At 40.6% G+C, this 71,445-nt stretch overlaps 4 protein-coding genes across 6 annotated transcripts in view; 3 read left to right on the plus strand and 1 right to left on the minus strand.

The window, feature by feature from the left end:
* The first annotated feature begins 1,258 nt into the window (after window positions 1–1,258).
* On the plus strand, window positions 1,259–4,208 carry mrpl27 (mitochondrial ribosomal protein L27). 2 transcript variants are annotated; one of them, XM_085360342.1, is made up of 4 exons: window positions 1,259–1,338; window positions 1,812–1,940; window positions 2,397–2,464; window positions 3,534–4,208. In XM_085360342.1, the coding sequence occupies exons 1-4, from the start codon at window positions 1,284–1,286 to the stop codon at window positions 3,738–3,740; spliced, it is 459 nt and encodes a 152-aa protein (XP_085216468.1). In that variant the 5' UTR covers window positions 1,259–1,283; the 3' UTR covers window positions 3,741–4,208. The 2 variants fall into 2 exon arrangements, with proteins under 2 accessions (XP_085216468.1, XP_085216470.1); XM_085360344.1 differs by having other exon boundaries at window positions 1,259–1,323.
* An 8,852-nt stretch (window positions 4,209–13,060) lies between these two features.
* On the plus strand, window positions 13,061–23,218 carry LOC146626155 (ras-related protein Rab-37-like). The gene is made up of 9 exons (XM_085360345.1): window positions 13,061–13,216; window positions 19,985–20,095; window positions 21,153–21,194; window positions 21,349–21,415; window positions 21,500–21,552; window positions 21,643–21,708; window positions 22,417–22,473; window positions 22,560–22,636; window positions 23,113–23,218. The coding sequence occupies exons 1-9, from the start codon at window positions 13,061–13,063 to the stop codon at window positions 23,216–23,218; spliced, it is 735 nt and encodes a 244-aa protein (XP_085216471.1).
* A 4,051-nt stretch (window positions 23,219–27,269) lies between these two features.
* Window positions 27,270–49,832, plus strand: LOC146626156 (Na(+)/H(+) exchange regulatory cofactor NHE-RF1-like). The gene is made up of 6 exons (XM_085361176.1): window positions 27,270–27,933; window positions 40,146–40,316; window positions 45,957–46,110; window positions 46,226–46,257; window positions 48,862–48,960; window positions 49,047–49,832. Exons 1-6 carry the CDS (start codon window positions 27,478–27,480, stop codon window positions 49,206–49,208), a joined length of 1,074 nt encoding a protein of 357 aa, XP_085217302.1. The 5' UTR covers window positions 27,270–27,477; the 3' UTR covers window positions 49,209–49,832.
* Window positions 49,833–54,321: 4,489 nt separating this feature from the next.
* Window positions 54,322–71,445, minus strand: part of caskin2a (CASK interacting protein 2a) — a 50,123-nt gene continuing 32,999 nt past the window's right edge. The window contains exons 7-22 of one of the 2 annotated variants that reach the window (XM_085360347.1): window positions 70,085–70,193; window positions 69,746–69,854; window positions 69,524–69,618; window positions 68,388–68,505; window positions 64,797–64,925; window positions 64,450–64,536; window positions 63,534–63,661; window positions 63,277–63,352; window positions 60,651–60,724; window positions 60,453–60,563; window positions 59,967–60,068; window positions 59,732–59,870; window positions 57,259–59,514; window positions 56,745–56,982; window positions 55,815–55,820; window positions 54,322–54,418 (exon numbers count right to left, since the gene is read on the minus strand). In XM_085360347.1, the coding sequence (XP_085216473.1) occupies window positions 54,322–54,418; window positions 55,815–55,820; window positions 56,745–56,982; window positions 57,259–59,514; window positions 59,732–59,870; window positions 59,967–60,068; window positions 60,453–60,563; window positions 60,651–60,724; window positions 63,277–63,352; window positions 63,534–63,661; window positions 64,450–64,536; window positions 64,797–64,925; window positions 68,388–68,505; window positions 69,524–69,618; window positions 69,746–69,854; window positions 70,085–70,193 (3,874 nt within the window). The remainder of the gene's footprint in view (window positions 54,419–55,814; window positions 55,821–56,744; window positions 56,983–57,258; window positions 59,515–59,731; window positions 59,871–59,966; window positions 60,069–60,452; window positions 60,564–60,650; window positions 60,725–63,276; window positions 63,353–63,533; window positions 63,662–64,449; window positions 64,537–64,796; window positions 64,926–68,387; window positions 68,506–69,523; window positions 69,619–69,745; window positions 69,855–70,084; window positions 70,194–71,445) is intronic. The other variant, XM_085360346.1, reaches the window with a different exon arrangement.

Consider the following 71,445-nt stretch of genomic DNA (forward strand, 5'->3'; position numbering starts at 1 on the left):
CGAGAGGCGGGGTACACCCTGGACAGGTCGCCAGTCTGTTGCAGGGCTAACACACAGGGACAGACAACCATTCGCACTCACATTTATACCTAGTGGTAATTTGGATTATCCAATTAACCTATCCCCACAAGCTGCATGTCTTTTGGACGGTGGGAGGAAGCCGGAGTACCCAGAGGGAACCCACGCAAACACGGGGAGAACATGCAAACTCCACACAGGAAGACCCCGGCCTGATGGTGGAATTGAACTCAGGACCTTCTTGCTGTGCGGCAACAGTGCTAACCACCGTGCCACCGTGCCTGTTTCTAACAATGACTGTGTTTTCTACAGTCATTGGTTTCTACACTCATTTTCTATGAGCGCTTGATCTTTGTTGTATATTTGCTGCTATGACAACTCAATTGCCTTCTGGGATTAATAAAGTCTCTCTGATTTTGATTCTGAAATGACAGATAGAACAGGAAAGAAAGCCACAATAAGTCACTCAGTGTCAGCATGACAGATATAAACAGCATAATAAGAAAATGAAAAAGAGGTGGAAAAAGCAATGGGATGAAAAAAGAAAAGGAAGGTTGGTTTTACAAAATCCAAAGGAAAGTAGGAGAGAGGAGAAGCACAGGAAGGAACAGCATAGAGAAGATCACATCTTTGACTTGGGCATACAGGTTTAAACAGCACATTATTTTTAATAGGATAGCATTATACAGGAAAATATGACAGCAATAGAGAAGATGAGACCATAGAGCGTGATTTAGTGCATTATCGGAAATATGAGGTTGAGAGAAGACAGCTAATCCAAAAATTTGGTTACATGAAAATGAAACTGGACTTTGTTGATTTATTTCAAAAGAGCTCAAGAAGTGTCTCAGCAGGCCATATTGTGCTCTTTAACACACCATGGGTTTTTCTTTTTTTTGTTTTGTTTTTTTAGTAATTTCGGTCCACACTCCATACCAAATGGTGGCGGTAATGCACCGTCGTTGTTTGAAAACCGCCAACAGAAATAGCAGAAGGAAGAAGAATAAGTTGTTTGTTTGTTTTTTTCCAACAAGCCTTTATTCAACATATGTACAAACAAACAAAGGCATCTATTTGTCAACTGAAATCACGTATCTTAACTGCAATACAGGTTGGACAGGTATACTTATATGTTCATTTAACAGAAGAAGAAGTAGTGCATTTTGGTCTCTATTTCGGACTTTTCTGTATTTCTTGAGGAACTTGAACGTAGCAAAGGTAAACGGATGTGACGCGGGTGAATGACGTAGGCAACATTGCTCAAGATGGCTACGCTGGTGTCGTTAATGGTCAAGTCCAGAACAGGTATCAAACATTTCAGTGAGTGCGGCAAACTTTCAAACGGACATTACAGATTACTGCTCACACGAGCGGCTTTGAAGTTTGCTCAAGTGCTTCTGTCGAAGTGTAACTTGGCAACCACTGTGTCCTAACTTGTCTGCATGTGAGGTAGCGCTGAATGTCACGATGCAGATCAAATGAAGAGCGAATAGGATTTGTTCTTTTAAAATATTAACGTACACGTCACTGTTGATGCAATTTATTGATTCTCCTCAGTTCTGCTAGTTTAAGATACGTGGGACACGTCTCAATAAATGCAATGTAGATCGTGTTCACTGTAAGCTAACCCTGTGTGTTGATTGAAGACCTCATACCACTAGGTAACAGTCAGGGCATAATAGTGGGGCAATATCATGTCCTACATATAGATTTTTTTTAAAAAGTGTCACGTGCCGAAACTGGATTTAAAGCGAAAAAAACTCAAGTGAACGCGCTTGTTTTTCTGATTTCAGGTTTGTTGGTACCTGGTCAGCTCTCTCTGCTGGACTCGGTGAGGTTTGCGTCTAAGAAAGCCGGCGGCAGCAGCAAGAACCTCGGAGGAAAGAGCCCTGGAAGAAGATATGGCTTCAAGAAACAAGATGGTAGCAGCAAACAATTATATCCATATATTTGTATTCCAAGTTAGGACCTGTTCTAGCCTGCAGTATTGGGATGTGCAGGTGAAGTTAACAGGATGTGGGACAGTTAATGTATTTTTGTGCTTTCCATTAGTTTTTATTAGCATTTAGTTTTAATGTTTGCTTGTGGGGTTTTTTCCAGAATGGGTCTGCTCAATTCAGTTTAGTTTATATTGGTTTCATGTTTAGCTTTTGTTATTATGATATGAGCAGCATTTGTCAGACTGAGAAATTCAGAAGAATGCAGTGATACAGCAATACAGACACTTGACACATGTCACTGATGGCTTCTAAAACTGGTGGCATTGCTGAATTTGACTTTTCATAGCGTAAGCAAGAAGTGTATACAATAGCTAGAATTGGCATAAAAGGTCGGGGCTGGAATTAATTTTTTATTTTTCCCCCTCTTCCGTGTGGTAGGAAACTTTGTCCATGCTGGTAACATCCTTGCAACACAGAGGCTGATGCGGTATCACCCAGGAGCTCATGTAAGTTGCACACTATCCAAAAATGTTGGTGTGATGGACTTTCAGCCTAGAATTAAAAGTTTCATCTTAACACCACACTGTCAACAGTTAGTTCCATGTGGCACTGTGAGCTGTAGGGATGGGTATCGAAACCCGGTTCTTGTTGAGAACCGGTTCCCACTGTTTCAATTCCTTGGAATTGTTTGCCATTTTTGCAAACGATTCCCTTATCGATTCCAGTCGCTCCGAATGACGTCACCACGTTGCGGAGCGTCATTTACCTGGCAGGAAACACGACGCCTAAGCAGCTCAAACGCACAAAAGTTTGGTTATACTTTACGAGAACAGATGACAACAGGACAACTTGCAAAGTAGATATTTCATTTAAGGGAGGAAACACTATGAATATGCAAAAGCATTTGCTCACAAAACACGCAATGACCTTAAATGAATGTCGTGTTTTTAATTCCGCTCCGGACTCGTGAATCTCAGCCCAGCAGCAGCGGTAACGTTTGCACGTCCTCTCCCGTTAATGCGGCAGGTAAATAATCAACAGTGCATATTATGATAGCGCGATCTGCCTTATTACAAAACCTGCCATTACTGTGCATTTAGGTGACCATGATGAGAGAGACAGACAGAGTCTGGCTCAGATGCTGGCAGTTCTCGCTGCAGTCTACCGTTAGCGTCTCCTTTCAGGCCAGGATAGACGAATGTCACCGAGCAGTGACTCAGTTTGTGGTCAAAGCCTTGCACCCATTTGCCACAGCAGATGATTTTCAGTAAGTGAATGTGTTTAATTGTAGGCAGGGACATTACTGGATATTCTTGTGTAATTGCTACAGAATAATTTATGTTAAAAGTTGTTCAAAGAGAAGATCTAAAACAAAGTTCTAAGCTAATCGACCTTAGTGTTCTCCTTTTTTAAAAATAAGAATCGACAAAGAAGCGAATCGTTAAACAAAATCGAAAATGGAATCGTGAAAATCTTATCAATACCCATCCCTAGTGAGCTGTGGCAGACAGTGAAGAGCTGGTGTAACTGCTTTTCATCTTGTTTCACTGCTGGTCCTTTTTCCTTGCCCTGAAGGTTGGAATGGGAACCAACAAGACACTCTTTGCTCTGGAGGATGGCTATGTCAGGTTCACTAAGGAGGTCTATGTCCCAGCACCACGGAGCCCAGAGGCTACTCAGGTCATCACCAAGCTGCCAAGAGGAGCCGTCCTCTACAAGACTTTCATCAATGTCCTTCCAGTCAAGCAGGAGGGTAAATTCAAGCTAGTGGACATGGTCTAAAACTGAGCACATAGAGCTCATTCATATGTTGGTCAGGATTGTTTAGGATTCACCCTGACTTGGATTTCAAGAGGATGGCTGCTGACCTCAAAGATCTTTCCTGGGATCCCTGGAGTTACACGACTCTCTCTCAGTCTGACTTATAAACAAAATAATTTTACAATTTCTTTACAAAACAGAAATGAAGAAAGACATCTGTTGTTTCATTCGGTATAAGTCTTTGAGACGAGAGTTAAAACTGGTATGAATCCAATATTTCATGGTGTCATTCCAGTAGTCCATGATACAGGAAGTGTGATAAAAATAAATGTACAGTACATGACAAGTAAAGTGAAGAGAGTAAATTATGATTGTAAACTGGACTCAGTTCACACAGGAATTCCCATCAGACTGAACTGAGGCATCATTGGTGTCATACTGAATATACATATATTTAGTGTATTAAAGTTTTCTATGTGAAAGTCTTACATTGAATGAGTTGTGTCAAGAGCCTTATTGTGTTTAAGTGCTGTGAGTTTTCAGAGTAGAAAAGCACTCTACAGGTACCCATGTAAGTTTTTAAAGGGGCAAAAAAAAAAAAAATCTATTTCTAGACATTGCACAAAGTCGTATAGGAGATATGACTTGTCTGCATTTGTCCTTACTCTTTGATTGTGAATAGGCTTCTGTTTACTGACAGAGGGATCTGCTGCTATTGTTATAGTTGTGCAACAGGGTCAACTATAGTGTCCTTACACCAGGTAATTGAACGTGCCACCAATTTTCTAAGTAAATATATTTCTAAAGGTTTTAATGACATTAAATTCTCACCAGACGTCAGTATCAGCTCATCCGCTCCAAACATACAAAGGAATCAAACCATAAGTGTCAATAAATTATGTCTAATAATGGAAAAATGACACAGGGAAAGTGTATTAAACATAGAAAAAAGGAAGGAAGGTGTGAAAAGTCATGACACCAGCTGAAATCTATCAGTGATTAAAAAGCAATCCTGCCACTTAGTGCACATTAATATCAGCTGGTTCAGTCCCAGGTGATGGCCTTAATAAGGTATCTTGTTACCAAGGTTTCATGATGGGCAAAACCAATGAGTACTTTCAAAATCTTTGGATCTTTTGTTGCAAAAAAAAGAAAGAAAACAGTAAGTACCTCAACCACCATGGCTTGTGTGCATGCTCACCATGCAAGACTCCATTAATGAGAAAAAGCAGGTTGAAAGCTTGCTGAACAACATTTAGACAAACCTGTGTCATCATGGTGTGTGGTCATTTTTCACCATGGCACAATTGAAGAAAGGCTGAAGGGTGGACATTTAAGCAAGAGAATGATCCCAAACAGACAAGGAAACTCTTATGTGGTTTCAGACAAAGAAAATAAAGCTGCAAGAATTACCCAGCTAATCATCTGACCTCAATCCAAAATCTATGAAAAGAACTAAAGCTCAGAGTTCATAAAAGGGGCCCACAGAACCTGACTGTGGACAAATGAGTGAATCCCGCCTGAGCAATGCATGGGACTAACCTCTCCATACAGGAGGCATCTTAAAGCTGTCATCACCAACATACGCTTTTAGTATTAAATACATTTCAGTAAGCGTTATCAGTACTTTTTTCCAGTGTCATTTCTCATTAATACACATGATTTAATTTATGGACATCTATGGTTTGATTTCGTTGCATGTGTGGATTGGATGAGTTGAGAATTTCAAGTCAATAGCACATTTACAAATATACTCATCTGGAAATCTGGTGACACGTTCAATGTTCATTTTACTTGCTGTATATACTTCTTTTCATCCAATGCCTAATTCCTAGTATCACTAATCTAGAACCAGCTTAGTGATGGTGTGATCAGCATTAGGACAGAAAAATATGTAAAGGAAAAATGGTGCATTTACTCCAATAATTAATTAACCAAGAAGTGTCACAAGTGGAAAGTAGGTGGTTTTGTTTATAGCTTAAATGTAACTAGGTTGATTAGAATTGGATAAAATCAAACAAACACTCATTTACCCAACCATACTCTTTAATATGCTAGAGAATGTTTAAAATGTTTATAACAGTATGCCTAAAATATTCTCCTATATGTGGACACTTGCAGAATGCAGGGAAGCTTTTCTGACCCAGAATCATTTGCACAGCTTTACATTCAGCAAAACTGTGAAAGGAACAATCTCAAGTATGGTGGATCAGTTTTATGCAAACTCCACAAAACGGTGTTTACTGTCTGATGGAAGCTGGAGTACTAAAAAGTACAAAGAGGTCTGATTTGAAATGAAGGGTTGATATTTTTTTCTGGTGCTCTATTTTTATATCTAATTAAGTAAAAAAAAAACAACCACAAGATGGCACATCTATCTCACCTGTTACAGACGAGGATAAAACATCCAATGAAACTTCATGTTTTGGTTAAAACTGCTTTTTTCAACAAAGCAAGGGGACTTTCAACATAGGATTTCTAAATATAGCAGTTTATTTGTTTTCTTAGAGAGCATAAATTATTTCTATTTGCACACAATAACAAAATAATTTCAGAAAAACGGGTTAATTTTAGGGTTAATATTTTTAGCCTCCTAGTGTGTAATGATGTGCTTTAGCTTTTTAATGCTCAGACTAATAAAATCAAGTTAACAAGTTATCAGTGTACATACAGTATAAAATCTCCAACAAGGGTTTGACCTTTAACTTGACAAGCATCAAGTCAAAAAGAAAACTGCTGCTGCTCACAAAGCAGGAAATGGATATAGAAAGTTATCCTGTGTCTGCCCCGGGGCCTCCTCCCGGTGGGACATGCCTGGAACACCTCACCCAGGAGGCGCCCAGGGGGCATCCTTATCAGATGCCCGAACCACCTCAGCTGGCTCCTTTCGATGTGGAGCAGCAGCTGCTCTACTCTGAGCCCCTCCCGGATGGCCGAACTTCTCACCCTATCTCTAAGGGAGAGGCCAGCCACCCTTCGGAGGAAGCTCATTTCTGCCGCTTGTATCCGCGATCTCGTTCTTTCGGTCACTACCCACAGCTCGTGGCCATAGGTGAGGGTAGGGGCGTAGATCGACCAGTAAATTGAGAGCTTCGCTTTTACACTCAGCTCCCTCTTCACCACGACGCACCGGTGCAGCGTCTGCATTACTGCAGCTGCAGCCCCAATCCATCTGTCGATCTCCGGCTCCCTTCTCCCATCACTCGCGAACAAGACCCCGAGATACTTGAACTCCTCCACTTGGGGCAGGAACTCATCCCTAATAATAATAATAATAATAATAATAATAATAACACATGATAATGTACAAAATAAATGTGCATCTATATCACACAGACTGTACAAACTGTTATAAATATGGACAATGCAACTTAGCACAACCAGTTTACTTTTTTTCTTCTTTTAGCTGCTCCCTTTAGGAGTCACCACAGTAGATCATCTGCCTCCATTTCTGTCACACCAACCCTGCAAGTCCTCCTCACTACATCTATTAACTTTTACTGAGGTCTTCCTCCTCCATATTCAACATCTGTTGGCCAGTAGATCCACTGTCTTCTCTGTGCACATGTCCAAACCATGTGAACCTTGCCTTATTAACTCTGCCACCTTCAGTTCTGGCTCTTGTTATTTGTGTCTTTTTGTTAATTTCACCATCTCCAAACCAAACCAGATAATCTGAGTCACAGCAGATGACTCAGATCTCACCCTATTCTTGCACTGACTTCTGTCACACCAGTCTTCTGCATATTCTCCTTTTTTACATCCATGAAATTTCTATGTGGTCTTGGCAGCTCCAACATTAAAATAAGACCCAGATTTCAATAACAACAATAATAACTGAGCTTATTATTATGTAAGCTTATGTAAACTCTCTTGCTTAAATAATTTGCTCTGGGATAAATAAAATATTCTGATTCTGATTAATTATTGTTTTAGCCCATTTACAGACTTACAAGCACCTACGCATAATCCACCTAATCAAACCCATGTGCAGTCATAAACATATATAAACAATTCAATACTTAATTTACAGGAGAGTAAGAAAACAGGAACTAATGAAACAATGCATTGTCCTCATACTTTTAATATTTGTTTCTAAATCTTATAAAAGAAGATATTTCCTCCATTATATTAAAAAACATTGTTCAGTTTTAAGGTTGGACTCACTACACCCACACCTAGAGCTTTGTCTGGTGTAGCCAAGTGGTAGAAGGCTTCCACTTTGGTGGTCTCAGGATCTCATCTGTACTTTTTGCAGATTACGTGCCCTCCAGCTCGTACTGGGATTGTTTGCAGCTGAGTTTTACTCATTTGCCAAGACCCGTTATTCCTTCACATAAAAGCCAGCTGCCATTATGACCCGGTTATGGGCACTTCCTGGGTAGGGTGTTCTGGGCATACTCAACACTCATTGGAGGACAGCCCAATGATCATTTTTTGAATTGATTATCCCATATCTTGCTTATCTCTGCACCTTCATATCCTACATTTCATTTTTAACCACATAAGTGCTTCACTAATCACATGAAGGGGCTTATCTGGCTCTAACTGAAGATTTGTCCACACACTCATGCAATCTTGTGTATGCTCCACAGCAATGTACACAAGGCTTGGTACTTAAACTGCACACGGGCATAAAAGATCTCTTTTTGTTTATATACATTGGCATTTACAATGCAAAGACTTTTCATCTTAATTTTTTTATTTAAAAAAAAATCTTTACAGATAAATAAATATCATGTTCTGTGCCAGATCAGTTGTGAATAATCTGGATTAATCAGGAAAACAGTTTGTCTCTTGAGTTTTTAAATGAGTTAAACAGGAACAGCTGTATTTTAGAGGTTTCTGAACAAGTGAGCGTAATGTGTGGTCCACTGAACAGGAGCTGGAATGCTGTCGTATGAGACAATGTGTGACGAAACATTTCTCCCACTGAAAACACTACATCCAGATGAACAGAATCAACCTTTTGGTATCCACTGCTTACTCTGACAATGCACCAGAGAAGTTTACTTTTCAAAGCATAGCACTGTATATGTATTTGGATTTAAAGTATAGATGATCCTCCTAATAAAGAGTCTTACAGTTTCTGAATACCCAAAGTTCAGGTCAGTATGGACCATTCTCAATATATGTAAAAACATGCAAGTTTCAAAGTGCATCTTTGAGATGCTCTGTGGTTTTTTATTTCTATGGTAAATGTTTGATCTAGTTAAAGATCAAACATGCATTCATACCTTCCTCTCAAATGGAACTAACAGTCACTGGTGAACTCAGAACAGTTACTATTTGGAAACTGATGTTAAAGGAATAGACAATTCTGACAATGACAAAGTCATTCACATCATTAAGGAATGTACTGCTTGAGTCATGGTCATTATCATGAGAATACTCGAGAATCAGAGAGCTCAATCAGCAGTCTCAAAGCATAAGTACTCGCTTCCCACAACTCCTTTCCTTTCTCTGATGGCTCTGTTGTCAGTCTACCAGCTGCAAAAGATGGAAAGTGCCCTCATGTTGTGGCTTGATGAAGAGCCTCCTCAAAGAGCATAATCCTTGAGGCCTGTGCAGTACGTGGAAGTTGGCCTCTGGAGCCTTGCATATGATTGACTCTGCCATTGTGTGTCTTCAGCTGTCCTTCCAAGTGTGGTTTGACAGGTGAATATCCAATGACTGCTCATCTGTCAGACGCCCTATTGTAATGCCACCACTGGACTCTGGAGTGACAAATCACGCTTCTCTGTCTTGCAGTCTGGGGAATGAGTCTGGGTTTGGCGGTTGTCAAAAGAACGGTACTTGTGTAAAGTTTGGTGGAAGTGGGAATATGATGTAAGGTTGTTTTCAGGAGCTGGCCTCGACCCCTTAGTTCCAGTGAAGGGAATTCTTAATGCTTCAGCACACCTAGACACTTTGGACAGTTTCGTGCTCCCAACTTTGAGGGAACAGTTTGGGGATAGTGCCTGTATTCCAACATATAGACACGGATAAGCAGGTTTGATGTGGAAGAACTTGACTGGCCTGCACAGAATCCTTTGTGATGTTCAACAGCAGGTCAGATTTGCTGTTAGACCCCACTTCCAGTCTTTATGCTAAGTGAGGCTAATTATCTCCAGCTCATCTCGTCATGGCAGCCTATACGGTCAAAGTACCGGCCGATCATGCTCTAGATCTGTCTCTGCCTGTCCTCCTTATGAAAAAGCTCTTGGAAAGACATTGGTGGGAAATGTCCATCTAAGTGATAGTTATTTGGTATCCTGATGATGAACAGCCTTCTAGGAAGCTCGGTTTGACACACACAGACTATCCTTACCTTGGTCCAATAGTTCTCAAGTTCTGGGCAGCATTGTGCCCATTGTTGGCAATGCCGATCAAAGAATGCCTGCTGTTTTGGTGGGGAAGATATTCAAGAGAAGGCAGATTTAACAAAGTTATTACGAAGTAATGGCTTGATTTGGACCCACAGTGGTGAGTTTGTTTTACTCGTTATCTACTCACTCTTCACCAGATAAATTTTTATTTGTCTATACACCTACAATTTAGACAGTGCTAACCTCCTAAGCCCTAATCTAAGGCCCAATTGAATAACCTCTGTCTTATTTCATAAGACAAGCTAAATAATTAATAGCAGTGTAAATGGACTTAGTCTTATATAGCCCTTCTCTACTCTCCCAGAGTACTCAAAGCGCTGTAAACAACATGCCTCATTCACCCAATCACAAGAACTTGCTTCTATACTTAAGTGCAATCTAACCAACATTCACACTCCTATTGGAGAGCAACTTGGGGTTAGTATCTTGCCCAAGGATATTTGGCATGTAGCCTGGGGAAGCCAAGGATCAAACCACCAGCCTTCCAGTCAGTGGCTGATCTGCTCTACCACCTGAGCTACAGCCACCCCGGTGGTAGTTGGTACTCCTTACTGTGTACTCCTGTCTTCTATATGGTCTAAGCCTGCAACAGAGAGGTTCTTTTCTATAGATGACCACCACCATCATCAGGATCACCAAACAAAACACTACAAAGAGGTTTAGGACAGAGACAGAACAACAAGCTGTTACTGTTTCAGCTGTTTCAAGCTGCACATATAATATAGTTCATGCAGTGAACACAGCCATTTGGTACAACCAAGTTATTTACAATTCCTAAATATTGAACCTACAGACTTCTGCTTGTAAATTTTACTTGACCCAGTTCTCTTCATTTTTATTTAAAGATTTTGTGTTTTCATAAATGTATTAGCAGTACATCTCACAGTACTTGATTTAAATTATAAGCCAAAATAATTGAAAGCATTAAAAGAAACCCACTGCTATGTAAACGCGTAATATAGAAGAAGGATTATATTACTGTATTAATGTATTGTTACCTTAAACTTTTTAATGTTATACACAGTGATGCCAAAGCAACTTCAACTCAGAACAAGTAATTGCTCTCTGTTGATGTCAGGGAAAATTCAACTATTAATGAATCCATGTTACTCTGTTATGTTAATGCCTGAGTGTTGCAATGTGCTATTAAAAAGGCTCACGCATAAATGTCAACAACAGAGACAGCTTGTCATCTGACAGTAAATACTGTTTTGTGTTCTGCATATCATACGGGTCAGCTGTTCCACACTTCAGTTTCATACGGTGGAACAGTTTGTAATGAACCTTATGCGAAGTATAATAGCGAAGTTCTATGGTCTCACATCTGTCCGCTCCCTGGTGTTGCCGACTAAATCTAAGCTTGACATCACTTCCACTTTCCCGCACTGTCAAGCTGTTTGTGACATCCCTGGTCTAGTCCAATCATCTTCTCCCGGCCTTTTTCAGGCCAATCAGCATTCGTGCCACATACTTTGAATCTGTCATTCTCCTTTGCAGATGCCTTCGTGCAGCCCACTCCCTCCTCATCACCGCCTCTCATCACTTAGGTTCCATCTAAGCCACTGTCTTCATCTCCACCACCAGCGTCTAGACTCTGGGGGGTCCTCCTCTAATCCCTATCACACCTGGGGTTCTGTTCCACTGAGTCAGGCCATTGGAGTCTAACCACCAAATATCTCTATCTTTATTCTCTACATCAATAAATCATGTTCATTCTTTCTAATGGCCTCTCCTTATTGAAATAATAAAGCCCTCCTCTGGATAAATTACACAGAACCTTTTGCACTGTGCCCATTGATTATATCAGAAAAATTAGCCCTTAAATCAAAAGCATATTGATTCTCCTTTATTCTCCTCTCATGCTGTTTTCAGAGGGAAACATATGTTGAAACCTGAATTTACACTGGATTATTTGGCTAGTAGGCCTTCCACTCCCTTCCTTACATTTCCCCTTCAGGTCTGCTGAATTTTGAGCTGCTAATATGTGCAGCTCTGGGCAGAATGCTGTTTATTTCTAAAGTGAACTGGCTCCATCTTTGTAAATAAATTATAGTGCATTATTAGTAGATCTCAGTGTGATATTGCAGAAAATTTGCAATATGCAGTATCACAATAATTTGCCCTGCCTGTTGTGATCCAATTGACCAACTCATTTCCTCCTCCCTAGGATTTCTATAAATGCAATAACAGTCACTGAACTGAACTGAATAATCCTAAAGCCTACAATACAAAAACAAACATTATTAATTGATTATAATTAACCTTAATATCGATTTATGTTCTTCAGGGCAGACAACATCTTAACAAGTAGGGTTTTTTTCATGAACTCAGGGACATCACAATGAATTATGGCATTTTTCGCCTCTCCTTTCATAAGGGATGAAAGGAAATGAATGAATAATAATAACACTAATAATAATAATTTTCAACTACTTTAACAGAATTTCCCAAATGAAACATTTGTTATCTTATCCTGTCTCATTGTTATTTCTACTAAAACAACTATAATTAAACGGAACATACATTCGTCTCCGTTTTTTAATATCATAGTATCATTGTTTTGGAAATATACACAGAGATCCAAAGCACTGGGTAAAATAAATGATGTCGAACTTTATAGATCGAATATCTGAACTCTTGAAAGAAAAACCACCACAACAAAAAAAAGTGACAGCCATTCAATCCTTCTCGGTCCATCCTCTGACCACTCATGCAGCGTGATGTGCGTGAATCACGACATACCATCATGTGGAGTGATGTAGGCAGAAGCCCACAGACTGTGATTCACTGTAAAGGAGGAGCCAGTTAAACAGCGTGGACTGTCGGAGAAGAGAGGAGGAGAGAAGAAAGCGAGCTGAGGGCTGTGAGACGACGAGTCGGCTGAAGCGAGAGTGCGAGGTTTACCAGCTTTTTATTTCCTCCGGAACCCTCGACGCTGTCATAAAGAAGCCTGTGAAGTGAAGGACTCTCAGGATGGAGCGGATGGAGTCAATGGAGCCGATCTCGGCATACTACACCACGGCTTACCCGGAGATCCAACCAGACAGTACTTACGGATCCAAAGAGACAACCGAGAGCCAGGCAATGACTCCACCACCTCCAACATATGACGAGGAGTTGGTGCACAAGGTACGACCATATGGTCATCATGATACAACAACAGGTTTCATAGCCAGGAGCACTTTTATGCACTTACTTGCTGCGCGTTTTTTTCACGTGATTTTGCTTCTTGTTTATTTCTTCTTGTTTATTACTGGTGAAATGTGAGGAAACGTTTCTAAACCCCGCAGCATCCCGGTCCTTGACCGGATTTGCGCTCACGTGGTGCTGATTTACATTCAGATGCAATTTATAGTTGGTCTGTTTCCAGCCCTAATGTGTGTCAAATCACTTAATTCCTTCTGAGATGAGCTGTCAGCTTACAAGAAGGTCCCCCTTCACATATGAGCCGATTACTTCCTGCTGTCAGGGCAGGAAAGCTTTAAAAGAGGTCACTTTCTTTGAAAAAATGTCTTAACCAAACGCCAAATTCCCAAAGCAATCCTCACATTTAGGTGTTGATCACCAAAAAGTGCTGTAGAATAAAATTACATTTCAAACTCAAATTTTAGTTGACAAGTACACTTTCAGTTTCTCCTTACTGCGACCCAAAGCTCAAATAACCCATAAATACAACAGTAAATACACTAATTTATTTCTGACACCTTAAATTCCATAACTCAAACACACTAAAATACACAAACACACTAAAATGTCAGAGTGAATGTGATCCTGTTTTGACTGTTGTCACAAAAACTGTACAATATAGCTATTTGTCATTCAAAAAGCTTAATTGCGCTCGCAGCAAGCAGTTAAGTTACATTAATGTCTGGATTTAAAGAGAACCACTGAATCCTTCCTGGTGCTCCCATTTGACCTCACTGTTGATGGAACAAAGATAAAAGAGGAGCTCCCTTTAGGCTTCAGTGAAATGTCACATTGTATTTCAGAGCTGTGTTGCAGAAACCATTTCCCTTCAGTCTGGAGGAGTCATGTCATTCAAATGGCATATCTTTCTTCTGATAAGCATCTGGCCTCCAGCCTGCTATGTTCTAATTTCTCTCTTTTTAGATATAGCAACTGAGCAGAATTAGCACATCAATACTCTGATTCAACTGATAAGACATAAACTTTAAAATAAAACTATCCGGTAAAGTCAAAAATGTATTCCCTTTAACTAGCTGCCTTTAATTGCCTTAGAAATTTATTATAATCTTGCTACTTATTTATTTATGTTTGCACTCATAAATGTCCCAGATCATTGGGTGCACCCTTGGTTTAGGTTCAGGGTTATTGGCAAGGTTAGGCATACACTTATTTTTAAGTTTATAGAGAGAGTCTCTGGGAAATTAACAGAATCAAATTCACTTCATCTCTCTGAAGTCTAAAGGCATGTGTATGTGTCATCTTAGTGTGGAATGTGATTGGTTGGGACCAAAATGCAGACCCTAAAGGAAGGTAGAATTAAACATGAAATGAATTAGAGCAGGCCGGGCCCTGCCATTGACTGACCTAGGTGGAAGCACTGCTGCAGCACACAAAGCATTGATATCTCCACCAAGCTGGGTGCAGAGGTGGTGATGGACAGCATTACGGAGGACCAGGCTTACTCTTTGAAGATGGCGGGCTCAGACAAAGCCTATCTTTTAAATGCAATTCAGAGTTTCCTTACATAGACTTGGGCTGGGAAGCAGCCGATTATTGTTCAAACAACACAATTATAATTTGTGAAACTGAAAATGAAATAACTTTTTTATTTTATATATATTTAATATTTTTATTTTATGAAAAGTCTGGATGTACCTCTTTACCATTCTCATGCATGTGCACACACATGCACATGTGGTCTGCGTCACTGCCATAACAAATACATTCTGTGCACTGCCAGCTATAAGACCTTATGCAGAAACGTTTGTGATTTTCCTAATAATTTCAAATGAATTTCAATCATAAAAAAGGTTGTGAATACTTGTGTAAAAAGATATTTTAAGTATTTAAGTTTTAATAAATTTACTCCCAAACACTCCAAAAACCATCATCACTGTCATGGGGTGGATTTTGTGTGTAGATTTACTCGGCATTGTTTGGCTGTAAAGGGCTAAGGAATGCAGTGCGAGTCTTCACAAAGATAGATGCAATTCTAACATGTGACTGTTATATCAGCTCACACATATACACACCACACACAGACTTGTAGTGTCAGGGAAGCAGGTGCACTGAAAGGGGTCATATTCTAAGAATACACCGTGTTCTTTGTGTCTAAATCAAGAAGAGTAATTTCAAGTGAACTTGAAAAAGTCAGTCTTGCCTTTTTGCCCTTCCTTTGCCAATATAAATAATAAAGGGACTAATAAAGGTTTATCCTATCTTTTGTACTCACTCTTCTCAGGCTTTCACTCTGCCTTACCTTTTCCTCCCAGGAGGAGTTCTAATTACACAACAAAAAAGGCTCTTTTTAAGAGCTCGTTGGTGAGGCCAGTACTTACTCATGAAGCTGAAATGGTTACAGTTGCTTTGTGGATTCCGTTCTGTTATTAATTCTCCCTTCAATACTCACAGTTGTCCCAGATGACATTTTTAATAAAGTCAACCTAATACTGCTTTTGTAATATTTTTGGAAAGATTAGCTTAGAGACATCTTTACAGACAGAGTGGTTTTGTATTTTTTCTTACTGCCAATATTTCACATTAATACCCACAAAAACATTGCATTCTTTTGTATCTCGCAGTGGTTTCCTGTTTTTTCCATTCTCTCCATGGCCCTCATCCAAAAGACACATTTTTAAAGCTGCAAAGCACTTTTTTTTTTCTTTTTTTTTTTTCATTTTAAAAAAGTCTGTAAGTGTAGTAAAACCATGGTAGCTACCTGTCCACCACAAAAAAGCAGACATCACTATCAACTAGCTGGTTGAGTGTTTAGCTAAATAGCGGCAGACCAAAACAGAACTAAAAAGGTGGATACAGGACTTTAATTTGTCTAAAAAAACAAACACTTGGTCTTACAGATTGCAGGGCACATTGACTTTTAGTATTGGAAACAGTGACTTTATCGCCTGTTGTTCTGTGGTTTCAAACCCCAGCTGTGCAGTATATCAAAGCTTAAATCAGTGGCAATTTGGAAACTGTCAAGCTAAATTACATTCTGGTCAATACTGCACATGCTCCAGGAAGAGAAAAGTGACATTTCAGAGAACTGTATCACTCTAAATTCACCCCATCCCCTAATGCTGTTACTCCAACGACTTGTAAAAAGACATCCCATGCTTATTGCCTCAGTAACCTCCACAGAAGCTCATACTGAGGCTAGAAAGGAAATTTGCAGGCACTTAGCAATCTGCCTGTGAACCACAGAGATGAGAGAAATCTAATTCTTCTTTCTCTCGCGCACTACAACACATATACACAATATACATCATCAGTGTGTAATTCCCAAACATCTGTGGTGCATTCGCCTCATTACCTCCTGTCTCTAGAGGGGTTTCATGAGACAGTCTCACTTCTCGGCTAACTACAATTTAGTAGCATCACCACATGTACGTGTGTAGTGAGTACAATGAGTATGTTTTTTTTTTCTCAGCACTAATTCCATCTTCACATGTACACATGGAGGCATTATGTTACACACTCTCAGTTATGTCCAGTAAAGAGGGAAGTGATACAGCTGAATCACAGCAGGATCAGATCAAAATATTTAAATAAATTATTGTCTTCAGATTTAGATGCAGTCAGTGGCTTATGTGATCACAGACTGCATGTAAAAGACAGATGTATCTTCCACATCCCAAAAAGTTAATTCTGTTCATCTGGACGTGGCGTTTTCAGTGGGAGAAACATTTCCTCACTCATCCAAGTGACTTCTTCAGTCTCAGCTGACTGCAGATTTCCCCAACTTTATAAACAGTACATGTGCATAATGACCGAAACTAGAATCAATGGTGAAAAATGGACTGTCAGGTCAGTTTCTTGATCGTTAATGTGATCAACAACCACTGATCAAAAACCATTGATTAATGGCCATGAGTACCATTCACAGAGAGTTGGGGAATGGCTGCAATCACAGCATTATAAGATGGTCAAAGATGTACCCTTAGGCACCCTCTTCAATTCAGAGATATCTGTATCTGTGGGGATGGTGTTCGCTCTGCGTTGTACCATCCTGATGACACCCAGTTTGTGCTTCAGTGGATGAAGCAGAAGCACAAGCCTTAAATAATGATCCGTAAGCGTAGGTTTATAGTACACATCAACTTTCAAATGTCCCCATTACTGATGGAAATCTCACAGTCTAAGAAGGCTAACCTGTCATTTTTCATATCATCTGTGGTGAGCCTGAAATAATTTTTCTACTGAGTTAATGTGATCAGTGAAATGTGGTATATCCAGTACACCACTTCCTATGTCCCTACGAAGTAGTGTACTGGCAGATGTTAGAAAGTTTGACCTGCAGTCTTACCAACAGCCATCAGGAGTAGACTTCCACTCTTTAGAAAAAGAGCCCTAATCAGGCACCAACTGGGTACCTGGTTATCAGCACCTGGAGTACCAGAAACTCAAAATAAGAGTCAATAGCAGAATAATCTGTTTGACGTTGGCAGAGAAGATTTGGTTTTTGATGTACACAACCCACACACTCAACTCTGCTACTCAAAATGCATATGCATTTTTTGTGGCACTATTTAAGGAGAAATAAACAGATTTTTCAAAGCTATCAAATTTATTGCCTAAAAGCATTATTACATCAAAGAAAAACCAGATACAAATTTCCTTAGGTTTATGCTGTGAGTTTTACTGTGCGGCTCCCCACCTTTCAGGACACAGTAAACTGGAAAAGCAGAATACATGTAAAGCCTCTCTGTACAAGGTGTATTTCAAAGGAAGAATAAGGAAGTGAATTTGCTGGTGACTCCTGAGTAAAGCTGATATGAAAATTCACTGGATGACTGATGAGGCAGTATCCATATTTAATCCAGCACACTGGGATGTAACTCTTTTCTAAAAATCCTCCATATGCTGAAATCAAATGAGGCTACAAAAGCTGCTTTAGCTTCTCAGCTCTAATCCTTTCCTCCATTCCCCCCACTTCTTTTATTTATCCCTGATCATTCATAAAGCCTTGAGGCAAAATTGAGTTCAACCACTGCCTGGTTTATCTGATGAGTGTCATGCCTTCACTTTTTTCTTGATTTGTCTTAGTTCTTTACAAACTGCTCATCATCAGATCAAGTTCAAGTTCAAGAACTTTATGCATTCTATCCCAATTTATGAACCTTTTTCTATTAGTTTAGCATGCCAGAAAACTCACCTGCTATTATTAAAGCAGCACTGAAAAACTCAGCGCTTTAACCCCTGGGCCATTTGTCATTCAGTGCAATTTTAAGGCAGGCCTACTTGTGCATATCTGACCAAGAGCGATAATCACATTTACTGTCTTTTCACACAATATTTGGCCACAATGACAATGAGTACTCCTGAGTTTTATCAAGACAGGACTGGTTGAAAGTTTTGTTGCCTTTTTAAGACCACTTTATTACATTTCCATGGTTACTATTACTAGACATCAAGTGAAGACCACTTCTGACAGCACATCTGCATTTGAATCATAAAGCAACTGTAGTGGATGCTCCAGCCCAGTAGCTCTTCTAGTATTCTACCCCAGTGACTGCAGCTAATTAGTGCATAAAATACATTACTGAATGTGTATTAAGGTGAAATCTAAGAGTGTGAAGATGAAGGTTCTTTCATGAGAGTTAATGAATGGAAGTCTATTTTTTATGCCTAACTTTCTTTCTATAAACATAATTAAGATTTTTATTGTCTCAACCTGCCACTCTATAAAATGCATTTGGGTGTAAATGAAGAACTACCCTGGTGCCACAGAGAGGAAAGAATGTGAATTTGGCAAAGAACAAAGATTGGCATTGATTTCGGCACTGAGTTTCTTAAAGATGGCATTTCCTTTGCCTTGCAAAGGGTTACCAAAATATTTACATATATTTTATTCAAAACTTATATGTAGCCAATATACCCTAACCTATGCTTAAAAAATTTAGGTTTAGCCTTTCTGCGATTTTTAAAGCTTTCAAGAACAAACGTTCAAACACAGGTCTTTTCATTGCCTGTCTTTACAATCTACAATCCTTTTAGTTGTCTCTTCCTAAACATAACCACATAATGATTGAAGAAATCCATCATTCTTGTGGCTTACTGCATTATTTACTGCATTTTTCTTCTGGCAATAATATTTATAATATATTTCACTACAGGATAAAATGTAGTCATTTGGCTGTCACAAGATAACAGCCACATAGCCTGCATCAAAACTCCCAGATCACTCCTTGAAGAGAGCAGAGAACAGCTTGACTGTGTCGCACTTACTTAATCTGCCACAGTTAAAGGACACTTTGTGGGTGTAGAGGTGGTGGGTACCCTGGTGTGACTGAAATTAAAGCGCAGTAGACAATGAAATATTGACTGATGGTCCTGGTGACTAAGTTGGATGTGTGAATGCTGCCTTTCATTGATTCCATTGTCTTGAAGGTTATCTCCTCTGGCTTGTGAGTCATGCGGTAATAGTGGTACACTGCCAAGCTCTTAGAAAAGAAAATGTCGGTGCTGCTTGGAAACAGAATTGTCGACCATGACACAGATGTTGACTCACAACTGAAAATTATGAAATGATTGCAAGCATTCAACCATAAAGAGATTTTCAAGGCCAATTGAGACTGCAGCCAGGCTACTTCCTGCTGCTCCCGTATCACTAGGGGTCACCACAGCTTACTCTGTGCCTCTACCATATACTTAGACCATATATATAGAGGTAAGAAATTTAACTGTGGGATTTTATGTGTTTTCCTACAGACAATCCTGGTTGGGGACAGTGGTGTGGGGAAGACATCTCTGCTGGTGCAGTTTGATCAGGGCAAGTTCATCCCTGGCTCATTCTCTGCCACAGTGGGCATCGGATTCACAGTGAGTGCTTGGAACAATTTTTTTTTTTATGAAATTGGACTGGCTTTTATTTATCCATGGTTTTAGATTTGCCTCTGGCATTTCAGACATTAGCAGTGTGGGAGGAGGCAACCTAAGTGTCATTGTGTGAGAGGTGGGGTACACCTTGGACAGGTCACCAGTCTGTCTCCGTTTTATATATATATGCAGATTATACAACTTATATGTATAATCTGCAAATGAATACTTTCCATCCTCTTTAGAGTTTGCTCATTTCGATAAAAAGCTGATGATTCACATTTGCCACTCAGTGCCATTAAAATCAATGCAGAAGAGAGGTTGTAATGAGCACAGGCAGTAGCTAGTGTGACGTCACTCACTGGTTTGTAAGTTCTTATTATCAAGCCTCAAGATGACCCTTTCTGTCTTGGTGTTTTGAAACCAGATGTGATGAGAAAGGGATGGTTCTCATTGGCTAATGACTTGTGATTGAAAAGTAATTCACCGGGAGTATCCTCCTTTGTGAAACTTATCACTTGATTGATGAAAATTTACAAAATGGGCCAAGCAGATTATTCAATATAGGACGTCAGGGCCAGGGAAACATTTCCTTACAGTCATTGGACTTAGATGTGTTTTTGCACCTACATGTTTCACTTTCCAAGCCTTAAAGCTACATCTATCTTTAATACTATCTACATTAATGACATGAGAATGTAATTAGAACCACCCCGCTGAAATCTTAAATGGTGAAATTTAGAAATATTTTTTAAAACAATTCTGAAGTTTGCAATGATTTAATATAGTATTAAATGAAGCAAGTGGGAGGGTTTTCTTTCCCATAAGTTTTTATACGTTGTGACTTCTTTTTGCAACATGAGTCACCCCCTGCTGACCATTAAAAGGAATGGAGGTTTGAGGTAGTTGTACATTGCCTCTCTCACTAAACATATATTTCAAAATCTGAAGAAATAAAGCCACAACTATCGACAAACATAGATAACTTGTCTTTGTACTTTGCATTTTTAATTTGTTCTACTAGCTGCTCGTACTGTTCTTCTGTTTCTACCTCTCTCAGAATAAAGTGGTGACTGTGGATAACGTAAAGGTCAAACTGCAGGTCAGTAAGTAAATCAGTTCCAGTGCAAAGTTGATGTGCTTACACAATAGCACTCTATTTTTAGAGTAGTGGCTGGTTTCCTCTTGGGCATCACCATTATAAGTGAAAATAAGAAGTAGCCAAGTGGAAACAGGCCAGTTCTTTTCTGTTTCAGATATGGGACACAGCAGGACAGGAAAGGTTCAGAAGCGTGACACATGCGTATTACAGAGATGCACACGGTGAGGCGATACAAACCCTAATCCATATCACAGCATCACAGGTGTTACACTGGCACTCAATTTTTGTTGGTTCTCTTTCCAAAGCTTTGCTCCTTTTGTATGACATCACCAGCAAATCATCTTTTGACAACATTAGGGTAAGTCTGTGTTTGTACCCTGGGAAAATATGAAAATGTGCTACAGTTAAAGATTTATTTATGAGTGTGTTTGTATGTCTCTTGCTTCAGGCTTGGTTAACAGAGATCCACGAGTATGCACAGAGCAATGTAGTCATCATGTTGCTGGGCAACAAGGTAAGAGGAAATTGTTTGAGAAGCTTAGCATGTGGAGCAAAAAGTGCAAAAGAAGGATATGATCTGTGCTGAAGACAGAGCAGTTTCTGGATCAGGGCATTTTGTAAAGATAATGTAAACGAGTTATAAAAGAGTTAGAGCAAAGTGATAGTGCTGCTTTGGGTTCAAGTGTCGGGTTTAAGTATATGTAACAATATGAATGCAATGATAAAAATGTGAGTGGCGCCACATCGTAGGTAGCTTAGTAATAATAACATTTTTAAAAGCTATATATAACATATATGATGCTGTATCACATTTTGTTATATTTACAAGTCCTCACAAAAAACAGTGTAAATTTAATCAAATGTACAGTCGCTGCACTACTTCAATCACTATGCGTGTATAAAAGTATCTGAACTACCAGCAAACTACTACAAACGTGTTAGACTACTAGTTTTATTACATGATCTACTCTTCAACATTGAATAGTGGTAGCAAACACTGAAAATTCCACAAGATATGTTTTCCTTTAGAAATATCCTGATTGATCTTGTATATTATGAAGTCTAAAAATGTAAATACTCATACCTGTGCATGGTTTTGTTCAGCTTTAAAAAAAATAGCTGTATCAAGATGTACATTGTTTTTTTTACTTAATAGTTTAAATGTGTTTATTTTTCTGCACCAAGTCTTTCCTAAAATCCTAAACTAATGTGTGTTTATCAGGCCGACATGAGCAGTGACCGAGCGATCAGGAGAGATGAAGGAGAGAGGCTGGCCAGAGTGAGTATTTTATTTACTTCCATAAAAACAGAACTGATAGCGTTTAATCTGCTACTTACTGTGTTGTGCTCTCTTTGTGTGTTCAGGAGTACTCAGTTCCTTTCATGGAGACAAGTGCCAAGACAGGGGTCAATGTAGATCTGGCCTTCACTGCTGTGGCCAAGTATGACACAGATGCCACACAGTAGCTTTTGAACAGTCCATAAACTATAGATGTGTATGATCTGAAATGGTCCTTGTTTGAGCCAACAAGAAGTCATGTAATGGGACTAAACAAAGATAAATTATTATCATTTGCTTTGCTTTTCTTCTTCTGCCACTAATTTCATTTTCATATGACAGCAGCAAAGTTGTTACTACTGAATTTGAGATTGTTTTTTCACATCGCTCAATTTTATCTCACATCTTTGCTGAACATAGTATATATTTTCAGAAAATTCCAGGATTCATTATAAAGAAATGTTTCAATTCCCTTAGTACTATATAATTTAACGTATTTATTGCAAGGGATTTATTCTTAAGTAGTCCACTACTATTTTCATGATGCTATCTGTGTTTTCTTACCACAATCCTCTGCAGTAGAATAATTCTATCAATATCAGTGTTATCTTCTAAAATATGCCTTGTTCTGTTCTTCAGGGAGTTGAAGCATCGGGCCATCCAGCATCCCAGTGAACCCAAGTTCCAGATTCATGAATATATTGAGGCACAGAAGGAGAAGTCAGGTTGCTGCAGCTACTTTTAAAACGTATCTCCCAACTCTTCCTCCTCCCATAGCTCTGGGCGAACAGACTGTCAGAGACACATTACTGAGTGGGAGGAAGCCCTGTATCTCACTGCTGCTCACAAAATGTTACACTGCCATTCATTCAAGACTAAAAGCCAAACGTACATCAGTGGATTAACCATGCTACAGACCCACACAAATTTTCTTTAGCTGAATACCTCCAACTCTCCAGACGTCAGTTTGCACTACTGATGCTTTCTAAAGTACATTCAAGGAAAGAGTAGTTATTTATTTGATATGTTAAAAAAAAATTCCTGAGGGAATATTTTGTAACTTAGATGATCAATATTAGTCTCTTGTATTTGTTTGTTTTTTTTAATGCAATTGCAGTCGAGAGTTAGTAAATCTGGAGGCAGGAGCAAACAGCTAGCCTGACCCTGTCACAAACCACCTACAACTCCATAACATAGTTTTCTCATTTGTTTAACATGAACCATGCTAACAGACAGTGTATCCTAGCCTGTTAGCATGAGAACTTTTACTAATTTTGATTAAGCGCAGTGCAACCGATGCTAAAGGAGCCTTTCATTTAGAGAATATTTGGTTATAAATCCAATTAAAAACCTTTTCATGACATTTACATGCATCTTCTATTTTTAAAATTGTATTTATTTATTTATTTATTTGTAAGTAATTATAATAAATTATAATTATCTATATAAAATGTATTTTCTCTTGGTGAAGTTATATGATTCATGTGTCTTTGGAACAGTTATTTTTGTTAATATTTTCTGTTGTTTCCTCACATGTGGACGGTAAGGCGCTAGGCTGGTTAGCGCTTTTGCCTCACAACAACAAGGTTACTGGTTTAAGCCCTGGTTGGGATCATTGTGTGTAGAGTTTGCATGTTCTCCCTGTGCCTGTGATGATTTTTCTCATGCATATTGGGTTAACTGGTGTTTCTAAATGAACTGTAGACCGTATGTAAGGAACTTAAACTACTTGGAGCATGTAGAATAAACATTGGCATGCAGAGCAATGCATCTGTGAACTGTGTCTCTGGGAGAAGGATTACTGTGAAGAGCGAACATTCGATACTAAGTACTTGAGTTGTTGTCTGTTATTTAAGGAGGCGTTATGTACATACAGCATGAGTTGAATAATTTTATATGGTGTTATACTGTGCAAAAGTCTTGGGTCATCCTTGTAATAGTTGCAGCATCTCTGGGGGGGGTGTCAAACCAAGTGCTCCATTGTCTGTTTTTCTATCCAGGTGTGCTTTCATTGTACATAAAGTGTGTTTGGGATCATTGTCATGCTGAAGAATTAGGCCATTATCAATCTGCTGCTTGCCCGATGGTATTGAATGCTAGTTCAAATTCTGACCATACTTATCTGCATCCGTAATTTGATCAAGTTTTGACAATATCCCCAACATCACTGGGTGAAACACAGCCTCAAACCATGAAAAGGTCTCCACTTACAGATGGCTGTTGAAACTCAACCTCTACTGGCAACTCATTGAGCCAAATTTGGATTTATCACTGCATAAGACCTGTTAGCACTGATTTTCACTCAAGTTCTTGTGTAATTTGGCACAGGTAAGCCTTTTCTCCCTGTTCCCATTCCTTAACAAGAGCCTCTTGACAGCCATCTTTCCACTGAGACCATTTCAGCACTGTAAGATCTAATGAGATGACAGTATTTAAAAAAAATTATGCAAACTTGTTGCCTTAGAGAAACTAATTACAGTTTATTTAAGATATACGCAGTACTTTGAATAATCAGATTTTTCTGAGAATGAATTAATGAAAAAGTCAACTGATGAATATGTCAGTTGAAATAAATAATTCGTTTTTAGCACTTTATATAGTTTGTTTTTGCTCTACAGGCCAATTAAAAGCTCAGTTGCACATGCACGCTGAACATGCATTTGAAAGTGCCTCCATTTTTATTTTTGTATAAGAATACACTAATATGAACAGTAAATTTGGGTAATCAGTTTTTAAATGCTCAGGGCTGAATTTAGATCCTCCAACAGATATTTTCACAAAGCTGCATTACATTTTTTGGTTCCTCTGAAGAGGAAAACAAACTGTTTTCATTCATCTCCTGGCAGTAGCATGTATCTTAATGCTACACTGTGTTATTTGCTAACGCTGTAAGAGACATTCTGTACAGAGCATACAGGAGTTTTACCAAAACCTTTGAAATCTGAAATAAAAGAGTGGGAGTACAAGTTTTTATTGACCAGAAAACCATAATGAGCTGAAGAATGCCAAACTGCTATGTAAAGAAGAGGGGAAGTAGTGAGTGGTATTTCTCTCTGTGTCTGTCCCTCCAGGTTACACATTTTAAATAACACGAGTTAATACATTAAGGAAAGGTTGCTTTTGTGACATTTGTTTTGGACAGTAGTCTACAATGCTCTTCTGCAAATATTACTGCTTGATGAGTGTATGTTTGCTGTGTTACTAAGTTTGGACAGGTTTGATATACTTCTAAATTATTCAGATTGTGGTCAGCAGACCTTTTGTCTATTGAGCAGCTGTTTTGTTTTGACAACACCACTGCCACAAGCAGTGTTTTATGTGCTGTATGCTGGATAAAAATAAATAAATTATTTTTACCTGCAGGGGTGCTCTCTTACCTGCAGACAACCACCATAGCCGCAATGGTGTGTGTGTGTGTGTGTGTGTGTGTGTGTGTGTGTGTGTGTGTGTGTGTGTGTGTGTGTGTGTGTGTGTGTGTGTGTGTGTGTGTGTGTGTGTGTGAGAGAGAGAGAGAGATTACCATACCCCCGATGGTAATTGGTTGCAGTAAGTCACAACGAGCAAGGACAGATGGACTGAACCAATAATTTACAAAAACTAACGTCATTACTTTGATCTGTTTGTCAGAATCACCATCTAGTGCAGGTGCACAGTTGTAAAAACCCAACAGGAATTAAAAAAAAGAAACTAATTTCCTGTTTGTAGGCCTGGCCTTCAAAATAATAGCATGGGTTGTCTAACAGTCATCGTAGCCGTTCTAGTACAGCTAAAATAATCTACTCACTAAATTCAGTCCAGATCAAATGAAACATAAACTCCACCTGTTAAGCAGATGGACTTAAGAGAAGAAATTTTGTTGAGAAAGTAGGATAATTACTTTAAACTTTCAGACTTATCAAGTATGTGATGAAACCATCCTGTTCCAAATTTCATCTCATAGTATTTTATTAAATATCTGAATTTATGCTGTTAAAGCATTTCAAGTAACTAAGCTAGGTCATTTTTGTGGGGTCCCATTTTATCTCATATTGCAAGGTTTCATTGATTATTTACTTATTTATTTATCATTTTTATATCATGTATAATTTCATATCGTACAATTTTCTTAAAATTTGATTGGACATTATGTGAGGTTTGGTTAGACCATATGATTTTTATATTTTAAATACTGTGACTGAATATTGTATGGGCTATATAACAGTAAAACTATCCAATCAGGCTGGTTTACTCTAAACATTTAAAATGCTCAATTTGTATAAAGACATGTAACAGTTTTCTAACACCACTTTTTAAAATTATGATATGTCCCTGTACTAGAAAAATACAGGTTCAATAATACATTTATTAAGGTAGTGTGTTTGACTGTACAGATAAAGTCTTAAAGGAAATAACAGTATCATTCTGTATTATGTATTTTCTTTTGACCAGCTGACTGCTAGAGGTACATTTGATTTTATTTTTTTAAGCATGCCTCTTATTTTTTGTGAACATTAAAAACGAACCACTCTAAGGACTAAACATATACTTGCAGTTATCTGGTCTTTGAAAAATGCAATGTATTACCCTGCCTACTAAAATATGTATCTGATTATTATTATTAGTAATAATAATAATAATAATAATAATAATAATAATAATAATAATAATAATAAAGAAGAATGATGATGTTTACGCTATGTGTTTTATTTTGAAAATTTGATGGCGGATGTTCATTTGAATGCGTTAACTTGACTCGTGGTAGAGCCACTGAAGACGGGACCGTGTTAGGTTGGAGTCGGAAAAAAAACCCCAGACGTTGCAACATAGTGCACAGGGGTGGATCTGTGAAACGAGTCAAAAGGCAACATTAGCAGCGGAAATCTCACTGAGACTTAGTTCAACGGAAGTAGAACTGTAGCAAAGTCACTGTGCGCAACAGGTGTCAGTTTCTTTTCGTAAGCTCACTGTTTGAAAGTTGTTTGAATAGGGGGGCTAAAAGTTTTCGTTGGTTAACAAAACGCCAACATGTCAAAACTTCGACCCAGGCTTTGTGTGTTGGAGAAAGGACCCAGCGGGTATGGGTTCCACCTGCACGGAGAGAAGGGCAAGATCGGGCAGTTCATCAGGCTCGTGGAGTCCGACACTCCCGCCTCCGAGGCCGGGCTCCTGGCTGGAGACCGATTGATGTTCGTGAATGGGGAGAACGTAGAGGGGGACAGTCATCAGCAAGTGGTCGCCAAGATACGGGCAACCTCTGGGGCTTTAGAGCTTATTGTGGTGGACCCCGAGACCTCGGAGCTGCTGAAAAAACACAACCTACAATGTCGGAAAGAATTCGTCACAGAAGGAATTCCCATACCAGGCAGTGACAGCGACTCAGACCGCGGGGACACTCAGAGCAACGGCACCCCTGCCCCGCTTGAGAACGGGGATTCTTCCTCGGAGAGATCCGAGAGGCATAGTGTCAGCTCAAGCACCAAGGTACAGTAAAGCGCAGAAACTCACTTAAGTGAGTACTAAACTTTATTTAATGTACCCTGAACTTTCCTTTCTTTTTTAAAGTGTTGTTTTTAGTTTTTTCTTTTCTAATTAAACCCACACTGGTAGACACGTGGAATTGTAAGGTCGAACGTCAAAATGGTCAGCTGTTAATTTCTTGACTAGGAGTGAGTTGTATTTCTTGTATCATTATTATTATTATTCATTACTCCATTAATCTTAAAGGTTGTTTTTGGCATAGTTTTAGTTCATGAAAATACATGAAAGTATATGCACTGCTATCTATGACAAAGATGTGGCACACTGCGGTAATAACGGGTGTCTGCTCAACAGAATGTTAGTGTATCAGATCCTGTCTGCTTTCTGTACTGAATTTCTTGTCAGGTTTGTCCAGGAAATGTGTCACAATTGATACATTCTGAGAATGAGCGTGTCTTTTTTTTTTTTTTTTCATTTTTAATATTATCTAAAATGATCTCACTGAGAGCTGAGACTGCTGTGAATGTGGTTATTACTCAAACACTCAAAATATTAAGGTATGTTAGAGGTTTTGTGACGTCATTTGGTGCAATGGTAATGTTCAGGGACCTGTCAACGTAACTGGTGGAGTACTATGACATGTTTTCTTTCATTTGTTCACCACAATCATGCCTCTTTGTAAGGCAGAGCATTTTCTGTCAGTTATGAAAGCATTTTATAAGGTTATGGTTTGAAGCGGTCACAAACATGGCAAGAATTTGTTTGCTATGTAACTGTTTAGCCAGTGCAAAGTCTGGACCCAGATTTAAATGTTGTGTAAGAGCATTGCAAAATAGCCTGGAGGTGTGTTAAGCTGTGTTCAGGTCTCAGAATGGAGAGCGGTTTTTATTAAGGATTCTCAGGAAAAAGTGGATTTTTTTTATTTTATTTCCAGAGCAAGTGGAAAATGTGTTTACTATAAGCAGGTTGAAAGTTATAAAGAGGGGGGGACTTACAAAACAAGTGTGTTTTCATGTTTTCTGCTACTCAATGAATAATTAATTACTTTTAAAACAAGTTCTTTGTTTCTCACACAATAAGGCCTAGTCAGAGGCTAGCCTCATGAAGCCCAGAACACCCGGTTCACGTAGGAAGAGACTAGCATCACTATAGAACTTATTCTTCATTCAAACTTCATCTTTGAGCTGACTGACCGAAGCGACTACTTGTGGAAACAAAGGACATTGCTGACTGTGGCGTAATCTGGTGAGAAATACATAAACAGTTACATAAGCAACCAGAGCACGGAATGTCCATCCTAACTAAAGTGAGTTGATATTTTGCACAGCAATAACTGCTAGCTGTTCTAACTTTTTTATATGGAAATGCAGTAGTAGCAGTGTTAGCTAATCTCACTCGTGGCCACCTATGACAAATAGCTATGACAAATAGCTAATGCTACACTGTACAATTTAAAAAAAAAAAATGATTTAAATAGATAACGGATTAGCTGTCCAAACTCAGAGGCGAAGCTCAGTTAGAGGACCATTACGTCAAGCGCTCATTGAGCTAATGTTTGTAAAGCTAGCTCTTGGGCTACGTAACATTAGGTTAAGAGCTAGATGTTGCTGGCCTTGACTATCGGATTTCTGAGTCTTGTGTTTTGCATGGTGCAGCCACTGCCACCATAATTGTAATCATCTGGCAGAAACCCTGTCAATTTGATATTCTTGTGTAAATTCTTACTTATTGCCTGTTTGTTAAAGTGAGCTTCCAAATGTACTTTTCCTTTTTGCTTGTGTAATACCACTGGTTATCTGTTATCACAAAAGCATTCATTGCACCCATTTGTTATAACATAGTTTCTAATCTTTGGACTTGGCAAGGATTTAAGAAGTTACTCCAGTGGCCCTCTAAATCATTATTGTTAAAGTTGCAAAAGTATCTCATTCATCAAACATACAGCATTTCTACATTCCATGTGAACCAAGTTCCCACCTTTTGCTGTGCTTCTATTTAACTGGAATTTTTATCTGCCTGTATCTTTGCCCCTTGACTTTACACTACGTGTAAAGTGTGTATTGGCTTGTCTGTATTGCTACAAACCATCAGCGAAATTCCTGCCTGATGGGAAACTTGGCAGAGCTTTTCTGATTGTGTGATATTGGCCATTCAGTGGGATACACTTGGGTAGCCTTGCTTGTGGTGAAACGATACATGATTTCAGTTTTCCTAAAATTCCATGACATACTTGGATATCTTCTTCTTGTTCTGCAAATATTTTTTTTTCATGTCACATAAAAGCACAAACTAAGTGAGCATGTTAGCATGTACCATTCGAGCTTCCAGAGTCTTCACACTACACTGAGGTTGTCTGTTGGTCACCATAGAGATCCCCGGCAGCAAAAAGAGGCTTTGTCCACAGTGATTGCCTGTGGAGAACAAGGCTTTGAGTAGACATTTAAGTCATTTCTGAGGGAAAATGCAGGTGGATGTAATCACACATAGACTTTATTTTGTGTGCATTGAAAAGTTCATGTATTCCTCTGCGCCTACTGAAGATTATAGTTTTCTTCTCATTGTTTTATTTGTGCTACAACCCTGAGTCTGTTAATAGGTGGATTTTTGAACTTTCACTGAACCATTTATAGGAGTGTGAGTGTTGCATGGTGAGTAGATTATGAGATAATGAGCTCAAAGTCTATGATATTTCTGCTGCAGTTTAAACGTCGACCAACAAACAATATATTCTCATACTGATATAACTGTGATAGGCATATGGGTGTTTTACCACTTACTAATTTTATTATCTCCACTCGATAGGTAATCTCTCTTGTGTAATGACTGTTGAGGTCATTTTATCAAACAAAAAAATGACAAACAGGACAAATGCAAAGTACTGGAGACAGTAGATAAAATTATGTACATGCAAAGATGTATATATAAAAATACAAGAATGGAGTGGAAAGGATTGCACAGTACATTACTGGAAATCCCTCTGCAACCTGAAGGCTCTGTATACCTGCTGTGTTGGTTACTTTGCACAGACATAGTCATCACATAGCCACATCAATTTAGCCTATGGCTATGGCTATTTATTCTCAGAGTTTTGGCACAGGTAGACACTTTTTCTGCAGTTGGTCAGTACTTGGGTTGAATACCTGAGTACTCAACAATACTGCAACAATACTGCAACATCAGCACCCAGGAGAAGTCTAAGAAATTGTCACATTTTAGTTTGTTGTTTTTTTTTAATGGTTTTTCCAAAGTCTTTTCAGGTTGTTGCAAAATCCCCCTCTGTATAATCTCCGACTCTCTAAGCTTCTGTGCTAATATTTCATTAAAATGGCAACAACAACCAACTCAGTCGTAAAAATGATTGATAGCTACTAATAGCCAAGCTGCCTATCAACTTCAGTTGAAAGGGATGGGTAGGACTTAGGATATTTATACCCATCTATTGCTGGAACTGCACATAGTAAACTACCTTTTCTATTGTCTAAGTAGATTTTTGAGGAATTAATAGTGTGGATGGTAGAAATCGTTTGGACCTCTCAGCAGTGATCATGTAATGCATCAAATGGGTCCCACGTATTGCAAGTTATAGCTTGCAGAACATAGAAAACATCTCGAGGAGTGTGTAGTATTTTGATTCTCCTTGTACAGAGTGTATGCTAAAGTTATAAATTTGTGATTGGGACCAGAATTTGAATACTTTGCCATGGGGAGCAATTTTCTCTCAGAGGATTCTTTGTATGGACTGCCGTCCAAAACAAACTCCATTAAACTGCTGTTGGTATCATCTGACTGAGCACATTCCCAAAGTTTACAAAATACTGTGTTTATTATCCAAGCTTCTCTCCTTCATTCGTAACATTGAAGAACATGGAGACAACCATTCACTTTAGGCGTTTTAGGCTATTTAAGGACCTTCCAAAGTAGAGGAGACTTTCAGCCTCTGTCATCATTTTGTTGGCTCAGGCTGTGGATGAACTGTATAGTTAAGCTGTCTGGAGAAAGCCTTTTATATCCACTGCTCAGGCTTTTTGGTATTACAGAGATTATAATTACATTTGTTGCAACCAATTAGGAAAGCATCTTTGATATCTCTCCCTCTTTTCAACTCTGAGTGCATTGATACTTTGGTACATATGGGCTCCTGTGTCACCAAGCTGTGGGCTCAGCCTGTTTTCAGCTCTGATCAGTCAGCAGTAGCTAAATTGGGCATTCAGTATGACAAAACAGACTGAGTGTGCACATAGACCAAAACATGCTTGAACTGAAATATGTTGCTACTGCTTATCTGTATCTGGTTGATGGTGGCATGCGGCTTAACAAAGTAATGCTTCTCCCAACCACCTCCATCAGCTCCTGGTAGGATGTGGTAATTCTTCCATAAATCCCTGGGCCCTCCTCAGAGCATCCTTCTAATGGGATATTTCAGGAAAACCACAAATGGGTTCACAAGGTATTCTGCCGGCTCCACCTCAGCCAAATAATAAAATTAGCACAGAAGAACTTCATTTGCTCGCCTATCTAACAAAGAGGAAGAACAATTGGCTCAACTAACTCAAAGACTTCTAGTTCCTCTCCAAGCTCTTGCAAAAACTCACGAGCTACTCTGAAGGCCTCAGTTAGCATGTTACATGTTAAAATTAATAGAAATCCGGTTGTTAAGTGATGACGTGATGAATCCTATTTCCGGGCCTAAAGTAGTCTGCGTTTAATATGGCTTTTGTGTTGTTAACATGTTTAATGTTTTGTATTTTCTTCTATTTAATCTCAAAAAGCTCCTAAAACAGTCAGTGATCACTGTTGACCTCCCTCGGCTTTTATTACCGCTAATCATTTATTTAAGCTCAGTTTTTAAAACCTTAGGATGTAACTACAGCCCAGCCCATGCAGCAGTATATGAATGACTAACCTCGTATTGTGGATGGATTATCTCAGTTGTTCTCCTGGCTGAAGTTTGGTCCTTTTACAGCACCCTGCCATGCGATTACATTTGTTCCTGACCACCGAGAACACTCAGGTTAACTTTTATCGAGTGGGAAAAAAAGTTAGCTTGTTTATATTATGCTAACATAGCTGTGTCGCTAGCGATCACGTAGCACATCATTAGCTATAGCTTGCCAAACTTCAGTAACCCTACAAACGTCACTGCTGTTTAGTTTTCTGTCTTCATTTATGTTGGAAGTGATAACAAAGCTGTACGTTTTAATTTGTTTCCAAAACCCCGCAGTCAGGACATGCTATATTGTATTTAGATAGAAGCTAGCGAGCTAACTTCCTGCTAACCTCTAACTCCGTTAAATGTCATAAATTCCGTTTTCATGGATGCCTGGATGTTGAACTCAATTGTTACACCTGGTAGAGCAGAACGCTGATCATTTTATTAAAGATGAAAGACTTTAGACAGTTTTTCAACTCTCAGTAATGCCATATGATCGTTTGATATATGGACCTGCAGCGGAGTTTAGGCCCAGACACGGCTAGTGACGTCAGACTGAACAACCGGATAGAAAAAGACTGGACAAGTGGCTCTTTTGGAAGAATTCCCAGGACAGAAAGCTTCTTTCTAAAAAATATAGCAGCACAGGTTAGCATATAAACAACTGTAGGTGGTTTAGACCAGGGGTGTCGAACTCCCGGCCTTCAAGGGCCATGTTATGCAGGTTTTAGATCTCACCCTGGGTCAACACACCTGAATCAAATGATTAGTTCATTACCAGGCCCCTGAACTTCAAGACATGTTGAGGAGGTCATTTAGCCATTTGAATCAGCTGTGTTGGATCAAGGACACATCTAAAACCTGCAGGACACCGGCCCTCGAGGCCTGGAGTTACCCACCCCTGTGGTAGAGACGGATGATTTAGGCTTGTTTTGTAGCAACAGAAGTGGTACCCAGCAGTCACTGGGTGACCATGAACTCCCAAAAAGGTATTGAATCACGGGGTGTAGTTTTTCACAGGACTAAATAGAATCCAATCAAAGCTTTCTTTTTTTTTATAGGACTGTATATGTAATGTTTTTGTTTTTAATTCCTGTGAGCTCATTTTGACATCATGCTACCATGTAAAGCTAAGCAAGTTAGTTCAATAGCCACTAGAGAAAATAAGTAAAGGACATACTTGGTCTTGACAAAAACAACAGTTTCAGTAGCGGATTTTCTAAATATAAACATACAACCAGAGCAAATGTGTGTTCATATACACACAGACTGACACAGACAGCGGGTTCCTCTGCAGAGTTGTTCGGGTGTTGGGGTGGAACAGGCGAAGAAACCACTTCCTGCCCTTTTAGCTAGTTGCTATAGTGCTGAAACATCACTGTTTGTTTTTTGTCTCAGCCGATTAATGATAACCATAAAGCTGTGTACAAAGGCATATACGTTTGGTTTTGATTATGTAAGCAAATAAGCTTGTCAGGCAAAACTAAATATTAGTGCATATATCAGGAAGTAAAGTCAGTTTGTGGCTGAGCAGTTTGAAATAACTGGATATCAGGCACTAAAGCACTGACTCCTTTTTCTAAAGTGCACAAACATAGACTGTAAACGCCTTTGAAATCCTACCCCCTAAGCTACAGCATAGTCTCACATGCACTTCTCTAGCAATATAACTACATGTCAGGTCAGCGTAGCCCACAGCTTCTCTGGCTAATTGGCCTTTTCAGTACTGTTGATTTCTACTTTAATTTCCAGATAATTTTTTGGCACTGTTTTTGAATTTTAACAATCATCCTCAATATAAGTAATAATAATCATAGCATCAATATAAGGATTCACAAATGTCATCAAATTCCTGTAGGAAGATTGTTGAAACTGGAGGTAATGGACCAAAGAAGACCAAAGATGTGGTAAACCTTGGGGGATAAATGTGTTTGCCTCCAAAAAAACCCCAAATAAACCACAGCAAAGACTGGAGACCCAGACTGGGAAAAAGTCCCATGTTTTTTTGTTTTTTATGTGCTGACACGACATGTAGAACACCAGGACGTGACCACAAGGTAAGTAAGTTGTAACGTACCACCACAAGCACAAGTGCTGGCAACAACATAGACCACTAATGTTGGTTACATTGTAACCACAGAAGTTTAAATCCTGGTTAAATCAGTTATTTAACTCTGGCTGTTAGCAGAGGTAAGAGGGGCTGTTGGTTACATAATACTGACAAACCTGGTATGTACAGTTCTGCAGAAACAGGTTAGTGCAGTTCAGAATTTCCATTTACACCCTGTTCGAGGAGTAGCTTTTATCTGTGTGGCATAGATGGTCATAAAGTTTTCACATCACTCACTCCCTCAGTACAAGGTCCTCCCAGCTGTCATTATGATGAGGTTAAAGCACAGGATTTGATGTTTAACTATAGTCAGCTGTAAAACCATTAACCTTTGATATTGAACAAGCTTAGAGAATGTTTATCATGGCTGCTCCATGCCTTTTGTACCATCACACCAACGCTGGGTAATCCTACGTTTACGCTGCAGCTGCTTATGGCAGATCACACACCAGATATTTTTTCTATGCAGGCACAAAATTAGATTATATCACAAGTAACATGTGCAGATGAAACATGCACACTGATACCAACCAGTACAGTGCATACCCCCTGTCAATCAGCAACACAATACAACCAACCAATTAAGCTTAGAGATATTGATGATATTGATGCCTGTTGGTCACATTTAATATTGTTTTCCTTGTTGTCTGAGATTTGTTAGCATGGATTACATTTCTTTAAATCTAAAAATTGTATGATTTTAATGCTGCCAGTGTACTTAAAGTAAATGGACTGATTCTTATATAGCGCTTTTCTACTCTCACGGAGTACTCAAAGCGCTCTATACCTGCTCAGTACATAACATGTGTAATGAAGTTATGCATGGATATATTATGCAAATTATGATTGAGTTTACAAGGCACAGCAGATGCTTATGTTAGTTGGGTTGAGGCATCTAAACATTACAAGTAGCCTGCTGGCTAACGTAAATAGTAGCTGATGGACGCAACTTTGGTTTTTCTCCTTTAGTGTTAAGAAATTGGAAAAAAATTGCCTAAGCTTTTCTATGATGTGGAAACCCCTTTTTAATGGTTCGCTAATGAATAATGAAAATGCATCCTGATTGGTTAGCAACAGTGTGTGTAAAAAGGGCACTGCTGGACTTTACCCAGCACTTTTATTATCATACAAATCTCACTGTCACTGCAGTGTGAGTGTGTACGTGTCTGTGCGAATTTGCTGATGCTGTATTTCCTGCACATGAAACAAAATCATCTGAAAAGTTGAGTCGGACTCAATGCACTCAAGAAATCAGACAAAAGCTGAGGGAGTTCATAACATGACATTCTCTGTGCTTCTCATATATTTTTCTGTCTATATTTACTCAGTTCCCTGCTTTAGCAAACAGTCTCCAGCCTGTTCATACAGAGAGGGAGAAAACAGTGCAGAGACACCTGCTGACCTGCTTGCTAACAGACCCAGTAGTTTGAAAACAATACAATGATGAGGATTTTACTCATTCCAGGCACAAAGTGTCCAATCCAATTTTGAGTCTAATCTAAAGGAAAGCTAGCCTGGCTTTGAGTTTCTGCTCTCCGTCCTCCATTTCCCTGCTGAGTGTTGTCACCACGCCTAGACTTTGGGCTTTTGGGGCCTCTTAGAGTCCAGTTTGACAGAAACAGCAGGGCTGTATTAAACATTTAGGAACAAAAAGTGGTCTGACGACAAACACATGCCTGGCTTGTGAAGTCAAAGCCTGTGTTTCTCTTCCCCTCGCTGTGAAGAGTCACTGATGTCAACAGAGAGACTGAAGTATGAGGGCTGGCAGTCTATTCCTGGTCACCTGCTGTGCTGCTCTGCCATAGGTTGATTCTCAGGCTCACCTATGGTGCAGTAAACAGATTAAACTGTGCACTGTTTCTACCAGCTAGTCTAGTACCTGATATATACCTGCAGTTGCCTGCTGTTTGAAATGAGACTGATGTGATGTTTGTGAATATTGCCCTGTTATTTAGGCAAATAGAATATATCCATGTCAGTGTCTGAAAATTACCCATTGTCAATTTGGTGCTCACAGAATATTCATAAAATGCAGCTTTGTTTGGTTTTTGCAAATATATTTTCAACTAATATGCCAGTTTTGCCTTTTGTAAATATTCAGTTTCCTGTTTATCTAATAAGGCAACAATTGTAGCTTCCCCTCGAGCAATAACTTGAATCATTATTTTAAAATCAAACTATGTGCCATATCAGCCAGCTGATTTGTTATCTGATTGTTGCAGCTCTAGGTGGTACTTATAACCAAAGGTGTGATTCTGCCTTTGTGATATAACCGTTGCTCGCAGCATTCCTTTGGTGTAACTTTCCACCTCAGTTACTTTGTCATCCTTATCATCATTAACAGACTGTGTCATAAATGTGTGATTCCATCCAAAGGTTGCACCTGACTATCGCCTCAACCCATCATTTTTCAGCAATCATCAACCGGCCTGATTTCATATAAACCTCTGCTTCAGTGTATTATCCACAGTGTCACTGCCTGGGAGGAGGGAGCGGTGCCTCGATTCAGTGCTGAGGCTGCAGTGGCTGATCTTGAAAAAACACTTGGCAGGCAATAATTTACAGACGGCTGTTGACTCCACATGCTGACTTTAAAAGGGTTCTTAAATATGGAAGCCACTTCCTGTTGAAAAAAGAAAAGAACGTGGAACTTTTCAGTATGCACTGTTGAGATCTGTCTGTCTGTAGTTACATCTTGCTAGTACTAGTTGGAGCCCGTTTTACCCCCAGAACAGCTTTTATTGTGTGTTGGATACAGGTCATTCATTCCTCAGAGACTTTGGTTCATGTTGACATGTTACCAGTTAATACAGTTGCTGAAGATTTGCATGGTGCAAATATGCCGTTTCACCACATCCCAAAGGTGCTCAATTGTAACTTGTTTTGTTTGAGCTTGAGGTTTCTGACAAGGCACAATATCCTGCTAGAAGCCTCAGAAGAGTCAGTTCAATTCAACTTAATTTATTTAGCTCCAAAGCACAACAACAGTCACCTCAGGGTAGGGCTGGGCGATATATCGAGTTTTTTAAAAATATCGAGATATGAATTTTGGGTCATATCGCCCAGCCCTACCTCAGGGTGCTTTATATTGTAAGATAAACACCCTACAATAATACGGAGCACTCACTTGGTGACAGTGGGAAGGAAAAACTCTCTTTTTAAAAAGAAATCTCCAGTATAACCACACTCAGGCAGGGCTATCCACTGCGACTGGTTGGAGGTTGGGCGATGAAACAAAAGCCAGAGATAAATAATAAATCTTCATTACATTCGCAGTAACATGTAAAGACACAAGAGTGAAAAGAGGTGAGTGAAGAAGGAACACTTGGTACAAACTAGGCCTATTGCAGCATAACAAAAGGAGGCTTCAGGGTCACATGATCCAGCCCTAACTATACACTATAACTGTTTATCTAAGAATAAAGTTTTAATCTTAATTTTTAAAGTAGAGCCGTGTCTGTCTCCCAAATTCTGGTGCTACAGAAGAAGGGCCTGAAAGCTGAAGGCTCTGCCTCCCATTCTACTTTTAATTACTCTTGGAACAACCAGAAAAGCTGCAGTCTGAGAGCCAAGTGCTGTTATTATTGATCATGGTGATGTGATTTTATGAGGTCTCCAAGATAAGATGGGGCCTCATTATTCGAGACTTTGTATGTGAGTATTTTATGTTTTATTTGCATCACAAATAACAAAATGGAGTCTGTTAGATAGATATGATTCAAAGTGCTGTGGCGGAGTATCTTTAAGACCTACACATGCTCTGTTCTCTGTAATAAAATATCATCAGTATCAAAGTCTCTACTGAGGTGCAAGGATGGGGGCACTGTGGTCACGAAGGGGTGGACATGGCCAGCAACAGTTCTAAATTAGAATAATTTAGTTGAAGTTTAAATTAAGTATATAAAAGATTTTCTTAATTAATATGTTGGTATTGTGGCCTATGCTATAATTAGGACTTTGAAAATTAAATAAATAAGTAATAAAAAAAAGTCTATATACAAATGTTCTGTTAATTAAGTTTACTAACAGTGAATGTTTAGAAGAGAGAAAGTGAGGTATTAGAAAATCTGTAATCATTTCCAAGAGCCTTGTAATAAAGATAAAGTTCATGATGTCAGCACAGGAGCACATGTGTGATTACAGTACTATAAGAACATATGTTGGATTAAACACTTAACTAGGCACAGGTCACAGCAGGATTAGCCTGAGCAGCAGAGCCAGGATGCTGCTGCTTCATTCGGTTACCCATCTTACCTCATTATATACATGAACATTTAATGTACTTGACGTTATTTGAAGAAGCTTCATGTCTACAATATGTTAATAGGGACTTTGCATGATGTCCAAACCTTGCAGCGTAGAACAAACATGTAGGAACTGTTGATGTGGCATCTCAGGTTGACATAAGACATAAACCTCGTCACACACTCTAATCACAAATAGATGATTTCCTGCATTCTGCTTTTACTGATTCACTGCAAAGAATAACGAGATTTAAGAGTGTCACCCGTGTGCTAGACTGATGTACAGTTTCAATAAAAAATTAAGTCCGAATTCTAAAATAATATATAAAAAAGAATTGGCATTGTACTAAATGTTAAAATGTGATATCATTATTTATTTATATCAAGTTGTGCAGCGGTGGAGCTGTGACTAGCACTGTTGCCTCACAGCAGCAAGGTCCTGGGTTTGATCTTTCTGTGCATGCTCTCCACATGTTTGCGTGGGTTCTCTCTAGCTTCCTCCCACAGTCCAAAGAGATGTAGTTAGTGGGGCCGGGTTAGTTGGTGTTTCTAATAAGCGGATGATAGTACATGACTTTGAGAATGTGCTAGAAATGGTACCATTTTTATTTTTTTTGATAATTTTATCATTGTAATGTTGTTTTTTAGTTTTTATCAGTATCTCCTAACTTTCTGTTTTGAGTCATGACCTGTGATTGTTTTGATTTAAATAGTCTTAAATATAAAGTATTATGTTAAATACTTTGTGTCTTGCTCCGAGTATTATAATTATGGTTTCTTCATAACTGTGACAGGTTTATATTTAAAATTAGAAGAACAGATTAATAATTTTGACGAAGCACCGATGTGTATGAATATGTATGTTATGAGAGTAAAATGTTACACTTTAGGCTGAACTCTCACACTGAGTTTCATGTGTGATCCTGTGTAGGAGGAGAGAGATGGGCGCCGGCCTCGTCTCTGCCGCTTGAAAAAGGGCCCCGGTGGCTACGGCTTTAACCTGCACAGCGAGAAGTCAAGACCAGGCCAGTTCATCAGAGCTGTGGATGAGGACTCTCCAGCACACAGCGCCGGCCTCAGGCCGCAGGATAAGATCATCCAGGTACACACTCACTTTTTCAGATATCCCTGTGCTTTGACAGCAGCTGCTGTTGATAAACAACACCCATTACGACAAGAGATGATGGCACAGTTCAGTATTGTGGCCATTGCTTTTTTTCACCTGTCGTTAAAAACGTCACACAATAAGAAACCAAATATGTTGTTATTATTGTTATTATTATTTTTTAAAATATTATTATTATTATTATTATTATTATTATTATTATTATTATTATTATTGTTAAATAGCAACAATAACCAAGAAGATCAAAGACAATTATGTTTGAAAATTAGTGTGAAACTTTGTGATCAAAGTTGGATTTTATTACTGAGTGTAAGGAAAGACGATATAAGAAGAAGAAGAAGAAAACAATGTGACATTCAAAGAATATTGAAAATAATACTGAGGGAAGTATAACATTAGGGGAAGAAAGATTTTTGACATGATTCAGTAAAGGACTAGATGTTACAATCCCAGACAATGCATTGCTTTTAATGGAGAAAATCTTGAGGGATGGCTGTTATGAGGAAAGCAGCCCAGAAACTTTACCAGCAGCGTACATTGTTGTGTGCCTCAACTTTTGTTCTTTTACCCAACCTAACCTGCCATTTTCCCTGGTTAGGGTTAGGGATTAGAAATCAGATCCAAATTGTTCAAATGTGGGACACATCATCAGTAGTGGACCTTGGATTCATCAGGTGTTTCGGCCATTATCACTAGACACCCTCATACAAGGAGGCTCTGCCAGGGTTGATCAGACCCCGGAGTGTGTCACTGGTTTATGTTAAAATTGTTTTTGTCTTCTTCTTTCTCCTGTTTAATTTTCTACAGTTTATTCTATCTATTCACTGCAACTGAGAAATACTTACCTCTTTAGCATTTATGGAGCCTCGTTTCTTCAAAGAGACAGAAAAGGTGACAGAGAGGAGTAAGACAAGTAAGATAAGATAGGAGAGAGCAGAGAGGAGAGCCGGAAGGGGGGCGCCCGATCTGGCTTCCCACACCTCCCCACCGGATCGGGCTGTACGCTCTACCTCCCCACTGCCTCCCAGAAAAGGGGAGAAGAGCAGAGGGGAGAAGAGCGGAACATTTTTCAGTCTTCTTTTTAGTTTTACTACCATGAGGTTAACTGCACAGTCCCCAGGAGGCCCTGAGACTGTAGCAGTCAACCACCAAAAATTCTAATGTTATGTTTTACCCTTTCGACGCCCTCTGTTGTGGCAGGCCCACCACCAGTCGATCAATCCTTGGCATGTGTATCGCGGTTAGCTGACTGCCTTAGATGCCCAAGTGATGTCAGCCCGTTTTAGCCATAGCCAGTGACTGGTCCTCTCAGCAGTGTTAGCTAGTTCTCTTATAGCCTGCCGTTGTGCCTGTCCTCTGATCCAAATCTCTCTAAGAACTTTTGCTGTTGTACTGGCAACAAAGCCCCTGCACCCCACTTCCACCGGGCGCACCTTGATCTTCCAGCCTCTGTCCTCTGCCTCAGCTGCCAAGTTGGCATACCGCAGCTTCTTACGCTCAATTGCTTCCTCCCATGGTACCATCAGCTCAATGACATACGCAAGTTTATGGGAGTTAGACCAAAGGACGAGGTCTGGTCGCAGAGTTGTTGTTACGATCTCTGTAGGAAAAATTAGCCTCTGATCCAAGTCCACTTGCATTTGCCAATCCCTGGCAACCTTCAGCGGGCCCAGGTCTGGGGTTGAGGGGTTCGACCTCGGCTCGTCTCCCTCCCGGACAAATGCTGATGAAAATTGACGGTCCTCTTGCTTCGTGAAGGGTTGAGCGTTGATGGATTTCCTTTTGCGCTCAACTTTCTCAGCCAGACACCTGAGAACCTGGTTGTGTCTCCATGTGTATCTGCCCTGAGTAAGGCTAGTCCTTCAACCAACCAAGATATGCTTGAGTGTGGCTGGGACTGTACACAGGAGGTAGGCTGGGTCCTTTCCAAACCACATCTGCAGATTTATTGGGGAAGGTAGCACATCGTACGTGGCTCGGATGATGAAACTTAGTCTATTAGACTTCATTCCCCAGATTTCACTCCATGAGTTTCCTCTTTTCAACACTCTCCCAATTCATCCAGCGACCCTGCTTGGCCAGCGCTATGGCTCTAGCATGTCTGACTGTTTCCTCCTGTCGTCGCACCTCCTCCACTACTTTCGACATTCGGTTACAGATGCCTGTTGTCACCGAGGTGTTACTGCTCCAAGACCGAATCCTCCTCTGCCCTTTTGGATGTGACCCACCACGTCACGATGTCAAAGAGGAGATTTGGCCTGTAGCACAGATGTGGCTGGGTCGACTTCCTCCCCGTTGCTAGGGTGGGAGCAGTACCTCTCATTATGGGGTCCCGGGAGTCTGTGAGTGACATCTCAAGCTTCACTTTTGCACATTTAAACTCCTCTACCAGGCTAGGGATAGGCAATGCCAGTATCCCGTCGCTATAGAGTGCAACGCTGCTGAGACATTTGGGAAGTCCAAGCCACAATAATTTTGGTGCAAAATTAAAACACCAGTAAGCTCAGAAAGTTAAAGGTATTCTACGTAATTGTAGGATTTGCAGTCAAAAACTTAAATTGATAAATTGTGATAAAGCTCTTTGAGATGGCATATTAGGAAAAGTCTGAAAACAAATTCTTAAGGAGAACCAGTCACAGTCACAACCGCAGATTAAAAGGGCTCGTTTTATGGTTTAAAAGTGCCAAACACAGCAACAGTTGCCTTAAGGTGACTATAATGAAAGTTAAACAACTTTCGTGTGTGTGTGTGTGTGTGTGCGCGCGCTGTGTTAGCCATATATATATCAGCTGTAATCCTATTACTTCAGTGTGAAAATGAGAAACTGAATGAAATATTAGCAGAAGCCGAACTATTAAGAAGCTTCTTTGTTTACATGTGGTGTAAAGGAGAAATCGGTATTCTCTGCCTCATTAAGTGTGTGGGAGAGACAATAATCCTTTAGAGTTAATCTGCTTAACATGTCTGTCGGCTGAATTAGAAGCTTTCAAACTGTCCACTCGGGCTTCTCCCATGCATGGGAGAGAAAGGCTACATTTGGGATATTGTAAAGATTTAAAAGCTGAATTTTAGTGTAATTTGAGTCTTGTGGGCAGTCCTGGAAGTTCATGTCAAGGTTCTGAAGCAGGGTGTTCTGTACCATCTCCTGATGTTCCAGTGTGGGAGCTGGTGAAACTTCTCCGATTTTCCTCCCACAAAAATTCCTCAGTGACTTATCTCCCTGGGTGCTTAATCAGTTTCAACTCTGGGAGTATTCTAGTACAACACTCCTCGTAGTATGACACAATATTAGCCATCACCAGTGCCATTAATCTCCTTTAGGGTGTCCATTCCATTGTCATGACAGTTCACTGACTTGATATGTAGTCCTCTGTGTGAATGGGCAGTGACAGCCTACAGACAATGGATCTGAGTATTTCCATTTGTCCAAAGAAACTCTTTGCCAAAGTAAGCCGGTTAACTTACTGTTAGATGAATGCAAGAAAAAGGAATGATGCTCTCCACCATGTGTTAAATATCCTGATTCGTTTTATTCAGTTTTATTTATGTGGCTCCAATTTCACAATAGCACTCATCTAAAGATATGTATATATTCTCCCAATATTAGAGACAGAACACCAGCAATCAGTCTCCTTTTACCAATAACTTGGCAATTGTGGGGAAGAAGAACCCTCTTTCCATGTTAAGCGACCTGCACCAAAAAACTTCTTAGAGAATGTAACAAGTGACTGGGGCGATGAAGAGAAATATAAAGAAAATAAGTGCATAGATTTCCAAACCAAGAAATATGCTTTTAACATAGTCATGCTCAACAAAAAGAAGTTGTTTAAAGCATCTACCCTACGTTCTACCAACACACTCTCTTGGGCACTTCAGAGATTTTGCGACATTGTCAGTGATGACATAAAATGGTTGGTACTAACTGCTATGCACTCACAGGGAGTTCTGATCGCAGAATGAGGTAAACCAATCAGTTTGTTTAGTTAGTTAAATAAACAGTAGCTTTTCATTCTGCTTTGTTAGTATTACCAATATCTTTGATAACAGACAATAGTAAAAGCTCACACACAATCTAGGTAAACACGTACATGTTTCAGATTTTTGCTAAACTATAATAAAGGGTTCGTTTTCATGCTGGTTTTAGTAACTGCATCAGCTGGCTAAATTCTGTCGCTGTCATTGAGCACGCCAAGTCAAGTTGAAACATTCTGTCATTAGAAGTAAATCAAGAGTAATAAAAAGTGAGTAATAATGTTGTACTAATAAAGAATGAGCATGGTAAAAATTGGATACTGAAACTGAAAGTTAAATCGAATTCATATATGCATCGTACTCATTGAATCATTGAATAAAGAACTTTAAAAAAAAAAAAAAAATTAAAAATAAATAACATGTTTGGAATCAAAGAATGCCACATCGTTTGATGGAAGTAAAAAATTAACTTACTTCAAAGCTGAATTATAGACACCCTGAAAATCCAAGTGTAAAAGTGATGTGGCAGGCTAGTATAGTTTGCTGAAATTTCATTGCAGCAACTTAGAATGGTACTCAGTAGTTTGTGCTTGTATGCATGCCTGACAACATAAGGACATGCTCCGAATGAAGAGATGGATGTTGTCCTGCAGGATGTCCTCCGAGATCTGGACCAGAGCTCCTGGACTCTCTAAGATGCAACCTGGCGGCGTCGGATGGATCCAAATATAATATCCCAGAGTTGTTCTATTGGGTCTATTGGTCAGGCGAACATGGGGGCCAGTCAGTGGTTGGGTATGAACATCCCGCACACAGGATGTTGGGCACAAACACTTCGCATGAACATTCTGTCCGAATAGTCTGTGCACAGAATGTTGGAACCTTGCATCTACTGCATCGCTGTAGCATCTGACGGTCGGTCCAAGGATTTCATCCCAATACCTAATAGCAGTCAGGGTGCCGTTGCCTGGCCTGTAGAGAGGTCTTTGCATCCCTGCAGGGATATGCTTCCCCAGACCGTCACTGACCCTCCATCAAATCACTCGTGCTGAATGACATTAAAGGAAACATTCTCAGTGACTTATCCAGACACTTCTAAGTTTGTCACATGTGCTTAGGGTGAACCTCTCTCTCATCTGTAAAAAGCACAGTGGGGGGACCTGCCAGTTCTAGTATTCTATGGCAAATCCATAGTCCACCATACCAGACAGTTAACACAGGGCTAAGGACGCTGGGCTCTGTCTGTCTCCTGGAACGTCCTCAGAGACACAGCAAACCTACCTGTGAAACAGCCGAGCGTCAATCCAAGTGTAACCTTCAATAACAGAAAATTAGAGAGCAACAATTTTACACTCAGATCATTTCTGCTTCCCTTTGGTTATACAGTCACTATTTATTCAGTCTTTGTGTTTAAGTTGGACACAATAAAATGTTTCTGCTTATTTACTGATTTATAACACGTAAAAATCATGATCAAAAATACAAAGATAAGGTTGTTCTCCAAACCGTTAACTGAGAAAATAATAAGCAGGCTTTAGTAAAATGGGCCATGCTATAACTTTCGGTCTCTGGAGGGAAACATTGAAAATGGATCATTTTAGAATTTAAGAACTTTTTCCTAAGTTTCTCCTGTTGTCTCTTCAGGTTAATGGTATGTCTGTGGCTGGGATGCAGCACTCAGAGGTGGTGGCAGCCATAAAGGCCGGAGGAGACGAGACTAGGCTACTGGTGGTTGACATTGAGGCAGAGGAATTCTTCCAGAAATGCAATGTTATGCCCACTGAGGAACACATCAGTGGTACCACACTTTTTACTATGTTTCCTTAATATTTAGAAGTACAAAACATAATACTGAGGAAAATTATTTGAAACAGAGTGAAACGAGGACTTTTCTGTTTTGTTTGTTGTTGAAGGACCTCTTCCAGAGCCAATGGCAGAAGACAAGGTAAGGACCCCTTGCATGCGTACACACACAGACAATGCTAATACATTTTGTTCTCACCACTAGATGCCCTTTAAAAGGCTATTTTTTCTACATTTACCAAAATAACGGATCATTATCACAGTTAAACAACCTAAAGAACAGTAAGAAAGTGTCGTCTACTTCAAAATTCTGACTACAAACTAATGAATGAAACCAGTGAGCATGTGACTCAAAGTTATTAATGTTTGTCAATCATTCCAAACTAGACAGTTTGGAGTCACACCAGTCACACCCCCAAGGATGCTGTTTTGAAGGAAGGTTCAGAGGAGGTTGCAGATTGTTACCATCATGGGCTCATCCGGTCAGGATGAGAATGAACAGTCAGTAATCACTTGCAGGGTTTTTTGTTTTATTAAATAATGAGCAAAAGGAAAGACACACATGGACTCTATCTCTGAAAGGAAATAAAGTATGATTTAAGTAACTCAAAATAATACATGAACTCAGAAGACTTGAACAGAAACTCACCTCAGCTGCCGCCCCATGTGGCAGTGAAGAAAGAGTGAGCTGTAGGTGAGTGCAGTCCTTATATAACGAGTTACAGGTGAGTTCAATTAAGGGCAAGCACCACACCCAATCAAAGGTGAGGAAAAGAAACAAGGTGCATCTAGTGAAGTGAGTGTGCTGAGTGGTGAGCCTTTACAAAAGATGCTGTCTTTGAGGTCTACTATCTACCTGATTATAGCATAATGTTGAAAGTGATCATCATCACACAAACCATTAGGACCAAAGCTGAAAGAAAAATCACATACACATAATGTTATAAACAAAATATATTTAGTACTTCATGGAAGTAAACTGGCACTGTGCAGGGGTTCATATATTTGATGGCAAGTGAAAGCTCGCTGGTTTGAATCCAGTGGCAGAGACATTTTTGGGGTTGCATCTGGCATGAAAATCTGCCAACTGAAAATAGCCCCCTAGTGGCTGTCTGTGGTCCTACACTTTAAGATGCTTTTGCATTGAGTTCCATTTAAAGCTCTGATTGTTTCTTCTTTGTCCCATCATGATTTGCATTACTTCAATTATGCATGCTACTTTGTACATGTCTGTATTCATAGTAGGGTTATTTTAAAGGATTTTGAATTTCCACATTAAATTGATCACGGTCGTTGTATTGACATTAATATTAACGAGTCTTCTGCAATTGAAGAGATAACATTAAGCAGCCCGAGAGAGTGAAGCAGGATGCAACTGTGTGACATATACTTAAGTAACAAATGTCACATAAAGAGTTCAAAATGTAGCAGACTCACTTCTCCTCAGCCTGAGAAAACCAGTGCAATGCCCCTTTAATTAGCACAGGCTCAGTCATCAAAATAAACACCACCCACTACGTCTATACACACGCACACACACACACCCAGTGACAACATGGGAATTGTGGATTGGCCCCTCTAGTGACATTGTGGCTGACCTATTCACCATGGCAACAGGAGTAGAAGATCATGGGATTGCAGTGGCTTTAATTTGAGGATTATGCTAATGAGCAGCATTCACACACTCTCGCATACAGCCAGACTTCTGTAGCGAACAATCAGTCATTCACCAGCTGTTATATAACATGGCGGCATGAATCCATACCCTGACCTCTGACCTCCAGTGTGCCTTTTATCATCAGGTGGCCAATAGTCCTGCTTAGATATTCAGTAACTTAAAAGGCTTTTAAGTGGCATTAGTGCAAATGGAATACTATTAGAGGCGTCTGATGAAGACACCTTACAGCAGAGGGCTCATGCTCGTGTGCAGCATGGGGCTGGGGTTATTTTTAGAGAAACAGCTGCTTCCACACTGGAGGCCAAATTTTCATAGATGAGGTGAGTTCCACACTGCATATCAGATAGGAGCAGGGCTATGTGCCGATCCCTGAACGGTCTGCTCAGAGAGAGGACTGCTCACACTGAGCCTCTGAATGACCAGCCCCCCCTGCTGGTGACACTCCCCTCTCTCTGCCTGCACATTTGGTCTTGATAATTAAAAAGAAATGTTTGTGTGACTCTCGTAGAAGAAATACACCACGTCTGTGTTCTTGTACTTCGCTTCAGATTGTTTGATGTAAAAACACAGACTGTCTTATATAGCACTTTCCTACTCTCCCACAGTACTCAAAGCGCTCTATACAGCATTCACCCATGCACACAAGCACTGTCTTCTATGTTTTAAAGTGCTTTATATCTACCATTCTCACTCCAATGGATGCATCAGAGAGCAACCTGGGGTTAATATTTTGCCCAAGGACATTTGGCTTACAGACACCACCAACTGTCCGATCAGCAGATGACCTGCTCTACCTCCTGAGCTACAGGTGTTGGACTCTAACATTGAATGAGCTTTTATTTTTGCTTTTTTGGTGAAGTTTCCTTTCTCTGGAAATTCAGAAAGGCTTCTAATGAGCAGCTAGTTGAAATGAGCTACCGCTAAACTTTGAGTTTCCACTGGGTTTGAAAAGAGTCTAGTTCTGCATAATCGAAATGTTCATGTCCTTTGAAGCTGAGATGCTTTCCGGATGGTGTTTTGTACTTTGGATGAATTGACCCTTTTGAATGTGTGTTGTGTGTTTGGCAGATAAATGCAAAGCCTAAAGTATCTGCGAGCTCTTCCGTCTCCAGTGCCTCTTCCAGCAGCTCCCTACCAGCAGCAACAAACAACTCCTCGCCTTCAGAGGTACTGTCTCCATGCCACTGAAAGATTTGGAATAGTTTTAAAGCTCAGAGAAAAACGAACTTGTTTGAATATATGTGTGTTTCTAGATTGAAAGGGCTTCGAGGTCAGAACCGGCCCCAGCCATTGACAACCTGGGTCTTGCCTTGACAGTAGCTCAGGCCAAAGAAAGAGCCCAGCAGAAGCGTGGCGCCAAGAAGGCCCCGGCCATGGACTGGAGCAAGAGGAATGAACTGTTTAGCAACTTATAAACACCACGGGCGTCCTCAGGTCCTCCAGGTGGTTCTGTACTGCCATCCAGAGGCCAATCCAGAGAAATAATCAACCCACGCTCTGAGTGAAAAATAATGTGGCATCAAGCTTATTTTAAACTCCCATGTTAAACAGTATTATATGATGATTTGTTTGTTTTAATTTAGGGTTTCTGTGACTTCTTAACTTTTGAATGACGTTTGAAATGTCAGCATCACACACAGAAATGAATGTTAATAATATATCAAGAAGAGAACTAGCAGTGTGCACTTTCTCATACGAAAAGGAGCGTGAAAGGAATTTTGGGGCATAGGAACGAGAAATTATTGATTATTTTTGAGTCGTGATTTTAAATCTGAACATTTTAGAAAGAATGTAGCACCTCTGTCTACTCTTCTTTACCTTGTTTTTTTTTCAGTCTTAATTTGTGATTCAAACGAGATTATTATTTTTCTTTTTAATGTGGCTTTTGATAAATTTGTATATACACACAAATGTATTCTCAAGGAAAAGAAATGTTCTGTGTTTTGTTGATTCTGCTGAAGTCTGTTCAATTTTAAAGCTGCATCTTTTGGCTCGAGCGTCACTTACACACTTTCACTCCAATGGAAATATACAGAATGTACTGATGGCTCTGTGCTGTAGAATGTCTTAATGAACATTGATAAACATAGCATATCAATAAAATGGAACCCAGTCTGGTTTTTAATGCACATGATCAACCTTGAAAACACTGATCTGAAAGCAGCGTTCCTGAAATTCCTGTTATAACTGAGGATCCAATGCTACTTGGGGTGATGAACCTGTGCTTGGTGAAGTTTTACCTGTTTTATACTCTATGCACAGTCTGGTGCTCCGTCAGATCAGTCCAAAAATTCCCTTTTTAATGGAAAATGTCATGAGGTGAAAGAAGAACGTGAAGGAGAATCCATAAGCACTGAGGCAAAGCACGGTGAAAGAATGTGATTGCACTTATACTAAGCTGCTTTATAATGTGACAGCAGATGTTGGTGTTGCAGATGTCCAACAAAGCACATCTTAGATATTTCATCTTTATGTCTTCAGTCTGTCGTGGTGAAGAGAGAGCAGAGTGTAAAAGCAAAGCTCTCGATTTACTACGTCCCTATCCTCACCTATGGTCACCAGCTGTGGGCAGTGACCGAAAGAACGATATCGCGGATACAAGCGGCAGAAATGAGCTTCCTCCGAAGGGTGGCCTCTCTGGTCCTCACTGTGTTTTATACAGGCTGTGAAAGCATACGCAGATCAGTGGGAATCACTTAATTCCTGAGGTAGTGGGATGTACTAGGTTTTACACGTCTGTTCATCTCTGTCTGCATTTACCACATTTGTAGAGTACTAAGGAGCCGACTATGAAGCAAGTTTAACAGGAGCACTCAGAGAGAAGGGCTATCCTAAAACGTTGATGTTCCACAATTTTATATTACAACGTGCTGACGTCAGCCTGTTATGGACTCATAGTGATGTCACAGGGCGCTGTTGTCAACTTTGACTTTGGGCAAATGCTAGCTGTGCATAACATTGGAACTGGAATGTGCATGTATTTAGCTGGTGGTGCAAAAAAAAATCTATAAATGTATCTGCACTTGATTTGAATATTCTGCCAAGTCTATTTTGAACTGCTAAAATTGCATCTACTGGGGAAAAAACACATAGTTTAGATTTGCCGATAAACTAAAACAATGTCTCCGCCTCTATTAGGCTATGGGACAATAACCTTTAATGTTTAAATGTATCCAGTTTCAGAGCTCTAATGTGCAGCCATTACCTTAAACATCAACAAAAGCACACTCAATGTTTCAATGATTCATTTGAAATAAAGTGTTTATTTTACTGCTCAGTGAGCTGAGCTGCAATGATCTATTTTTATTCCTAACTGCCCATTATTCTGTTGTTTGATATTCTTTTTAATCCATTCTAACAACATCCTCTGATTCAGTCACTGATTGGAGGAGGCAGAACTCAGAGATCATTTTGTGCAGAGGAGTCAAATGATGCATATAATGAACCTTTTCATGGTGATTCCCATCATATCCAATCAGGGTTTTTGTTTGTTTTATTAAGCCTCTTGGCCACAGAAAAATAACATAATGGTGGAGAAAGACAACAGTGGTAATAATTGTGTCTTTAGGGGGCGATCGTGGCTCAAGAGTTGGGCGTTCGCCTTGTAATTGGAAGGTTGCCGGTTCGAGCCCCCGCTTGGTCAGTCTCGGTCGTTGTGTCCTTGGGCAAGACACTTCACCCGTTGCCTACTGGTGGTGGTCAGAGGGCCCGGTGGCGCCAGTGTCCGGCAGCCTCGCCTCTGTCAGTGCGCCCCAGGGTGGCTGTGGCTACAATGTAGCTTGCCATCACCAGTGTGTGAATGTGTGTGTGAATGGGTGGATGACTGGATATGTAAAGCGCTTTGGGGTCCTTAGGGACTAGTAAAGCGCTATATAAATACTTACCATTTACCCAACAATATAAAGGGATATGAGGTGACTGTTGTGTGAACTGCCTTGTAAGTTCACACTCCCTTTATTGCTAACAGCCAAACTATATTACCTACATATATTACTGTTATCACCATATCAACTTTTTATGGTGATGATGTACTTACAGCTGCTTCTACAGCCCCAAAAGAAAAAAATATTACATATTCCTTCAATTATCTTATGCAAATTAAAGCCATTTGATGTGACTGAACACAAAAAGCTGCTAAATGTACAGAGAGGAGGTTATGGATCAGCTGTAAACTGTAAACAATGTATGCATCAACTATATGGCACATCAAAAGCTCTGAATGAGAATGGCAAAAACAAATGAAAAATCTTGAAATAGTAATGCATATTTTATATTGACAAGCAAAACAACAGCACCCGGTCAGTACAAATCCCTTTAATTATTTCTGGTTTGACACAGAATTCAGAAGGAAACATTAATAAACAAAACAGAAGATCGAAACCACAGAGAAAAAAGCTGTTGCATGAATTTGAACATGCTTGGTATCTTAAAAAATGTAAAAACATGTCAGCTTCCATTAACCAAATCTTCCCAGCAAAGGTTTGGGAGAGAGATTCGACTCCATTTTTAAAATGAAGGCGTGCAGAGGAGTAAAAGAAGGAAGCCTAAAGATGGCTGAAGGTAATGACTTTTCTAAAAGAGCCCAATTAAAAAAAGAATGGCTCAAAAACAGATATTCCACTGGATAGTAAGCGAAGTATTGAGTCATGCAACAGCTTTTTTTTAAAAAGAGAATTTTAAAGTGAATTGGTACAGGAGTAACTGTCAGTGCTACAATAGATTTAGCATCTGCTGACAAATGTCTTCACTGCAGCAGGAACAAGCGAAGAACAAAACTCCAAAGTGAAGTTCTTATCAAACTTTGCTGGTTATTTACAGTTATGAGACTGGTCCCTGCTCGCTACGGAGGCTGAAGTATGCCAGAGTAATTTAACTGATACAAAACTCAAAGTAATCATTTTCTCAATTTACAACTCAGTTCTACAAATCAAACCAGTTTGATCCCACAAACTAAGTCTTCTATTTTCTTCTTTAACAACAAACAGTTTCTCTGGCCCCGGCTGAGCAGGTGAGTGAGCTGGTGGTGGACGCGGAGGTTGCTCAGCGGCCCTCCTCCGGGGAGCAGGAATGGGTGCAGGCACCAGCATGCACCAGCTGCTTCCACCTGAGGAGTGGGTACGGGTGTGGAGGCAGACGGCATCCTGGCTGGCCTCACCCTGGGGACCGGAGCAGATCGGACACCTGCCACTCCCATACAGCTGTGGTGGCCAGGAACGGAGCCGAGCCGCCAGAATCATAATCACGTGCACTCGGTCTGGTCCTGCAGTTCATCCACTTCTCAGCGCGACACCGCCGTCTGCTCCCTCCGTGTGGCCACCAGCTCAGCCACCATTTGGGCCAGCCCCTCCCCTGCCCCGCCACAGAGTGTTTGTGACATATTTTGTGAGCCTATACTGCATTCAAAGACCTATAAGAGTGTAAGACAAAAGCAACTAATTGCTAAATGTTGTCAGAAATCTGGCACATAAAACCTCTGTGGGATTTAGTCTGAACACTGCTGGAACAACATTTAACACTGAACGAAAAAAATGGGAACAGGAAATGCTAAACGACTGATTGTGAAATTAAAATGGGAGAGACAATGTTCTAAAAAATTTAAAGCCTCTTAAAAATTTGATGTCAAATTCACATCGAGTTTGTTCATTTAAATATATAATCAAATATATAACTATCAGTTAATACGCCAATTAAACATTTTGGCAGCAAATGAAGACTCCATGTTCAGTCACTCTGAGTTCATTAACATGTTGCCTTCCACGAAATGTTTTGGCCACTGCTGAAATGAAACAGCGTGCTGACGGTACCATACCAACCTGAGATGAGCTCTGTTACTAAATAACTTTAAAACCAATAAGCATCTGTTTTTACTGACAGTAACAGTGCTTTAAAGAACAACAACAACAAACACTTGTGTTAAAACAGGTCCACGCCAATCCATCGTACATTTATGAAATATAATTCTTTCCCTATATTAAACAATCATTTCCCCACGCTACAGACCATAAGCAGCAAAATATACATATTAGATCATCTTGCTAATATACAATAGAATGGGTTAAAGCAGCCAATAGGAACTCTTTTGGTTAAAAAACCCCCAACATATATAAGTATAAATATAATCACAGGTCAATATGTTAAGTATAAAGATATTTGACTACACACATAAACACGTGTCTATATATACACAGGTTACATGGATACAATGGACTCTTATTCCCTTTTAGTGATACTGAAGATACTGAACAACATCGGGAAGCTCTTCTGGCGGCTGTTTGTACTCCCTCCAATAACTTTCCCAGGTGTGTGTCCTAAGGCGAAGTGCTCAAAAACAGAGGAAAAGCTGTGCAGGAAAGTCCTCAAATATTCACAAACTGATTGATCTTAAACCCCAGGAAGTGCTGAGCTCCACACTCTCTGTTCTTCCCAGCATCTAAGGTTCCCTCTGACCCCGTGCTCACTGTTCGGATTTCTGTCTGCTGCTCCCTTGAGACAGAAACTTTTTCTGTGTGCAGGACAGAAGTTGGGAGGTCACTCCAACATGGCGTCCAGTTGGTCGGCCAGGTCATCAAACATGTTGCCAATGTCATCCAGAATATTGCCTGCTGCCTTCACTGTGGTGCCCCCACTAGGAAACAGATGGGACAATGTGAAGTAAAAAAAGAGTTAAGCTAACTGTCAAATTAACTGGTGATTCAGAACAGCTATGAATGTGAGACAAAGTGTTTGTATAGAAAAAAAAGCACTATATGAATGCATGGTATCGTGTAGCTTGTAGTCAAGCACTCTGGCATGCACAATCACAGAAGCTCCACTACAACCATGTCTGTCTAAAACAGACCAATCACTTTAAGGACATCTTAGCCCCTGTCCCCACATCAGGCATGTTTGCTTTCTTTCCTGTGAAGATCACTAAAGCTCCTCGGCGGTCCTGGAACAGGATTATCCATTTAACTGTTTGCTGATCCTCAAACATTAGCTTTTCTTGTTTCAGGAATTTTATGACACTGTAATATTTTCATCACAAGATTTAGCGTCAGACTGGCGTTGTGTCCAGGGTGTATAACACCTTTCACCCCATGGTTGCTGGGATACGCTTCCCGTGACCCTGATAAGGATAAGTAGAAGAGAATGGATGAATAAATAGGTGGAAAATATATTCTTCTACGAGCGGTTGTGACATTATAACACGTGGGTCTGCAACAAAGCTAGCACGTCAAGGAAGCTTGTGTTTGTATTTGTGTAGCTATAGCTAGCTCTCAAGGCTGAGTATTAGTGATTATGGCTAAAACTAGACCCTCGGGAATGCTGCTGTATTCATTTCCTCAGCCACATGCCCTCAGTACTGAGCTGGGTGAGGCACTGAAACAGCTTGGCCATGGATGGCGGAGCTAGCTTGTCTGCTCCACAATCATTCATGGCCACTGCCTTGTGCAGTGACTAGGCCTTGCAGACAGATTTGTCATCAGCATTTGAGTTAATTTTCTCAGCCTGACATTTGAAATGCTAAATTTAAATGAGTCTGGTCTCCCTTTCAGGCTGACTGAGACCACTCATGGTGTAAGACTTCTTTCCACATGCTGACCTTATGATGGCAAATAGTGTGTACTTCAGAGATAAACCCAACTATAGTAAAGTGGTTCTGCGCCTTAACCCAGCCTCTGTGCCTAAGGTTAGGGAGTCTACCTATTGTTACCTCGCTCTCAGGCTATAAGCCCCTGCCATCTGCTGATGAGAACGAGAGGCGGCTTAATTCGCTGTGGCCTGTCTGAGAATTATGCATTTATGTAGACAGAAATAAGGGAATTGTAAAAAGCAATCAGCTCTCTGTGTTCCAGGCTCCTTGGCACATAGGGAAGCCTATACCAGCTGTCACAGTGGGTGGTAGACGATATTGTGATGGCATATGAATGCCAGGGATAGCAACCTCCTGCGCACCTGCGTGCACATTCTACCTCATGGGCCCTTTTTAAGGGTGTTTCTTGGCAGGAGCATCTGTGCAGCTGCTAGTTGGAAATTTCTACATACATCTGTTAGGTTTTACTGCCTTAACATTAACCTTCACTGGCACACTCAGTGCTTACTGTGGGCTCTTAAATTTGTGTGAGGTGGTGCTCTTCCTGGGTGGAGAAGTTATAGTGTTTGGACCATGCAATCTCAGAGGGGTCTACATCTACCATAGTGCGCTACCAAGAGAGGTTTGACAGACAACCTTGGCTACTATCATAACTTTGCAAACTGAGTTTGGCTCATTGCAGCGCCCATTTGCATGGACATCAGGAAGAACTACTTTGGGTATGGGTCCAAGGGCTGTTATAAAGGGGGTCATGCCAAAGGGCGCTTTTCAAAGTGGAATACCAAGCGAGGTTTGAAAGAGAACCAGGTTTACTCTAGTAACCTCTCTTTTCATCAGTGTGGAGCAACAAATAACTAGAGAACTAAACAAAGGACAAAGTTAATGCTCGAGGACCTTCACTGAATTCTGCAGATGTTTTTGGCATTTTCCCTGTTGCTAAATTTAGAGTTAGCATGAGCAGTGCAGTGCCAACTACACTGAGACTACATGTTTCTATCAGTGATAACATTTGGCCTTCTCTCAATTTTAGAAACTTGAAAAAAAGAGGGCAGGTGCTAAAACAAAGAAGACAAAAGAAAAACTGAAAAAGAAATTTTGTTTTGTTTTTTTCTTTGGAGATTCATGATTTCAAGTTTTCCACAGGTTATATAGACTGACAACAGTAAAGCTTGTAGACGGTGTCCTCACTAGGGACTTTAGTTACAGCCCAGCAGCTGATCTGTCAGATCTGCTGCATGTTCACAAGGAACAGTTCAAACAACCAGTGCAAACCAACGGTTACCGCGGTACCACAGCTCAGCAATCAGTATGAAGAGCACAATATTATCATTCCAGGTAAAGCACACCACCCCAACTACACCAATACAATACTTCTTACCCGTCCACATTGCTCCCCTGTGCCAGTTTGGTCTCCACTACTTTGAGAGCAGCTTCCAGTGATGTACTAGTTTGCTCTAGTTTCTTCTGGGCCAGCATCTCCACACTGGCCACACCAGGCGGAGTTACCCATCCTTTTCCTGGCTGACTGGGTAGTGCCGAGGGTGGGCAGCAAGAGTTCAGCAATGGTGACGGTGGAGCAGCAAAGGCAACACTTTGAGCCATGCTGAGATTCGGACCTGAGGAACAATAAATATTATGTAACCATCAAAAAGAAGCTCGCTGTTAGGAAACAAGTTTAACCTCTTAACATCCACCAGATCACTGGTCGCCCATCTAGAATTGGTGTAGGGACTGGATTATGTTTACACCCGGCCATTTTTATAGCAACTTTAAAAGCTTTAACAAGAAAACCGTCATGCCAAAATTAATCTGAAAGAGTGGATTTGAAAATGTGGCTAAAACAAAAGCCAACTGATGGCCTTGTTGGTATTATATCTTCTTTTCATTGTTACCTGCTGTTGCTGCATAGGTGTTCTGAGGGAGTCTTGACACAGCGACGGCTTTCTGTGGACTCTCAGGTTCGGACGTGAAGGTCTGTCTGTGTTTCGCAGGTTTTGGACTGGACATACAAGTCTGAATGTACATGTTGCTTTTCAGCTTTGGGGAGACTGTGTGAATCTGTACGCTCGTGAGGTTAGGGATGGCTGTTTGTCCACTTGGTTGCAATGGCGAAACAGTTTTTTGAGGAGTTGTTGGTTTGCTGTTGGGGGTTTGTTTGAGGGGACTGGGAGGTTTTGAGGACACTGGAGGCTTTGGGCCTTTGCCCATTGATCCTATCCTCTGGAAAACATTGTGTGGCCACTGAGCTTCATCGTCACTCAGTGTACTGATGTTATTTTGCATGTGGAGGCTGTTGGGTTCTGGGTGCTTGTTGTTTCTGTGTGGGGTGCTAACCTCTTCAGGAGTGGACGCGTCTTTGTCTTTGGGTTTGTGCCGTCTTTTCACCGTGTCAGACTCCTTTAGATTGAACTCTGGGAGTTCAAGGCTGTCTGGGGTCTGCACCGCCTCTGAAGGAGTTTTAACTTCAGCACCCGGCTGACTAACGACTGCTATCCTGGGTCGCTGTTTGATAGTCAGGTTGCCTTCTTCAGCAAACGGTAGATGGTCCTTGGACCTGTGCTTGGGAGATGCAGCAGCACTCTTTGATATGTGTTCAGTTTTCTTTGCTTTCACTTCCTCACCAGAGTCTCTCTCTGTACTTCTACCTCTTTGTCTATTGAAGTCTCCTTCTGTCCTTTCACTTCCTACCCTCCTAAGGCCCCCGAGACCCAAGGCTGGGACAGGTTTGGAGTGCTGAGTGATGGTGTGAGAAGGAAATCCACGTGGGATCGGTGAGGAAACAGGGCTGAATGCAGGTGAAACAGGGAGGTGGGCTGGTGGTATATCTATTCTTCTAGATGGGCTACTGCTGCTGCTGCCTTCAAGCCTGGCTGCGATACTCCTCACACTGCCTGCACTCTCCATCTCTACCCCTTCCTTCACCTCTGGCTCCACTCCTTGGTGGTTTCCTGGTTGACACACACGGGTGTCGTTTACCGAGCTCATCCTCTTAGGTGGGGGTGGAGGCGGACCTTTGCGTCGAGAGCGCACAGCAAAGGAGTGGCTACGGTTGATGTGACGTTGGGCCCCTAGAGGACTTGCATGGCCACGTCCCGGCCTGCGTGACATGGTGGCATAAGATGGCATGACCGCAGAGGAAGCAGAGGTACAAGGGGAAGTGGGATTGTCGTCTTCATCTGGCTCACCATCTGACAGAGCATAGCGATTCAGGCTTTGCGAGCGCTTCTTTTGTGGGCCTTTTTGAGTTTCATTGGCTGGGCCCTGTACAAGTAAGGGCCCCAGCAGCGGGACAGCCCCAGGCAGTGGCTTGGAAAGTAGTCGTGGAGCCCCACTGACTACTTCTGCTTGAGCTTGGATATAACTGAAAGCCTTCTGTGTCGGAGAAGCTTGCGGGGATGGTGAAGATGGGGAGGAGGGTGGGTGTTGTTGAGGCTGATAAGGGCGGTTAGGAGACTGGAAGTGTTTGGCTTTAGGTGGGACAGCTGGGTAGGCAAAGCGGGGCATCTTGCTGGGGGTCAGTGGAGGTGTGAGAGGGGAGAAGGGGATTTTATTTGGGATAGCAGATTGACTCTGATACACCCATGACTCACTGGGTCTCTGTCTACTTCTGCCTCCAGGACTGCTTCTTCCACTCTTCACCTCCTCCCCTGCTCCACTACTTAAACTCTCCTCAGACCGGCTCGATGTCCTGGCTGAAGACAGTACGGCCTGCTGATCCTGACAATGAGCCAAATTTACATTTCCAGAGTTCCCAGATTTCCCTGAGCCCCGCGAACGCATGCCAATGCTCTCTTGACTGACTGACATGGCAGTCCCACCTGCAGCAGAGGACACACCTTTAATGCTGAACATCTCAGCGGGACCTCCACCCGCCTTTCCCATCATTGCACTCTGTAGCTCCACGCTTAGCTCGCTGTCCTGGAAGGAAAGGAGGGCTCTGGGAGTACGAGGGGAGGAGCAACAGTCATTGGATGGAGTGTCAGCGTGTGCCTGAGCATTGTGTGTCGGCGCGTGTTCGATAACCACCAGCTCCAGAGCAGCAGGCAGCTTTCGTCTGAGAGTTTCGCCTCCGGTTCTGTCGGCATGGTTACGAGAGCGATGCAGGTCACACAGTCTCTTCACTGCTAACATTAGTTTCTTCTGATGACCTGAAACACACAGATTTATTTATTTATTACAGAGCTCAAAAAGATTTAATAAAAGTGATCAAACATTCCCCTTCTGTGCTTTGACAATGTCACAAGCAGTCACAGCACACAAAAGATTCAGTTTCAAAGCCTATGAGGCAGAGTACACCCCGGACCAGTCACCGATCAGAGAAGTTATTAGCAGAAGTTATTATAGAAAATTATAGAAATTCCTCACCCAGTTTAGTAATGCCTATCTCCTGCAGGTCCTCCCAGGTGATGTCCTTGACAATGGCAATGGAGTCATAGCCATTGTCACACAATCTTTTCTGGTACTGAGGCAATCCAATCACACTCAGCCATTCCCCCAGGTCCGACTGAACACGACAACACAGACAAAATTTACAATGGCTGCAAGAGCCAGCTATTTACATGATGTATATGGCAAATAAGAGGGAGGACTGATTTCTCACAGGAATGTAATCTGGGAGCCACTCAGGAATGCTCAGCTTGCTAATCTCCATCGATATCTTCTTCCTGTGGCCTGGTTTGGTCACTCCGATAGCTGTAAGATCCTGAAGAATATCCACGCAAATAATGAGTGAATCATTAACATAACCAACAAATGAAAGAATCAACAACAAATCAATTAAATAACTGTACTTTAGCCAAGAGAAATCATTTTTTCATCTGTAAAAAAAGAGTGTAAAAAAAGAGTGCTTTAGTTGCAGTCATGTCAAGTTTTCAATGGACTTCTTAAACCTTTTTTTTTTTAAACATACATATCAGGCTCAGAGGGTTTCAGGCTGAAATGGAACCTATTCATAAAACAGTCATCCCAAGGTTTTATGTAAAAAAAGAAGAAGCAAAAAACAAACACAACTTTAAAGTACAAAGAACAAAGAAAAGTCTAACGGCATAGAGCTAAAAATGCTGAAAATTGTAACATAAATACACACCTCGGGGGTCATTCTGCTGATGGTGGGTACATCATATCCTGCACTGATGAAGCTGGACGTGTACTGCTCGAGCTGGAACCCACACAGCCACTGGTAGATAGCTTCTGAATCCTAACGACAGAGAGGAGATTCATTTCCAAAACCTCTGTGTGTAGAAAACATTTACGCAAACTTGCACAACTCTAAAACTCAGCTCACCTTGCCTTCCAAAAGCTGTTCAGGCCTCACAAAGTCTTTCTGAGGAGTGCCGTTAACCTGTTGGCGGGAACCACCTAAAAAACACACACAATTAATCCTGTGGGATGTGTTTTGTGATGAGTGCGTGGAGGAAGACAGACACTGGAGGAAAAACAAGACGAACCCAAAAAAAGACAGCCATGTTTTCAAAGTAACAAGATTCTGCTTTGTGACAGCAAGAGATCAATCCGGTCTGCATTAGTTGAGTCATGTTAAATCGTTCTTTTCCAAGCAGCTGTGTGACTGAGTGGGGCTGTCACGTCTCTCCGGGTGAGTGAAGCTGTGCCATCTACCAGATCTCATACACCCCTCACTCATCTTATTTACAGTCATTATATACTCAGATCTCAGAGGAACGATACTTTGTTGCCAACTGCTCCAATTTCACTTCTCTTCTTGCCCAAGGCTGAGTCTTTTTTTTCCGCTCTTCTAGTCCTTTCTCACAACAACATTTGATCTTTTCATTTCTCAATAACTTTTATTTAAGACCTCTTACAGACACGCAGATACACCTTGTAACAGGGCAATAAGTAATATAAGACACTGCACTGTCAAGATGTTCCTGGGAGATGAGTTAACTTATTCAGCATGATAATCACCCATCAAAACAACGCAGTCGTGCTTCTTGCGACATGCTCTTTGTACAAGATGGAAAGAGATGAGGAATTTGTGTCATTGTACTGTGGAAAAGTACAACTACAATTCAAATACAGTCAGTTACATTTCTAGGTTAGTGATCGCCCATCAAATCAAGAATGGTTTTAAAGGTGGAGGCAACTGACATTTTTTTTTCTCTCCTCAGCTTTTCTGACTGTTTTTCACTAGTTTTGCATTTGGATAGGAATAGAGGTTGTGCAGGTAGTCCAACTCAATACATGCTATTGCCAGAAGGTTTGCTGTGTCTCCCGGCATAGTCTCAAGAGCATGGAGGAGATTACAGCAGACGGGCAGTCACTGTAGGAGAGCTAGACAGGGCTGTAGGTCCTTAACCCATAAGCAAGATTGGTATCTCCAGGCTTCCTGAAGGGCTTTCACGTGTTTTCCAGTCTTTGCACCCAACTATTTCCAACTGTTTGATTTTTTTAAGCCACTTAAGTCTGACCACGACTCATTCAAGTACAGCATAAGAGGAACTCAATGATCAAATGTAAAACAGTTTTTCATCTTATTATTTATTTATCTTTTATCTGCCCACAACAGACAACAAGCAAAGAAAGAAAGGTTGAAATATTGACAATAACTATCAGACTGTGGCAAAAACACAATTTCTTTCCCATTTCTTTAGCTGAATCTATCAAAAATGTCGAAGATAACAAAGTTTGGCAGGCATAAAATTATATTTCTGCACCAATAAGGTGATTCCCAATGAAATATTAACCAAAAATTTGGAATGCAGTGGGTCCTTTAAAACAGGATCGAACCCTTTCTCCTCTGACAAAACGTCAAACATCATGTCAAATTATAACAACGGTCTTACCCCTGAGAAAAAACGAGAGCCGGAGAGCTCCTGATGTCTCACACTTCATCCTTCCCTCCACCTATCCTTCGTGCAGGGCAGACATCAGCTCCTCTTCCCTGTCTTCCTTCCTCTTTCTCAGGCATTTAACAGATGTCTTTTGCTCCTGATGCTCCCTGTCTCCTCCCTCTTCTCCTGCACTTTAACCCCCCCTTCCGATTCACCCTGAGGTCAACGGGAATTCTCTGCTTCTTTGAGTGTTAACATTTGAAAAGCCTTATCTCAGCAGAATGAACTTAAGTTCTGAAAATACTGTAAACATGCAATCCTGCACCTGCCATTATACCTGACAGCAGAGCACATTTCTCCAGGCCTTTAGTGTTTCTTGTGAAGTAGTGATCTGGGCTTTTATGGCTTGCGTAGATGAAAGAAGATGCTGGTTTTATTGGCTTCAGTGGTGAAGTAAAGTATGGTAAGCATTTACTGTCCCCCTCCATCTCATTTCCTTTCAGACCATCAACAAAAACAGCAGAACAATGCTCTATGATCCCTGCACACAGCAGCCCCGTGGTTTCTAAAGATACAACCCTTTTATGGTTGAAAGATTCATAGGCCAGTATTAAGTAGATAAAGAAACAAAAAAAACATTCTTCTGTAAAAGAAGAATCGGGTGGCTGTAGCTCAGGAGGTAGAGCCACCCCCGATCTACTGATCGGAAGGTTGGTGGTTCGATCCCTGGCTCCTCCAGTCTGCACGTCAAGTATCCTTGGGCAAGATACTAACCCCAGGTTGCTCTCTGATGCATCCATCGTGTGAATGTACCTAGAAAGCACTATGTATAGAGAAAGTGCTCGTGAGAATGGGTGTGATTGGGTGAATGTGGCATGTTGCATACAGCGCTTTGAGTACTCCGGGAGAGTAGAAAAGCGCTATATAAGAATCAGTCCATTTACCATCTACCATTTAAAAGGTCAGGTAAAACAACTGGACTGAAAAAGCAGCCAACCCGCAAAAGAAAAACTCTGAAAGACCTTCAGAAAGTCTGGGACCTTGGAAGAATCACAGCTAACAGAATTATTATTATTGTCAAACAGAGTCACCGAATGAAACATCTGTCATCTTCTTACTAACCTGTGGATCCATCAACCTGTGTGCTGTGGTCCACTCCTATAACGCGGTCCCTTGATTCGCCAGCAGAGGGAGCCAGCTGCACACACAAAACAAAGGCGTACTCAACGATAGAGAAAAGTACTTTAGTGCATTACTGACATCCTCCACACTTTGTTCATTTCTGTTACTATTAGTGAAACTGTCTGCTGTCGACATATGAAGCAGAGCATCTCCTTGTTTTTTAGTGTCCACCTTGGTTGTCTCTGTGCATATCTGACCTTGCCAGCGTCATTGTTGTGGCAGCAATGAATCCCATTCTGTTTGTGGCCGCTCTCTGAGCTCTGACCACTCCCTGCACTGCGGCTGCTACCAACACTGCCAGCGCTGCCGACACTGTTTCTGTCACCTGAGAAGAGCAAAGAAAGCAAAACAGAGAGAGATGACAGACTGACAGGAGACCTGTGGAGTGTCTGAGTTAGGAGACAATTGTAGCCGGCAGTTTATAGGTTATATATTTATATGTGCTGCCTACTGTACTAAAAATAAGTAAATAAATAAATACATAAAAACTATTAAGTCCTATTTATTACTGAAGGATTTATTGTCTCACCATACAGATTGAATCGATGCAAGGTGTTTGTTAGTAAGTTGTTTTATGCTAAGCAAGGCTAATCACGCTCTGCCACTAGCTCCATATTTAACAAAAAGATGCTAATATCAAGCTTCTTATGTATGTAAAGAATTTTCAACGTTTATGAAATTATTAAAACATTATGTTTTAGTGGAATCGACATTCTCTCTGTTCAGGAAATAACTGAATATATATTACATAGTAGAAGAAAAACATTAATATGTTTGCGGAGATTTTCAGAGAATAAGAGGAAGCTCCAACATGCTTAAAAGAAGAAGAACTTAAAAAGAGACCTTCATGCTGCTCCCTCATAGTAATGTCCTGCTGCAAGAGAACTGGTTATGGTTGCTGGATTGTTAGATGTGTATAAAGCAGAGGGTGGGATTTGAAGGGTTAGCATGGTAAGGTCAAAACTCTGGTATATAAAAGGATAAAACAGGAATAAGCTTCTTTAAAAAGACCCAGTTTATCAAAAATGTGGTGACTTGACTGGTCTACAAGTTCACCGGCGATTGGGGTTTCGGTGGGTGGGGTTTTAGGGGTTTAGGACCACACACTCTTACCAGTGGGAGAGCTCCTGAGGACCCAGATTTCCTGAGTGGGGCTAGCAGAACTAGCTGGGGTTGAGAGCTGACTGCCCAATGGAGCACCTAATAAACACACACACTTTAGACAAACGTTCACGGTACACTCTGCCTACTGCAGAACCGGAGCTGGGACTGGATCTATCAAGCTGACACAGCATCAGGGAAAGTTTTTTCATCAAGAAAAAACTGGGATTGGGGTGCTGTTTGGGAGCATATGGACAGAAACATTCCTGTCCAACAATCCTTGCCTTGCCTGGGATAACGTGAATCCACCGCAGGTGGTAAAACAGGGAAAAGGTTGGTGAGTGCATCTGTGTGTGTACCTGCAGGGTCATAGCCAAGGATGTATAAGTCATCAGTCTGAGGGGCAGGGCCGTGACTCGAAGGAGGAGCTCCGGACACAAAGTGTTGTCGTTTGCAAGGCATTGAAGCTTGGCGGAAGAGCATGCCTCCTACGGCCAGGGAGACAGGTTTGGTTTGAGGTGGACATGCATGAGTGAGGGAAAGCAGATAATGCACATGCGTGTTCGGTGGCAGTTTGAAATGCATGCACAGGCATCGAAAGCTCTTTAACCATGCAATGAAGAGCTATGAATATCATCAACTTTAACATTTGTCTCCGTCATGTATTCTTTTTCATTGAGTACATGGAACAACAACTAAAAACAGACAGATCCCCTCTCGGTAAATCCCCTCTACAGTTACATAACAGGCTGCTGAATGGAAGTTTAAGATCACCAAAGACACTGAGAAGGCTTACTCTTCCTTAGTGTGGTATTGGTCTCTGTTTGCTGACATCACTGACATTATCACAGAGCTCAGACACACTATTGCACAGGTGCACACAACCTGCTGAGTTTGCCTCATAAGCAAAGAGCCCATCACCAACTTTGAGGCGAACTCTCTTCTTTCGTCTCTTTCCTCAAGCATGAGCAGTCTCACACACACACGCCCACACACACAGAATACCCCGATGTAGGCTGTGAAGGCTTTAACACTGAGCTGACACTTTGCAATCTGGCCATAGTAATCCTATTAATGTGTTTCTCCGTGAGACTGTCGTGTGTGTGTGTGTGTGGACTGGCTTGTTGAAGACACAGAAGTGTGCACTCATGTCTGGAGCTGTTTTTGGAGCCCTGACTGTGCTGGTCTCTCTGTGCTAGAAAGTCGGGGGTTTTACAGCTGCAAACAAGTGAGGAGCTCATATTCACAGGGATTAAATTTGTTGATTTACAAGCATGCTGAATTCTCCAGCGGCCATGTCTGCAAACATGATAGATCCTGCTCGTGTACAAGTGTGGAGATATTTTGGTAGCCCAGATATATAAGAGTCGTCATGGGTCAAATTAGGTGTTATCAACACCAAAATACAGTTGTCTGAATTCATGTCCACAATAAATGTGTTTGCCCAGGCTGGTGGTACTTCAGGGGTCCGTTCTTCGTACCTCGCTTACTACATCCAAGATCAAATCATCGCGCTAACTTTGAGCTCGCTATCCCGGTTCTCCGAACACACCTGTTGTTGACGATTAATATAGCTGGATGAAGTAATGTGAGATCACTGGGTGTCGTAAAAGGGGCTACGAATCGATAGTAGAAACATTGATCGGCAACCCTTTGATTGGTCGGCGAAAATGTCGAAGGAGCGCGCTCAGTATTTTTCAGTAGCAGAGCAAGAACTCTTGATTGAGGGATTTCAGGAGTTTCAGAGTTTAATTAAAACGCAAGGGAACACTGCAAAGGCTGCAAAAGCAAGGAGAGAGGGCTGGCAGGAAGTTGCTGACAAATTAAACTCGTAAGTAATTTAATAATAACAATAATAATGGATTGGGTTTATATAGCGCTTTTCAAGGCACCCAAAGCGCTTTACAATACCACTATTCATTCACTCTCACATTCACACACTGGTGGAGGCAGCTACAGTTGTAGCCACAGCTGCCCTGGGGCAGACTGACAGAAGCCAGGCTGCCATATCGCGCCATCGGCCCCTCTGGCCAACACCAGTAGGCGGTAGGGTAAATTCATTATATTAAATTACATTATATATTATATTATAATATGTTATATTATATCCTCTTTCACATTAGAGCCACAAAACAGGACCCACTAGAACATGGGAACAAGTAAAAGTGAAATATAAGAATATTCCACAGAATGGTAATATTTATCACTTATATTGCTTTTAGTCTCTTGGAAAGAGACCCTGAAATAATCTGTTTGTTTGTTCATAACAGCAACCAAGAAAAGGGCAGAGCACAAAAAGACAGGTGGTGGTCCTGCACCCCCTCGTCAACAAGTTGGTTAAGTAAATAATACCCTCACGGGAAAATCGATATCTCTCTATGAGCACACTGTCGCGCTGAGCTAAAGGATCCTGTCTATCCCGCAATATACGCTGAGTTCTGAGGACTCTCCTTATCAATCTTGCACCTTCCGCAATGGGTGGCTCGCGTAAACGGACAGGACATGGCTGCGACAGACTTCCCAAATCCACCTTCGCTTTTATAGCCGTGGTCTCTCATCTTGATTACACAAAGTAATTTGCAATTGCTACTCTGAAATATGAATTACATCTGTAATAATCACATGCATGTAATAGAATGTTAATAGTACATTTCCCTTTTTTAGGAAATGACCTGTATGTATCTGTGTGACATCAATAAATGGATCAAGTGCTGCATTATCTTCAGTTACATTGATGTTATTTATTTATGGTGAAACAGTGGTAAAATATCGCTGTTGCTTTCGTATAAATGAAGCGGACATACCTGAGTGGCCGCGATCTAATCCTGTTTACATAAAGTAAACCTGCTCCCGAGCAGATTTACGCTTACAGCTCTGTTGCTATGGCAGCAAGTCCCGGATGAGCTTCGGGGAACCGAACGATCCAAGATCACGCGAAATCGTCAACAATCTAATCCAGCTAACCTACTTAGCGAGGTACGAAGAACGGGCCCCTGGACTACAAAAATAAACAAGTAAACAAATAAATAAATATGAAACTTGACAGATATTTTCATGTCTCAGATAATTATATGAATATGAGACCTGGCACTTCCTCTTATTTCTCAGCAGTATTTCTGAGCCCTTTTAGTATGTTTTAGTTCACTGGGGTTTTTTTTGTTTGTTTGTTTTTTTAACATTTTGTAAAACTATTGGGAATTTCTATTGAAATGACACAAATTAAATGAAAAGGGTAGGCTTGGTATTTCATGTGAAATTGTACAGTGCACATGTACACTGTTCAAAAAAATTAAAGGAATACTCTGAAAACACATCAGCTCTCAACAGTGAAAGAAAATCATGCTGTATGTCTACACTGATATGAAATGGGTAATGTGTTAGCAATTAAGGGATGGCACATAGTTTGATGGAAATGTTCTTGTTAAAAGGGGGGTTTTCCTTTCCACTGTCGCCAAACAGCCGCTGTATAAATAAAACTAAATTGAACTGAATTGAAATTGAATTCAAATGAAAATGATTATCCAGATGTTGTTAAGCATCCATTTAAGCACATAGGATAGCTTAGTGTTCTAGAGGATCTCCTCCCAGATGTGGACCAAAGCATCACTGAGCTCCTGGACCATCTGAGGTGCAACCTGGCGGCGTTGGATGGATCGAAGATAATATCCCAGCAAAGAGACACAGCAAACCTTGTGGCAATGGCATGTATTGAGTTGGACTGGACTGGATACAGGTTGCCATGTACACAAAATTCAAAGTATGCCACTGTAAACTGAAGATGCAAACCAAGGTGCCGTCCTCTCTGTTCACCGTCTTGCTAACTGGATAACTCTACAACTACTGAGAGGAGCACAACTATAATACTTGCATAAATATTCTGGAGTGTATTAATGTTAATTATTAATAAGGTAACTGATGTTTATGCAGGTGTGAATAAGCTATTTATTTACCTGCTCTTTTGCTGAGGACCTCCACCACTGAAGGGGGGAAAAAGCCCACCCGGTCTGTCCCCCGCTGGGTGTCATGGATGTGACCTTTCCACCGGCCGTCTGAGTGCTGCTCCAGGACCTGTCAGCAAGAAGCCATGAGAACACTTCATTACAAATGGCATTAGTCTTGGTATACTTCACAGTCCCAGCAATTGATACAGTCATATGAACACTATGGGCGTTGATTAAAACAAAAAAATGCTATGTGTTAGCAAAAATACAATAGCTTTAAGCATGCATGTTGTGTGCGACACCCACAGGCATGCACTTAAGTCCATAATGAGTGGGCCAGTAGGCTGGAAATACACTATCTATTCATTGTGAGTATTAGCAAAGCGCCTCGAGAGAAGAAAAACAAACACCTCTGCTTTCTGGCAGAGTAAGAGACAACAGCATACAAGTTCAAACACAACTCTCAGATGTCCCTATGACTCACATAAATATATCAAAATACACAGCAGAGAGCACATAAAGACATGAACACACGAATTAGAGCAAACTGTGATAATGATGCTGATAATGAGAGACACAGCAGCAGCAAGTTTGTGCCTGTTCCTCTGCTGTGGTCTCCTGCTTTGGAGTACATGAAATTACCCTGAAACATACCACACAAATCCTAACAACAAGGCTTCACTATAACTTCACCTAACAACTTCATCTCATTTTCTCATCTCAATCAAGCCGATTCCGATGTTTGTGTTGGCTCTTCTTTGTAAGAATTATATATGTCAGCATATACAAACAAAAAAACACTTTTCTTGAAATTTTTAGAATAAAATAAATGATTAAACTTCTCTTCTTTAAACAATTTGCAAAATCTTACCAAACAGAAACTGCTGCTACTGATTGATAAAAACAAATGTCGGCTACATTTTTGTTCAGTAGGTTTTTAAATTCATTAAATAAGGAAATCTTCTCCTTTCATAATTTTCCCAGGAAATGAATAATAATGACTGTTTTAAATGTGATATTAGGGATTTTCAAATTAATTTCATTTAATTACATTTTTCTATAAACAAGGACAATGAAAATAATGAACAAAAACAATATGACAACCATAAAACAACATTTTGAGACTTTTACACACAAAACAGTACCATGATCAGATCTCCCGCCCGCAGGTTAAGTGCAGTGGGATCATGGAGATTCCAGTAGTCCTTCACTGCTCTAACTTGAAGGGAGCTTGATGCTTCTGCAAAAAGAAAGAAAGAAAGAAAGAAAGAAAGAAAAAGAAACCTGATCACATTTCTAAACCAGAGAAGCCAAATTACCCAAATGTATCAGTGCAACATCAAGACACCATTTCATGAGCTACCGACCTCTCAGCAGCTGTTTGATTTCCCTGCTGGCTGTGGAAGTGGTGAACTGATTGACAATGTCCAAAGCCGTCTGGTTGTAGGTGTTGCGCATGTTCACGTTGATGCCCGCCTAGACACACACACACATACAGATCGTAAAACGGCTACGTGGGAGTCGGACTTTTAAAAACAAACCCTCCCTTAAATTCCAATCTGCTTTATTAAAGAATAATACTGAGCAGGTGAAAACATAGTGTGATGTTTCTGTGAAGAGTCTTTATGTTGACACTTGTTGTAAAAAAGCAGCCTTCCACATGGCTCATAAGGCTAACAGATACAATGTTTCTCTTCTTTCCTTACGTCAAGGAGCAGCCGTACTACATCCGTTTTGCCATAGAGGGCAGCCTCGTGCAAAGACGTCCCCGCTTTGGTGGCTCTGTTAATGTCAATGCCAGCTTTGAGGAGCAACCTAGGAAGTCCAATCAGAAACACCGTGTTAGTGTGCAGGTGTGTGCAGACATCTGCAGCAATTTATAAAGTCATATAGTCACAGTCAGCAATTGCAAATTTAATTGGGTTGACGTCTGGACTTTAACTGGGTCATGGCAAAACCTTGATTCTTTTTGTTTCTGTTTTTGTTTTCAGCTGTTCTGTGTGCTTAGGCCACACATCTTACTCCACCTACAGCATCTCAATTGGTTTGAGGTCTGAACTTTGACTCTAGAAAAATTTGGTATACAGAAGGCATGGGTTGGCATGACAACCCTTCCATACGAGTCCTTCTTGTTCAGTTTAACTGTACTATCAGGAACTTTAATATTTAGCATGCTAACTGAGGCCGGTAGTGTCTAAGAGTACATCTTTTGCAGTTTCTCTGACCATTGGGGAACCTTAGGGTAAATTTGAGGTGTCATGATCAGAAATGATCTCTGAATGAATTGCTAAAGCGTAGTTTCTAACACAGGCAGATGTATATGGTACTAAAACAACAGAAAGTTCCCATCTTTCCAGGCACAAAGTCATATCCTGTTTGCATAAAGCTCCTCCAGTTATTGCAAAAAGGGAGAAGTTACAAATACATTTGCAGCTTAGGTATGGCAGTCTTTGAAGTGCCATAAATCCCTTAGTATCATATTCCAAATTCTGCTGTGTAAATTCTGAATAAACTTATGTGGTTGTCAGTGAAGTGTAGGAGTGTGTGTGTGTGTGTGTGTGTGTTATTTTTCAGTTCATGTTTGTGTTGAGCATAGGCTTCTCTGCTACCAAGGATATCGCAGTATGACATTTTTGTATCATGCACAAACTTCCACCAGTATTATCACGGGCGGTATGATGTTGTACGGACTTATTACTAAGTATTCACTTTCAACTCCAGGAGAGGGGGAGATGGATGGTGTTGCATGAGATATTTAATAATTTAGACGGGATGGGAATAGTTGGCAGCATGTCTAAAACAGCGGGATGGGATTACATGGCAAAGACATTTTTAGGCTGAAACAGGCTGAAAGTGCAAAGTCGATTGGGATTAAACCTCATAGTACAATGTTTTCTTTTTGGTGCTGGACAGATTGTTACAAAGTTACAGAATTAATTCAAATGGTAACAGTTCTTGTTCAGTCTTGACACATGCTCGAACATCCACGTAAAGAAATCCCAGAAAGTTGATTCTGTTCATTTGGACATAGCGCTTTCAGTGGGAGAAGCGTTTTGTGACTCATCTG

This window comes from Diplotaxodon limnothrissa, linkage group LG8, assembly GCF_057381915.1.
Source record: "Diplotaxodon limnothrissa isolate DT_005_m linkage group LG8, D_limnothrissa_male_GT1.1, whole genome shotgun sequence".
NCBI lineage: Eukaryota > Metazoa > Chordata > Actinopteri > Cichliformes > Cichlidae > Diplotaxodon > Diplotaxodon limnothrissa.

Coding starts and splice junctions, on each gene's coding strand:
- LOC146626156 (XM_085361176.1), top strand. CDS start 27,478: ATGTCAAAACTTCGACCCAGGCTTTGTGTGTTGGAGAAAGGACCCAGC. Junction 27,934..40,145: donor GTGTCAGCTCAAGCACCAAG/GTACAGTAAAGC, acceptor GATCCTGTGTAG/GAGGAGAGAGATGGGCGCCG. Junction 46,111..46,225: donor CACTGAGGAACACATCAGTG/GTACCACACTTT, acceptor TTGTTGTTGAAG/GACCTCTTCCAGAGCCAATG.
- mrpl27 (XM_085360342.1), top strand. CDS start 1,284: ATGGCTACGCTGGTGTCGTTAATGGTCAAGTCCAGAACAGGTATCAAA. Junction 1,339..1,811: donor AACAGGTATCAAACATTTCA/GTGAGTGCGGCA, acceptor TTCTGATTTCAG/GTTTGTTGGTACCTGGTCAG. Junction 2,465..3,533: donor GGTATCACCCAGGAGCTCAT/GTAAGTTGCACA, acceptor CTTGCCCTGAAG/GTTGGAATGGGAACCAACAA.
- LOC146626155 (XM_085360345.1), top strand. CDS start 13,061: ATGGAGCGGATGGAGTCAATGGAGCCGATCTCGGCATACTACACCACG. Junction 21,195..21,348: donor ACGTAAAGGTCAAACTGCAG/GTCAGTAAGTAA, acceptor TTTCTGTTTCAG/ATATGGGACACAGCAGGACA. Junction 21,553..21,642: donor CATCTTTTGACAACATTAGG/GTAAGTCTGTGT, acceptor CTCTTGCTTCAG/GCTTGGTTAACAGAGATCCA.